This window comes from Quercus suber, unplaced genomic scaffold, assembly GCF_002906115.3.
Source record: "Quercus suber isolate HL8 unplaced genomic scaffold, Cork oak 2.0 scaffold_16, whole genome shotgun sequence".
Lineage (NCBI taxonomy): Eukaryota > Viridiplantae > Streptophyta > Magnoliopsida > Fagales > Fagaceae > Quercus > Quercus suber.
The window spans coordinates 616,963-689,051 of NW_027069481.1; the positions used below are offsets into that span (position 1 = coordinate 616,963).

General features: G+C 35.5%; 1 protein-coding gene and 6 pseudogenes across 1 annotated transcript; 6 read left to right on the plus strand and 1 right to left on the minus strand.

Annotated features, from left to right (window-relative positions):
- The first annotated feature begins 13,440 nt into the window (after positions 1-13,440).
- Positions 13,441-18,740, plus strand: LOC112027646 (heat shock cognate 70 kDa protein 2-like; annotated as a pseudogene).
- A 2,719-nt stretch (positions 18,741-21,459) lies between these two features.
- LOC112027647 (heat shock 70 kDa protein 4-like) lies at positions 21,460-22,644 on the plus strand (annotated as a pseudogene).
- Positions 22,645-24,646: 2,002 nt separating this feature from the next.
- Positions 24,647-26,660, plus strand: LOC112027648 (heat shock cognate 70 kDa protein-like; annotated as a pseudogene).
- Positions 26,661-26,796: 136 nt separating this feature from the next.
- On the plus strand, positions 26,797-29,722 carry LOC112029917 (heat shock cognate 70 kDa protein-like; annotated as a pseudogene).
- A 4,886-nt stretch (positions 29,723-34,608) lies between these two features.
- LOC111995946 (heat shock cognate 70 kDa protein-like) lies at positions 34,609-38,016 on the plus strand (annotated as a pseudogene).
- A 4,553-nt stretch (positions 38,017-42,569) lies between these two features.
- On the plus strand, positions 42,570-43,406 carry LOC111995947 (heat shock 70 kDa protein 4-like; annotated as a pseudogene).
- An 18,738-nt stretch (positions 43,407-62,144) lies between these two features.
- Positions 62,145-63,476, minus strand: LOC136071332 (uncharacterized). The gene is made up of 2 exons (XM_065782470.1): positions 62,748-63,476; positions 62,145-62,651 (listed from the first exon to the last, which is right to left on the minus strand). Exons 1-2 carry the CDS (start codon positions 63,474-63,476, stop codon positions 62,145-62,147), a joined length of 1,236 nt encoding a protein of 411 aa, XP_065638542.1.
- Positions 63,477-72,089: the final 8,613 nt, after the last annotated feature.

Consider the following 72,089-nt stretch of genomic DNA (forward strand, 5'->3'; position numbering starts at 1 on the left):
TATCCGGATAAGTATATAAGCATATATTCTTCTTTTACTTCTCCTGTTTTTTAGTTTTCTATTTCTTACATTCAATTGCTATTTTAAAATATTGTATTTGTTTGTCTCTTGCCACATGACAATTTTCTATTTATTTGGTACTTATTTCTCCTCTTTGATGTCAAATTGTTCATTTTTTTTTTTAATTCGATAATTTTGCATATAATTTTTTGTGAAAAATATGACAAATGATTTTTTTTTTTTTTGTTCCCTTCATTTATACTTCTTCATCTTGGCTTCTATTAATGCCTGTCTAGAAATTTCATTCATTCATTTTGTTTTTCAAAGTGACTCATAAGATTAACACTATTTCTGTTTAAATTCACCTGCATGCTAGGTCACCAAGTTATTGAATCTTTTGCTTCTCAAAAAAAAAAAAAAAAAAAATTATTGAATCTTTAAAAAGTTTTTATAAAATATGCCCACTACATTGAATATTTTCTTGCGAAATCACATATTAAAAACTAAATCATTAATATGTCAAATTCTAGACTTTTATATATCTTTCATTTGATATGCAGACGTGGACTCTATGAAACTCAAAGAGAAGAACGATCAACTGGTGGTGATCATGAGAGTTGATCTTGCCGAATTGATTAAAAGTCTGAGGAATAAGGTTGAGAAGATTGGTTTGTGGGTGCTGAAATTTTTTTTTTTTTAATTTTTTTTTTCAGTTCAAAGCAACATGATTTTGGTATTTGTTGGGGGTTTAGTGTCATAATCCAAAAATTGGGACAATGAAAAATCATGACACTAAACCCAAAATAAAACAAAGAGTCTCATCACAAGTGTCAATTATTATTATGATTATTTTTTAAGATAGTTAGGGTATGTTTGGTAGACTGTAATAGGCATTATAATGTAATAATTATTCCTATAGTTTAGCTATTTAGTAGTTTGGTTATGTTTTTATTATAAGGAATAGTCATTTCTTATGAATAGTTATTCTTTAAAATGAGGAATAACTATTCATCTCTAAAAGTGATGTAATAGTTATTCCTTAGAGCATCTCTAGCAGATTCATCAAATTTTTTACTGTTAGGAGAATGAACAGTGACTTTTACCTTTATTTTTCCACTTTTTCAAATACACTTTTCAACAGATTCTCTATCTTATTTAAATATTATTTTTTCATTCATTATTTGTTCTTTTTTTAACAACTACACATATTCCAACATTTTTTTTATTTAACACCAAATTATTATAATAGAAAAATATGATTTGAAGAATGAACAGTAGCCCATCAAACTTGATGGGCTACTGTTCATTAGCAAAAATTTTTTTTTGTATATAGAGAAGTTGCTGGAGTATGAACAGTAGCATATATTCTCTATATTTTGGCTATGCATACTCTGTTGGAGATGCTCTTAACAGGTATATTAGTTTCTACAATTAATATATTTCTAAATAAACAAACTTTCCATATGCACATAACAATTATGAAAATAAAAAATCATAAAAAATAACTAATCTCTCTTTCAAATTGAAAAAATGTTATTTTTTAGGAAATATAATTATATGAGTAAGATATTTCCTAAAATATATCTTAAGTTTGATTTAAAATGGTTTCATTTCATTATCTTCAAGGTTCTATTATTATGTTGTCACCAAACAAATGAATAGTAATAAGCATTATATTACAACATTTTGTATTCCTTATAATATCTATTTCTATTTAATTACCATTATAGTTTATCAAACGTGCCCTTAACATAGGTGTTACAATACGTAAAGACTTGCTTTGTTTTTTTTTTTTTTTAAGCAAGTCATTACATGAAGCTTAAATTTAATTGTTATAATTTTATTAATTTTTTAATGATATTATAAGATTAGGAATACCATTTTTTTTTCTTTTCTATTTTTAATACTACAATTTCCCTTATAAATATGTAACTTTGAGGATCAATAGAAATTCCATATTGATAACAACACCATTAAAGTCCAATACCCTTTAAACAGGGAGTGTCCTTTTATGGTCGTGGTATTTAGTTTACTGTGTTAACAATTGTGGGGTTTTTCCTTTCTTCTTCTATTTTTAAATTAATTTTGCAATTGGAGTCTAATACACTTTATAGGGGGAGTAGTACAGTAACGAATCACCAAAATCGAGCGAGGAGGAAGATGAATTGGGTCATAGTGTAAAGAAGTTTAAGGAAAGTTCAAGTACAAGGCAGGTCAGTTATAAAGATAGTTTGATTGGTGATATTCTAGGTGCTTATGAGCAAGCTTTCAAACTTGATATTGTATGGGATGATGGAGAAGAGTCTGATACAGAGATTGAGCCATTGGTTGAAGGTATGGCTAAGATTAAGTTATCCAAAGAAACAAAGGCTCGTATTAGAGCTCTATGGGCTAAGGCTTTGATTGTGAAAGTGTTTGGAAGAATTGTGGGTTTCGACTTTCTCACTTTCAAAATCAATGCCTTATGGAGATCCACTGCTAAGATGGATTGTATTAATCTAGGGAAAGACTATTTTCTGATTAAGATTCATAGTCCTGATGATTATGATAATGTTCTTAGAGGAGGCCCTTAATTTGTTGGAGAGCATTTTCTAGCCATTAAGCCTTTGGAGCCTTGTTTTAGAGCTTCTGGAGACAATCTAACTTCAGTTGCAGTTTGGGTGAGATTTCCGGAGTTGCCAATAGAGTTCTATGATTTGAAAGTACTGAAGGAAATTGGAAGTGCTATTGAGCTTGTTCTTAGAATAGATTCTTACACGGCCACTGGCTCAAGGGGAAGCTATGCTAAACTATGCACTCAGGTAGATATTGAGAAGCCTTTAATCAATTCAATCCGTATTGGTAGGATGGTCCAGCAAGTGTTGTATGAGGGAATTTCCTCTTTATGCTTTTGCTGTGGACGGTTAGGGCATAAGCAAGAAAATTGTAGTTATCAAACAAAGAAACTAGAAAAACGTAGTAGTAGTCTAACAAAAAGTCCGGAGCAAGAAAAAGTTGAGGAAAAAGCTTTAGACCAAAATTATGGGCCTTGGATGTAAGTAACTAGGAAAAAGAATCTAGTTCGAAATGGAAGAGGCAAGTGAGCTTTTAAAGAAATTCAAGATAATGAGGTAAGTACCAAGGGTAAAATAGTCTTTAAGGGGGTTAATAGGAAAGAAAAGGAGGTTGATGTGATGGTGAAATCTCCAAAAAAGCAGATTTGCCTTACAGCAAGGAAGGGCAATCATGTGTTAGAGTTGATATGTTTGACCAAATGTTGCCGTTGACGAGCAATGCATTATGGATTCACGCCAAGAAGTCTCGGGAAGTGACATGGAGATAATGAGCTTTCAAAGTGAGGGCGTAATGAGTAATTTTGCTCCGAGTACAAATAACAGGAGTAAAAAAAATATGGGCATTAAGGGTACAAAATCCCTTAAACGGCAACGTCCAACATCAAACCCTAAAACTCCATCTCACCACCTTTCTCTTACCAGTGAGCATGGAAGCCATTTTTCAAGAAAGGAGCTCTCTATCTCGAACTGGGTGGGCGATTTGGCATCAAGGAAGACTAGTAAAAGTGTCCGACGAGACCATCCTTAAGATTAGGGCGGCACCGACAAACACGTTGGGTTGGTGCGACGAGGGACTGAGAAGGGCGTGGAAGAAAATATTTCCTATCACTCCTACCAGTATCAAAACAGATTCTCTTCCACTGGACAATCCTACATGGGGTTAGACCCCCAACCCCTGGTGGGTTTTCATCATAGACACATCAGTTTTGTCTTGGGAGGAGACGAAGGAATTGAGCAAGCAGAGAAGGCCATCTGTGATGCCCCACTTCGACAAATCCGGGTGGTTAATCCAGGAAAGGAAGTTGGTGGATTTCAGGGGAATGGCAACAGCTCACATGGGGAATCACCCAATGCTAAAGCTAGTGCAGATTTTAGCTCTTGTGAAGATATGCGACATGCTAATTTGTTGCAGGGAGGATGTAGAGGGAATCTTGAAGTATTTAATGGTCTGGAAACCGAAATGGAAGAATTCCAAGGACCTATTGAGGAAGTTAGGATGGAGTCTGGTGGAAGCAGCAGTAATAAATCCTAGTCAAGTTGAAGTTCCTATTAGGCAGTTTGTACAGATGAATATCCTAATGTGGAATTGCAGAGGTGCTCTGAACCTAGATTTTAAGAGGCGGATTTTTGAAATGTCTGTTAATCACCGCCCTTCGATCATGGTAATTACGGAGACTAGAGTAGGAGGTGATAGAGCTGAGAATATCATTAGTGGTTTACCATTTGATGGGTTTATCACTACTGATACGATTGGGTATGCCGGTGGTTTGTGGGTTCTATGGAACAAAGATGAGGTTGATATTTCCCTTTTGGCTTCGATGGAGTAGGAGATCCATGCTACTGTAAAGGTATGTGCCTCGAACCTTTCTTAGTTATTTACTGCTATTTATGCGAGTCCCCGTATTGCTGAAAGATGTATTTTGTGGTCTAACATTGAAGAAGTTAGTCACTTGCACACATTGCCTTGGCTAATGATTGGTGATTTTAATAAAGTCCTGTGTGGTGAGAATAAATTTGGGGGTAATCATATAAATATTAATAGGGCGTTGGACTTTATAGCTATTTTGGACTCTTGTAATTTTGTGGATTTGGGGTTTGCTGGACCTAAATATACCTGGACAAATAAGAGGCAGCTAGCGAATTTGATTTTGGAAAGGATAGATAGATGTTTTGCTAACTCATTGTGGAGAGTACTTTATCTAGAAGTAGTTGTCACTCACTTACCTAGAACTTATTCGGATCATCACCCGGTCCTAATTGAGCTATGTAAGGCCAATCCGGATAGGGCTAACATACCGTTTCACTTTCAAAGCATGTGGTTGTTACACCCGGATTTTTCTAGGGTGGTAAGAGAAGCTTGGCCTGAAGGAAGACCATTGTTATTGGCCATAGAGGAGTTCACTAGAAAGGTGAAGAAATGGAATGTTGAAGTCTTTGGGAACCTTTTTACGCGAAAGAATAGGGTTTTAGCTTGATTAAATAGGACTCAAAAAGCTTTGGCTAATAATCCCAGTGAGCCTCTTGTTAGATTAGAAAAATACTTGATTGATGAATACTCCTCCATTCTTCTTCAGGAAGAGGAATATTGGGCTCTTAAGTCCAGAATAAATGTTGCTGCCTTTGGAGACTGTAATACTTCCTATTTCCACATTACAACTGTGGTTAGGAGGCAGAGGAATAAGATTAGATGTTTAAAGAATAGTGTGGGGGAGTGGATTGTAGATACAGACGCAGTGAAAAACCAAATTCGGATGGGGTTTGAAAAACTTTATATTACTGAGTTGAGTCTATCTCACTGGCAGTCACCAATCTCAGGTTTCTCTTGCTGTTTTTTGTCAGAAGAGGAAAGTGATTAGGTAGGTAGAGAAGTGGTTGAAGAAGATGTCAAAAATGGATTATGGAGTCTGAAGCCTTTCAAAGCTCCAGGAGCTGATGGATTGCATGCGGGGTTTTATCAGTAGTTTTGGCATAAGGTGGGAAAATCTGTTAGTGAAGTGGTTGTGGATGTGTTTGTGAAAGGGGTTGTTCTTGATTATCTCAATGATACCCTCATCACCCTGATTCCAAAATGTTCTAGTTCAGAAACCTTAAATAATTATAGGCCGATAAGCCTCTGCAACTCGGTCTATAAGATTATATCTAAGATTATAGTTAGCAAGATCAGACCCTTTATTGGCAAGTTGATTGCCCCTGTTCAAACTGCTTTTGTGCCTGGAAGGAAGGGTATTGATAATGTTTTGATTGCCTAAGAACTCTTTTTTGCCTTGGATAGAAAGAAGGGAAAGGAAGGCTATATGGCCATCAAAGTGGATTTGGAGAAAGCCTATGATCGGCTAGAGTGGAGTTTCATTTATAAAGTTCTTCAAGCTTTCCACTTCCCTCATAATATAATCAAGGTGACTATGAGTTGTGTTACATCCACCAGGATTTCAATTTTGTTTAATGCAGGTACTTAGATCCTTTTATCCTAACAAGGGGGCTAAGACAAGGGGACCCGATTTCCCCATATTTGTTTATTTTGTGCATGGAGTTTCTCGGACATTTGATTGAACAAAAGTGTGTGGCTGGAGACTGGAAGCCTTTAAAAGCCTCTCGTGGGAACATAGGTATTTCCCATTTGTTTTTTGCGAATGACTTAATTTTGTTTGCTAAGGTGGAGGAGCATACATGTGAGGTTATTTCAGAAGTTTTGAGTAGATTTTGTAAGGAATCTGGACAGAAGGTGAGTCTTGAGAAATCGAGGATTTATTTTTCTCCAAATGTCCAAGAGGGAGTCAAAGAGGAGATATGCACTAAATTGGGTATCCAAGCTACAACAAACATTGACAAATATCTTGGGTTTCCTATTAAGCATAGAGGGGTTGCAAGGAATAGATTGAATTTTGTTGTGGAGAGGGTGATGAACAAACTTTCTGGATGGAAAGCAAAGTTTCTATCCTTTACTGGGAGGTCTGTTATAGTGAAATCGGTAATGTCTACAATACCGAACTATGTGATGCAAGGAGAAGCATTGCCAATGCATGTATATGAGAAGTTGGATAAAATTAACCGAGATTTCCTTTGGGGTTCAACTAGGGAAAAGAAGAAGCTGCATTTAGTTGGATGGAATAAAATCATCCAGCCAAAATAAGAGGGTGGCTTCGGTATTCAGGCATCAAGGGCAAAGAATGTTGCGATCCTTGCCAAGCTAAATTGGAGAATGTATCAAGAAAAGGACTCTCTATGGGCTAAAGTCATTCTAAATAAGTTTTGTTCCTTGGATAAGAGAAGAGCTAGAGAACCTGATAAACTTCCAGCTTCTTCCAGTTGGACGGCTATAAAGGTTGGTTTTCCAACCTTCAAAAAAGGTATTGGTTGGAGTGTGGGAGATGGAAGGAAAATTAAAGTTTGGTCAGATTGTTGGATTAGAGATGTGTTGCTTCGAGATTTGATTGTTGGGCCTCCAATTTAAAATGAGAATGATTTGTTACTTTCTGATTTACTTCTAGAGCAAGGATAGGGGTGGAGATGGGAGGTTCTATCATTTGAGCTTCCTCAGGATTTTAAAGATAAAATCATAGCGATATCACAGATGCAGCTTGGGAAAAGGGAATATTCAATTATATGGAAACTCTCAAAGGATGGAGATTTTTCTTCGAGGACAGCTTATGCTTTAGCTAATTCCTCTCATATTATGAGCTATACCTTCCAAGGGTGTGGATTTGGAAGCTGGATATTTTGCCAAAAATCATCAGCTTCCTTTGGCTGTGTATGCATAGGAGTGTTTCGGTGAAAAACACTCTTTTTTCAAGGGGTATCATTGAGGAAGATTCTTATCCATTATGCAAAAGAATGCCTGAAACAATTGGACACCTATTAAGGGAATGTATTTATGCCCGTGATTTTTGGTTTAAATTAAATATTCCCCCGTTGGCTGTTCCCTCATTTCAAGCCACTGATGATGTTAATGATTAGCTTCGGGTCAACTGCTTGAGTAAAGAAATGCATCAATCTTCAGTCCTTGGAGATATATATTTCCTTTTGCTGTATGGGAACTGTGGAAGCATAGAAATAAGGTCGTTTTGAAAATATTCCTCTAAATATCAATCTGTACAGAATGTGTATAAGCCAGGCAATGAAATTTTATTACTGTGTCAGGAAAATAAACAAACAGAGGAGGTTGGCTAGCATTCAGGTGCGATGGGATAAGCCTCCTTCTAATTGGTTCAAATTGAACACAAATGGGGCTTCCTGTGGCAATTCAGGAAGGGCTGGAGGTGGTGGATTGATAAGAAATAGTACTGGTGAGTGGGTCAAGGGGTTTGCAAGGAGTATTGGATCAACTACTAGCATTATAGCAAAGTTTTGGGCTCTAAGAGATGGTCTACAATTGGCCATTCAGCTTGGTGTTCAATATTTGGAAGTGGAACTTGATGCTAAAGTTGTATTAGATGTTATTAGTTTCGGAAACTCTCCTACTACTGCTTGTTCTTCCTTTATTGCTGGAAAAGATTCCTCACTGCACTGTGAAACATGTTTTAAAGGAGGCAAATAGAAGTGCTGATGCACTTGCTGGAATGGGCTGTAATTTGCAGGATGATCTTGTATTTTTTGATTTTCCCCCATCAGATGTAATTGCTGCCTTAGTGAGTGCAAACAAAAATAGGGAAACGCTTTGTAGACATGTTGCCAACTTAGCCATCTTGGCTATTTAGTTTTTATATATATTTCCTTTTAACCAAGAAAAAAAAGAAAGAAAGAAAAAAAGAAGAGATTGTAGGGTCAAGTTTTTATCTACTTTTTTCTATTTTTTTTTCTTTTCTCTCTCTCAATTTAGATTATATTTTCCATTTTTCAGTTAATTTGTTTTGGATGTATACATTCCTCTTTTACATTGGGGGTCCAAAGTCAACTGTAAAAGAGGAATCATTACCACCAAATGCAATTGTGTTTATTTATTTATTTTTATGAAAGATTGTGCTTATATTTAAGTGCATACTAGCCTTTAAGCACGTGTTTATGCGCATGCTCAGACGCTCTTCTATTTTTTTAGAAAAAAGTTAATAATTTACATCCATTATAATTTTGGATTACTACATTTTCCAACAATAAAAATATCTAGGCGTGTGATGAAAAATTATTTCATCCACAAACGTATAACACTCATCACACGCCTATGTATTTTTGTGATTGAAAAATGTAGTAATTTCAAATTATAATGGATGTAAATTATTAATTTTTTCCAAAAAAAAAAAAAGAAGAGCGTTTGAGCATGCGATTGAGCACGTGCTCAAAGGCTAGTGCTATTAAAAAAAATGTTTTATTATAATTTTATTGAATTTTTTTATGAATTATACTTTATATTCTTGTTTTTATAATTTATTTGGAGGAAAAAAAATTGAGAAAGACTTAATACGAATCAAAGGATATTTTGAGAAAAATAAATAAATCTTATAATATTTCTAGAAATAAATCAATTATAAATATCTCATATTCTCAAGATTCTTATTAGATTGTTATAATCAAACCAAACAACGAAATAATTACATGCCTAGATATCTAGATTGTCAAGCATCATATTCCTTAGAATAGGGATGCTAGGATTTTTAGGTACAAAAAGAGATATTTTTTTCTTCTTTGAGAATCAGGGTACAAATGGAGTGATTGAAATTAGTTTGTAGTGTTAGAATTAGGGTATGTGCAACCAACCCATTGATTCGCTAAAACTATTTGAATCCGATGGGTTAGGTTAATTTTTAGGGATTGATGGGTTGGGTTGAATTGCCTTTTTTTTTTTTTTTTTTGGTTGCGGATTGGGTTGGGTTTGGGGTTAATAGATTCACAAATCTGCCTAACGTGACACAACCCACTTATGTTGAATATATATATATATATATATTATATTTTTAGTTACTATTTTGCCCCTCTCCTTTAATAAGATTCACAAATCTGCCTAACGTGACACAACCCACTTATGTTGAATATATATATATATATATATTATATTTTTAGTTACTATTTTGCCCCTCTCCTTTAATAAATTAGAAAAACTAATTTATGTTTATTTTATTTCTCAACAAAATTGGGATAGAACCATTTGATATCCTACCAACCATAAAACTATTTCAAATTTATTTAGTTTCTTAACTAAGTTGAGACAGAACTATTTGATTTCTTACTAACTAAATGTCATTTGGGTTGATATTATGTATTAATATAATAATTTGTTTATGGTGATGCTACTATATATTTAGAATTTTTAGATGGCATGGGATAACAAACGTTTGTAATATTGCTTTATTTTTTATTTTTTATTATTATTGTTATTTTTTATTTTAACTTTCTAACCCATAGGTCTAATGTGGGTTGGGTTGTACCTTTTGATGGGTTGAGTTGGATTGAGATTTTAAAAAACTTACCGTAATGAGTTATATTGAAAAATCCTTCAGCTGGACCGAACCCAATCGGTGGACATCACCGTAAAGAAATTAAAAAAAAAAAGAAAAAAAAAATTAGTGCAGACATTTGGCTGTCTTCAACCTTTCAAGTTTCAATGCAAAGTGCCTCATAGTCTTCTTTCATCTACATCCTTTTGGTTTATAAAAAGCCTTCGCCGTTTTTATCTTTTAAAGAGAAAAGCCTCCGCCTTTAAGCATATATAGACCGTCTTCAACTTTTTCATTGCTGAAGTGTCTCATAGTATTCATTCATCTACTTTTTTTTGAAAAAAATTTATAAAAGATTAGAACTTGTGGTTCCGCTGGACAATGTCCAACAAAGGTGTTGAATGTGCAATTGAGAAAGAGGGAATGAAGCGAAGAAATACAGAAGCAAAGAAAGAAGAACAACTCAGATGTAATGATGATAAAAACGACAGAGTGTATAAGCAAAAGAAGAAAGGAAAATTGAAGGCAAACGATAGTGTTCCACATAAGTGATTGGCATGTGAGGAAGTAGACACGTGAGAGTGAATAGTGCTGTACAGCTGTAATATCAGAATTGGTTAGTTTGTTAAAAGTTAGTTAGATTAGTTTTTTCCCTCCTTGCTCTGTTAACGCGTGTAAATAAACAGAGTCTCAGCGTAATTTAATAATTCAATTTCATTTTTTCCAATTAATCAAAGGAATTAGTTCTTTTCCTCTTAAGGCAGTTTCTAGATTTTCTTATATGGTATCAGAGCTTGAATAGCTCATCAATGGCTTCCCTCTAACACTGCTTCAGACTCTGAAACTCTTCCAAACACTTCTGATAATATGAATCACAGATCATCTAATCAAGCTCCTTCAATGGATGATGCCAGTACCAATCCTTCAAGCCCTTATTTCATTCCACCATCTGATGTTGTTCTGGTTTCCCAACCGTTGATTGGTCCAAAAAATTATCTCAGTTGGTCAAGGGCTATGTTTCTATCTCTCAGTGGTAGAAATAAATTTGGCTTTCTTAATGGTTCAATCTCCACACTTGATCTCTCTCATCCTTTGTACAATGCATGGCATGGGGCAAACACCACCATTCTCTCATGGATGGTGAATTCCTTGAGCAAGGATCTAGCTACCAATGTCATGTACATTCATGCTGCGAGGGAATTGTGGATTGACATGCGTGATAGGTTCTCTCAACCAAACATTCCTAGATTCTTTGAAATTCAGAAAGAAATTTCGAAGCTTTCACAAGGTTCTTTATCGGTGAGTTCCTATTTCACAAAATTTAAGATTTTATGCGATGAACTTGTGCATTATCAATCTTTTTCTACTTGCACTTGTGTGTGCATTTGTGGTTCCTAAAGAAATCAACTGTGTGCTCAACAAAAGGATCAAGTTTTTCGATTTCTTATGGGACTCAATGACAGTTATTCCATTGTTACTAGTCAGATCTTGATTACTGAGCCATTACTTGCTTTGAACAAGACACATTCTTTAATCTTGCAAGAAGAAAAACGCAGTCAAGTTGGTCAAGCTGATTTGGTCATCGAACCAACAGCCTTATATGTTAATAATTCCAATTCAAAGGGATTCCAAGGTCATCAAGGATGGAATCAGGTTCATCAAGGCTGGAACTAGGGTGTGACTCATGGCAATCAAAGTGGAAAGAATGGCAATTCAAGGTAGGAGAGGTCTGTATGCACTTACTGTGGAATTATTGGTCATATAGCAGATAAGTGTTACAAACTGCATAGGTACCCTCCAGGATATAAACACAAAGGAAAGGCATTTGCTAATCAAGTTTCTAGCAATGCCAATGGCTCGTATGGAAGTTTTTTTTTTGCAACAATGATGGTTTTGGGAATGTTGTTTCTCAACCTATGCAAAGCTTTGCTAACCAACCTGATCAGATGCATTATGCTCCTTAACTGATCATGTCACAGCCTTAATTCAATGCACCTCAATGTCCCATCACTCAGAGTTAGTGTGAGCAGCTGCTTTCCTTCCTTGCTTCTAAGTCCAATGCCCACTCTCAACCTTCTCACCAACCTGCCTCAGTTCTATCTCCATTGAGTGGTGCTAATGCTACTGCAGGGGCTAGTTCTTCCACACCTTACCTTGCAAATTTTTCAGGTAATCCCTTCTGGCTGCCCCCAAATTTTTCCCATTCAATTTTTTCTGCCCATATAGTTAATAGGCATGCTCATAAAGCAAATGAATGGATCATTGACACTGGTGCCTCAGATCACATGGTCCATTCAGTATCATGCTTGTCATCTATCACTCCCACCATTAACACCTTTGTTTACTTGCCAAATGGAGAAAAGGCTTTAGTTACTCATATAGGGACAGTCCATATCTCAGATCAACTTACTCTCTATGGAGTTCTTTGTGTTCCCTCCTTTACTTTTAATCTCATATCAGTCACTCAACTCACTAAAACTTGTTTTTGTTGCCTTATATTCTTTGGTTCTTTTTACTTTATCTAGGACCTGGCCAATTGGAACATGATTGGACTGGGTAAAGCAACAAAAGGCCTTTATCTTCTGCAAGAAAGTCCTCAGAAACCTGTTTCAATTCCTTCATCATCTAGTCTTGCTGCCTCTTCATAGAAACCTGTTTCAATTCCTTCATCATCTAGTCTTGCTGCCTCTTCACAGAAATCTGTTTCAATTCCTTCTGTCACCAATTCTGTCAATAATGCTGATTTGTGGCATTTTCGTTTAGGGCATCCTTCATATGCAAAATTGTCCTTAATAAATCTGTATCTAGTTTGAACTTAAATAAAATAGCCTGTTGTGACATTTGTCATTTTGCTAAAGAAAAGAGGTTATCTTTTCCTTATAGCACTCATGTCTCCCATTGTCTATTTGATCTTATACATTGTGATCTTTGGGGGCCCTTTTCTGTTCCAACTATTGAAGGTTACAAGTTCTTTCTCACCATTGAGGATGATTATTCTAGATGCACTTGGGTTTATTTACTTAAATCTAAGTTAGAAACACATGCTCTTATTGAACAATTCTCTAACATGGTTGAAACTCAATTTGATACAAAGATTAAGTGCCTTAGAAGTGATAATGGCACAGAGTTTTTTATGAAAGATTTTTTTAAAATCAAAAGGTATTTTGCATCAATTAACTTGTGTTGAGACCCCTCAACAAAATGCAATTGTTGAGAAAAAACATCAACACATTTTAAATGTTGCAAGAGCTTTGAGATTTCATTCTTCCTTGCCTTTGAAAATGTGGGGAGATTGTATTCTTACTGCTGTATATCTCATCAATAGGTTACCTTCCAAACATTTACAAAACAAAACCCCCTTTGAAATGCTTTTTCAAACATCTTCTTCATATGATCACATCAGAATTTTTGGTTGCCTATGCTTCACTTCTACTATCTGTCAAAACAGACACAAATTTGTACCAAGAGTTAGAAAATGTGTTTTTTTAGGATATCCCAGTGGTGTTAAAGGGTACAAAGTCATGGATTTGGCAACAAATTCCATTTTTATCTCTAGAGATGTGGTTTTCTATGAAAATCTATTCCCTTTTGCTTCTGGTTTTTCTTCCTCTGAACCTCACATTGATCCTTCCTCTTTTGATTCAACTTCTTTTGTTTTGCCTCTTTCTGTTCCTGATTCTCCCATTTCAGATTCTGATTTTTTCATTGAGGATGAAATTGTACTCCCTGATTCTGCAAACACCATTTCTGCAAATCAGGCTCCTAGCCTTCTTCCTAATCCTCAATCACCTTCACCATTTCCACATGTCACTCCTAATATTGTTGATTCTGAGCATGATCCTGTACCTATGTTTGTTACTAGACCAAATTCTCCCTTACCCCTTCGAAAATCCACCAGATCACATAACCCTCCAACATACCTAAAAGACTACTCATGCAAATCTGTCACTTCCAACCCTTCCAAACGTTCCACTGGCCTCCCTTATGACATATTTGCTTGTCTCACTTATTCAAACCTTACTAAACACTACAAACAGTTTGTCATGGCTGTTGATTTAACCTGCTCAGACCCTACTTCTTTCCATGAGGTTGTTCAATCCCCTGATTGGAGGGCTGCTATGGATAAAGAAATTGCAGCCCTTGAACTTACTAACACCTGGTCTTTAACCCTTCTTCCTCCTGGTAAGATCCCCATTGGCTACAAATGGGTTTATAGAACAAAGTATAAGTCTGATGGCTCCATTGAGAGGCATAAAGCTCGCTTAGTTGCAAAGGGGTATACACAGAGGGAAGGTCTTGGCAAAATCTATTTCTGTCCGAATGGTTATGTCTTTAGCTACTGTGAAAGGATGGGCTCTTCACCAAATGGATGTGAACAATGCCTTCCTCTATGGTGATTTGGATGAAGAGGTCTATATGAGCCTTCCACCTAGTTTTCATAGCAAGGGGGAGTGTATTCCTACTTCAAATTCCTCAAATTATGGTCTTTTGGTTTGTAAACTCAACAAGAGTCTCTATGGCTTGAAACAAGCCTTAAGGCAGTGGTTTGCAAAATTCTCTTCCACCTTGTTGAATTTTGGTTTTGTCCAATCCAAGGCAGATTACTCTCTCTTTACATACTCTAAAGGTGCCTCTTTCACTGCCTTGCTAGTATATGTAGATGATATTCTGCTCCTTGGCAATGATCCTAGCTGCATTGCTGACTTAAAGAAATTGCTTGACACTAAATTTGGCCTAAAAGACTTAGGTTTATTGAAGTATTTTCTGGGATTGGAAGTTGCTAGAAGTGACAGAGGAATAAGTTTGAATCAAAGGAAGTATTGTTTGGAAATTTTGCAAGATACAGGCTTCTTGGGGTCTAAACCACCTAGAACTCCAATGGAACAAAATTTGCACCTTTCAAAGGATGTGAGAAACTTGCTTCCGGATGCAAGTCAGTATGGAAAGTTAATAGGAAGTTTACTTTACCTCACTCTAACCAGACCTGACATCACTTATGTAGTGCATAGGTTGAGTCAGTTTCTAGCTGAACCAAGAGAACCTCACATGCTAGCAGTTAATAGAGTACTACAATATCTGAAGGGCACTCTAGGCAGGGGACTATTTTTCTCCAGTAACTCCACAATGCAAGTGAAAGCCTTCTGCGATGCTAATTGGGCAGGTTGCCCTGATACCAGAAGATCAATTACAGGTTACAGTGTGTTCTTAGGAGATTCATTAATCTCATGGAGGTCCATAAAACAAAGTACAGTGTCTAGATCATCAACAGAGGCAAAGTATAGATCAATGGCTACAACAACCTGTGAAATTGTGTTGGTTCTTCAATTACTAAGAGATTTAAGGGTTGATCATCCACGTAGTGCTCAGCTCTTTTGTGACAATCAAGATGCATTACATATAGCAGCCAATCCTATCTTCCACGAGCGAACAAACACATAGAGGTTGACTACCATTTGGTCAGGGACAAGATAACAGAAGGTGTGATTAAAACTTTTCATGTTTCAAGTCAGTTTCAAATAGCAGACATTTTTGCCAAAGCTTTAGGACTTCCAGCCTTTAGCAGATTGATAAATTGTTTGGGTTTGATTGATATTTTCTCCCCAAATCTGAAGACTTCAAATCAAGTCAATGATTTTGTGAATCATAACTTGAGGGGGAGTGTTGAATGTGCAATTGAGAAAGAGGGAATGAAGCGAAAAAATACAGAAGCAAAGAAAGAAGAACAACTCAGATGTAATGATGATAAAAACAACAGAGTGTATAAGAAAAAGAAAGAAAGGAAAATTGAAGGCAAACGACAGTGTTCCACATAAGTGATTGGCACGTGAGGAAGTAGACACGTGAGAGTGAATAGTGCTGTACAGCTGTAATATCAGAATTGGTTAGTTTGTTAAAAGTTAGTTAGATTAGTTTTTTCCCTCCTTGCTCTGTTAGCGCGTGTATATAAACAGAGTCTCAGTGTAATTTAATAATTCAATTTCATTTTTTTCCAATTAATCAAAGGAATCAGTTCTTTTCCTCTCAAGGCAGTTTCTAGATTTTCTTATAAAATGAAAGGGTCCGGTGATTGGGATCGATCTGGGTACAACGTACTCGTGTGTGGTAGTGTGGCAAAATGAAAGAGTAGAGATAATATTGAATGATCAAGGTTACAGGACCACTCCCTCCTATGTTGCTTTCACTCCTATGGAGCGCTTGGTGGGTGTTGCCGCCAAGAACCAGGTCACCAGGAACCCCACCAACTCCGTTTTCGGTAATCTTGAAAAAAACCTTGCTTTTTTTTTTTAGAAGAAGGAAAAAAAAAAAAGATAAAAAGATAAAAACTTGGTTTGGACTAACCGGCATCAATTTATACTCTTGGTAGTCATATATTATATATTGCGTTTGTCTATCCCTGTCCTCTTGGCTCTTGATTTTACATGGATTATTTTTTTTGCGAGGGTTAGGAAAAAAACCTTCTTAGCCAAAATATGGTTTTTTTTTTTTTTAGTTCACAGCAGAAGATAAATTTTCCTCCACTTAAATCACTTTAAGAATGTTATTAATAGGATTCACAACTTCAATAGTCAAACTGATTTAACGAAGTGATGAACTAACTTGGAAAGGTATGAGTACGAGTATGCTACAACCTTTTCCATTACATGCATTAATTATGATGTCTTTTCGCTTTAGTAATTGTAATTATCAGGATTTTAATTAAAGTTCTCTATTATATGCATCAATTTTTAAGTCTATTCAGTAATTGTGAGTCAAGATTTTAATACAAGTTCTCCGTTTAAAAATTTCCAAACTTGTGTATAATTAGCTCTAATCAAATTTAAAATTTTAAAGTGAAATCACAATGTTATCAAGAGTAGCTTAATGTGCCAAATTTTTTTGCTTCCTCCCTTGTTATTTTATATTTTTATTAGTCTTATGATGTGAACTACAAAATGTCCTCTTTCATTCCCTTAATTCACGAATTAAATATAGTTGTCAACAAAGAATCAATACTTAATTTCTGGTTCTTGTCTCTTTTTTTTTTTTTTTTTTTGAAGGAAATCTCAATTCTATTAAATCAGGAAAAGCAGAACCTCCTGGTTCTTCTGCTTCATTGTTGTTTTATAATTTTTTTTCCTCTTCTATTTGAAGTATCTTTTTCTTAAGAGGGTATTGTATTGCAGATGCAAAGCGGTTGATTGGTAGGAGATTTAGTGATCCCTTGGTTCAAAGCAATATCAACCTTTGGCCATTTAAGGTCGTTGAAGGTCCTAGTGATAAGCCTATGATTGTGGTCAACTATATATAAGGGTGAAGAGAAGCGTTTTGCTGCTGAGGAAATCTCATCTGTGGTGCTCAAAAAAATGCGTGAGATGACTGAAGCCTACCTGGGCACAACTGTGAAGAATGCAGTTGTTACTGTCCCTGCCTACTTCAATGACTCCCAGCGTAAGGCCACAAGGGATGCTGGAGGCATTGCAGGCATGAATGTCCTGCGTATAATCAATGAACCAACTGCTGCAGCTATTGCATATGGTCTTGAGAAGTCTGGTTGCATTGGCAAGAAAAAATGTGTTGATTTTTGATTTGGGTGGTGGTACTGCTGATGTCTCGCTACTTACCATTGAGAAGGGTGTCTTCGAAGTGAAGGCCGTTGCTGGAGACACTCACCTTGGAGGTGAGGACTTTGATAACAGAATGTTAAAGCACTATGTTGAAATATTTAAGAGGCAGCGCAAGGTGGACATTAGTGGAGATTCCAGAGGTCTTAGGAGGTTAAGAACTGCTTGTGAGAAAGCAAAGAGGATTCTTTCTTCTGCAATTGAGACTACCATTGAAGTTGATTGTTTATTTAATGGTATTGATTTCTTTTCAACTATTACTTGTGCCAAATTTGTGGAACTCAACATGGATTTGTTCAGGAAGTGTATTGAGCTTGTGAAAAAGTGTTTGGTTGATGCTAAGATTGACAAGAGTTGTGTCCATGATGTTGTTCTTACGGGTGGTTCTTCCAGAATCTCCAAGGTGCAGCAGTTGTTACGGGACTTCTTTGATGGGAAGGAGCTCTGCAAGAGCGTTAATCCAGATGAGGCTGTTGCTTATAGAGCCGCTGTTCAAGCTGCTATCATGATTGGAACGGGTAATGAGAAAATTCAAGACATCACGCTCTTAGATGTCACTCCTCTGTCCCTTGGTACAGAGATTGAAGGACAGGTGATGTCTGTTTTGATTCCAAGGAATACCATCATTCCCATCAAGAAGGAGGGTTGTTCCATACCCTCACGGACAACCAGACTGTTATGAATATTTCAGTTTATGAGGGTGAGAGAGCAAGATGTTGTGATAACAACTTTTTGGGAGAATTTGATCTTTGTGGCATTACTCCAGCACCCAGGGGTGTTGGAAAGGTAATTATTTGTTTTGATCTTGATATCAATGGTGTCTTGAATGTTTCTGCGGAGGAGAAGACCACTGGTGTGAAAAGGAGAGTCACTATTACCAATGACAAGTGAAGACTATCCAATGAAGAGATTGAGAGGATGGTCCAGGACGCGGAGAGATACAAGACTGAAGATGACTATCACATGAAGAAGGTTAAGGCTAAGTTAGATTTGGAGAACTATGCCTATGACATGAAGAATGCTGTCAATGATGAGAATATTTGTGCCAAGCTTAGCCCTGCAGTTCAGAAAGAGATTAAAGATGCTGTTGAACAGGTGATTGAATGGTCATTAGATGACCGCCAGGTCATGGATTTAAAGCCATATCAGGACAAGTTGAAATGGCTCAAGAGTATCTGCAATCCCATTCTACACAAAGATGACAGTTAAAGAGTTTGTCGTAGCACGATGTATTGGAACTTCAAACTATGTCACCAGTGTTACTATTTTGACTAAATTTTGTTCTAGCGTTTTCTTGCTCGTCTCCTAAATCTTTTTAGCGATTGATTACCAAATAGCTTTAAATAAATTTAAAATACTTTAATATTGCTCTAAAGGCTAAAACTCGTTTTAGTTAGAAATCTTTAGATAAAAAATGATCTAGTACTAAACCTTTACAGCTTCGTTCCACTTCCTACATTAATACCAAATGGATCATTAGTTTAGGGAGAAAAATTTCACAACTGCTAATGTGGATTGTTGCGATGTGTATGCAATCTATGGTGGAGTAATGTAAAAATATTAACTCCAATCACAACTTATCACATACAAAGGTGAAAACAGTTTTTTATTTTTTTTATTTTTTTGTGAGTGAAAGGTGAAAAATGTTTGGCCTTAGCATTAATAACGGATACTTATTCAGAGATCCAGGAGCACAATAAATTCCTGCACCCTACCATGTTTCTCATTTGCCCATTATCTTATGCCATTTTGTTTCTAGATATTGCCATCCGCTTGTATTGTAAAACTTTGATAACCGAAACAGTCTAATTCAAGCCAATTAATTGTAGTAGGTCCGTCTAACTAAATTGTTGATTCTTTAAAAAGATGAAAGGCCTAACTAAATTGTTTAGCAGGAATATTGCTTAATCGAACCTAGCAATCCTCCAAACTTTCAACATTTAAATGTGATGCAAGATGCATAAGCGTAAAGAAGCAAAGCACGTCTACTTCTAGAAAACGAGAAACAAAACACGTTTGTTTCTGAAAATATCCTTGAATCCACGAGGGTTCCTTGAATTCACAAGGGTCCTTGAATTCATAAGGAGAAAGGGTTCTGGAATCCACCAGAGAAACAATTGACAAAAGTCTAAATTTTTATTAATATCAATAATATTGAAAAACATTTATAGATTTGGAGACCTATTTAAGGGTTCCGTAAAACTTAATAGAAAAAAAAATATTCTAAAATAAGCCCTAATTAACACCTAACCATAGGAACCAAATTTGACTTAAAAATCATTAAAAGCACCTAAAAATAAGAAAATAAATCAACTAAACCTAAAATAACTTTTTTACATAAAAATACCAAAATTAAATAATTTCAAAAATTAAATTGTTGATTTTGTCCTACATCAGACCCCAAACTCGTCCTCGAGTTCATTTTTGAAATATGAAATCTTCTATGCCAAGAGAACAAATACTTTCAATACTTCATCTTCTTTGTATTCTTACCAAACTTGAAAGTCATTAATTGGGCAAATTGAACTTCTTGTCCCTTGAACTTCATGCAATTAAAAATATTTACCAAATAGTGTCAATGATCAAATCAAATCTTTCCATCCCAATAAAATCAATAAACTTTGTTTCAGTGTCTTCCACCAAAATAATAGGAGCTTGAACATTGCAATCATCTAACTTAACTTCATTGAGATCGTTGACAACTTCTTCTATAATTTCTTCTTTTATGGTCTCTACTATCTCGACCTCAATATCTTTCTCTATAATATGATCCTCATTAATCTTCTCCAAAATCTTGATTTTAGGTTCTTCTTTTATAATAAGATCTTCATGAACTTCCTCATAAACTTCTATATTTTCTTCAAGAAAAATGTGGTATTCAACAAACAATTCTTCTCTTAATGGTCAAATATATAGTTCTCCAAAATAATTCAAGTGTGAACTTCTTGGCAAAAAATAATCTTATTTTGTATACGACAGAAATTCATCACAATCTAAAGGATAAAATTTGACAGCAAGCATTTTTTTTCATCCTTGGTCATGAGCGAATTTTGTCTTTAACTTGTCAAATTCTATTAGTCTATATTTGTTCCCACCAACGTAGGACATACTCTCTAAGTTTATACAAAGCAAGTTTAACTTTTCTCTCGTCACAAATATTCTCGTAGTCAAATAAATCCTCTAAATCAAGTAACCAATCAAGAAAATCTACTTTATAAAGATAACTATTAAAACTTTCAATTCTCTTATAAAGCCTATATGAAATTTTCTTACCAATAGGTTGCCCGTGAGGTATGTCTCCACGACTATTATCCCTATTGTTTTCATGCTTCAACGATAGCCCCCTAGCAAAGATATTTGTGAGTGTTAGTTGTACGTCACGTAATACTTGCTAAGTTTTTTGTCACTGGAATTGCTACCATCTCATATGCTAGCCATTAGACCTGAATAAGTCAAGGCTCTGATATTAACTGATGTGGAATGGGAAGCGTCAAGAAGCAAAACACATCTAGCTACTTCTAGAAAGTAAGAAACAAAACACGTTTGCTTCTAAAAATAATCTTGAATTCACGAGAGCTCCTTGAATCCACAAGGGTCCTTGAATCCACAAGGAGAAAGGGTGTTGGAATCCATTAGAGAAACAATAGACAAAAGTTTGAATTTTTATTAATATCAATAATACTGAAAAACCTTTACAGGTTTAAAGACCTATTTAAAGAATAATACTGGAAAAACGTTTACAGATTTAAAGACCTATTTAAAGGCTTTGTAAAACTTGATAGACAAAAAAAAAAAAAAAAAAAAAAAAAATCTAAAATAAGTCCTAATTAATACCCAACCATAATAGGAATCAAATTTGACTTAAAAATCATTAAAAACACCTAAAAACAAGAAAATAAATCAATTAAGCCACCACCACACACCCTTGGTACCATGGTCACTCCACAAGTATTGTAAGGGGCAAGGGCCGGTGTTCAAGTTTTCAGGAGCGAGCCTCACGTACGTATACACTTAGATTAGGCTAAAGTATAATTCTATCTTGTATCCCAAAAAAAAAAAAAAAAATCAATTAAGCCTAAAATAACATTTTTTACATAAAAATATCAAAATTAAATAATTACAAAAATTAAATTGTAGATTTTGTCTTACATCAAAATGACAGAAATATGGTAATTTGATGTTGTACAGAAGTGCTTGACTGATGCTAAGATGGACAAGAGTTCTGTCCATGATGTCGTTGTTACGAATGGATCTTCCAGAATTCCTAAGATGCAGCAGTTGTTGCAGTACTTTTTTCTAATGGAGAGGAGCTTTGCCAGAGGGCCAGAGCATTAAGCCGGATGAGGCTGTAGCTTCTGGAGCAGCTGTTCAAGCTGCAATCTTGTCTGGTATGAGAAATGAGAAACTTCAAGACATTGTACTCATGGATGTCACCCCTCTCTCCCTTGGTGTAGCATATCAGGAAAAGGAGATGTCTGTTTTGATTCCAAGGAATACCACCATTCCCACCAAGAAGGAGAGAATCTTCAGCACTATGCATGACTACCAAACTTCTGTAGCTGAGTTAGTTTACGAGGGTGAGAGAACAAGAACTACGGATAGCAACTTCTTGAGGGCATTTTCTCTTTATGGTATTCCTCCAGCACCCAGGGGTGTTGCTCGAATAAAAGTTTGCTTTGATATTGATGTCAATGGTATCTTGAACGTTTCTGCCCTGGAGATGACCTCTGGTGTGATGAAGAAGATCAGTATCACTAATTATAGGTCGAGACAGTCCCATGAAGAGATTGAAAGGATGGTCCAGAGCGCAAAGAGATACAAGGTTGAAGATGATGATCACAGGAAGAAGATTATGGCTAAGGAAGCTTTGGAGAACTTTACCTACAAAATGAGGAATACTATAATGATGAGAAGGTTGGTTCCAAGCTTGACCCTGCAGTTAAGAAAAAGATTGAAGATGCGATTGAACAGGTGATTCAATGGTTAGATGACCACCAGCTCGGGGATTCACAACTGTATCATGACAAGCTGAAATGGCTCATGAGCATTTGCAATTCCATCTGGATTTAAGGAAAGCAATTATAGATTTGAGGCAACCCCTTCCAACAAAGGAATAGTTATTTGGACTCGTAGCATCCTATCATTTAAATGGATGTAATGGTTCACACTATGTTACTATTTTTACTACATTTTTTTAATTTTTATTATTATTAATTTTTCGTTCCAATGATAAGGATTTTGATTCAGGCCTTGATCAACCCATAGCTAATGATAGCTTGGTGTTGTTGAATTCTGTTTCAGTATTAGCTACACCATCGAATTTGTATGGTGTGAAGTGTTAATTGGTAAAAATAAAATGAAAGTGGGCAAACTAGAAGTTCTACCTAGAAAAGCCAGTTGATGTGAAATTTTTTTTTTTTTTGCATTCTTTACTAAGTAAAATCAAGGCACAACACAACCCAAAAAGAGTTTAAAGCTAAAATCTTCCTAAATCTTGAGGAACCAACAAAAAATTTTATGTTGATTTAATCAAACACCAATTTCAAACTCTCTTTTTGGCTTCAAATTCGACGAGGCAAGCTTTAAACTGATTTTGACACCAGCTTTAGGTTTTAATTCCTTTAGAAGTTCAACCTGTCGATGCTTAGGTTCGGTGAACATCTCAGCTTTGGGCCTGTCCTATAGTTGAAGATGGTCACGACTCACATCATTAGGCCAAATTCAGTCTCCTAAATATTGTCATTTTGGAGGTTTTGTGAGTTACACAAAAAAAGTTCCACAAAAAAAAAAAAAAATTATGTATGATACATTTTTAATGAATAAATTTAATAAATAAAAAGTTCAATTGGAGAATTCATATAAAATAACATATCTAATTAATTATTATTTGTTAAGAAAATAAACCTAATTTAATTAAGATTTACTTGGTATTGGGTTGCTTTATTAAAAAAAAAAAAAAGCGTGGATTTTAATTAGTTTCAACAAAGATAGTTTAGCACTCTTTGGGACTCTAAGGGGAAATTACACTTTACTTCCTTAAATTACACCATATTTTACATTTATCTCCTAAATTATGAGAAAACATATGACTTACTTCCCTAAGTTATACTCTTTTTAGTTTTTACACTTACTTTCCTAAATTATGAAAATGCACACTTTATCCACTTAAAATAAGAAAATACAAGAAAATTGATCTTAATTTTTTTATGGTGTCTTTTTGCTATGTATATTTTTTCAATATTGATTTTTTAAATTTGACATAGCATTTTTTTATATTTATTTAAAATTTTTTAATATTATTATTTTTAGCCACATTAGCATCAAGTGTAATAGTGACTAAATTGATTGTTACCAAAATATGTGACCAAATTGATTGTAAGTCTGTAACCCTAAAATATAAGACCAAAATGATATTTCGGCCTTAAAAAAAATTAACAAAAAAATAAGTCTTATTTTATTTTACAATTTGTAGTAGCTCTAGGATGGTTGAATTTGGGTAGTGGGAAGCGGCTTAGACATTGGGCCAGGTTTGGGTGTTTCGAACGACACGTCCATAATTCAAAACCTGATTATCAGCTACAACCTTTCAATACTAAGGGTCCATTTGATAAGGTAGTTCAAACAAAGTTTTTAGTGTGTGGACAAAAAAAAAAAAATAATAATAATAATAATTGTTTGGAAAGAGATTTTTATCTCATTGTCTTTTTCCTTCATCTAGTAAATACTAAGTGTGCGTTTGCATAGTTATTTTCTATGTGTGTTTGTGTTTCACTTGGTTGGTCTCATGGCACTATTCCCATGGCATTGTTCCGCAATAGAAAAAATATTTTGTTACAGTGTTTTAACAATAAATTTTCAATTTTTAACAAATAAGCGAGATCCAAACACACTATAAATAGTAATTAAGTAGTGCTAGCATATTACATAGTTTTGGTTTTGTAAAAGCCTCTGCCTTTTTCTTCCCCCCAAAAAAAAAGCCTGTGTCTTTGAGCATATAAAGGAGACCATCATCAACATTTTTAATTTCCGAGAACTGTCATTCATTCTTCTACTTCATTTTGGTTGCCTTTGAAGTTCTGTTCTAAACAAAAAAAAAAAACGGTATTTGAACTTGTTCCGAACGACAATGGCCAACAAGCAAGGAGAGGGCCCGGCAATTGGAATCGATCTGGGAACAACGTATTCATGCGTGGCAGTGTGGAAAAATGAAAGAGTAGAGATAATAGTGAATGATCAGGGTAACAGGACCACTCCTTCCCACGTTGCTTTCACTCCTATGGAGAGCTTGGTCGTTGTTGCCGCTAAGAACCAGGTTGCTAGGAACCCCACCAACTCTGTCTTTGGTAATCTCCAATAAATTCTTTAAAACTTGTGTTTTTTCACTTACCAGTATCAATCTATGTTCTTGACATTCTTGTTGAGGTTGTCATATTTTGTGTGTGTGTCTCTGACGGTCTGTCAGTATTTAGGGGTTCAAAACTTCAAACAATGGCCATCCTTTGTGGAATCCACCTCCCATTTAAAACTTTACAATTACATACTGACATACACCCTTATAACTGCTATTTCAAAAAGTGGTTTTTGGCATAGAGAGAGTGTGAAGATGCTAGTATGGATTGTTATAATAATAATTATTATTATTAATTTTTGTTTGTAATTCAATAGTTGGGAAAAAAGGGATTTATATCCTAGACGTTTCCGTTAAAACATGCTATGTTGGTTAGACCCTAGTAACAAGTTTTGTGGAATCCAAAATATATTTGGATGTATGTTAGGCTGTATGTAATCACTCTTAAATTTTGATCTTAATAATCACCACTTAAATTACTTTAAGAATGTTTAACAGCATTCATATATCATAACGTCATCTATTCAGGGTTCTATGTCGGAGGATAAGAATTCACATCTTCAATAGTAAACAACTTATATCTGTTTTCCAATTCAGAATCAAATATGAATTCTTCGTTTTAGTTATTGTAATTTTCAACATTTTAATTAAAGTTAGGTCTATAAATCTCAAACTTGTATTATCAGCTCTAATCAAAACTAAGATTTTAACTTTAGATCACAATGTTATCAACAGCAGCTTCCTGTGACAAATTTTGATTTTTTTACTTAAAAAATCTTAATAGGCTCCTGAGCTACAGGATATCCTCTTCCATTCCTTAAATTCACGAACAAAAAGGATACTTGTAAGTAAAAAAAGGTCAATATTTAATCTTGCTGCTTCTTGTGCTCCATTCTTGTCTAACAGTTATTCCCTCTACTATTTGAGGTACCTGTTTCTTGATAGGGTATTTGTATTGCAGATGCAAAGCGGTTGATTGGTAGGAGATTCAATGATCCCTTGGTTTAGAGTGATCAACCTCTGGCCATTCAAGGTCATTAAAGATCTTGGTGACAAGCCTATGATTGTGGTCAACTATAAGGGCAAAGAAAAGCACTTTGGTGCTGAGGAAATCTCATCTATGGTCCTGAAAAAGATGCATGAGATAGCCGAAGCCTACTTGGACACAACTGTGAAGAATGTAGTTGTTACTGTCCCCGCCTACTTCAATGACTCCCAGTGTAAGGCTACAAAGGATGCTGGAAGAATTGCACGCCTAAATGTCCTGTGTATAATCAATGAACCAACTGCTGCAGCCATTGCATATGATATAGACAAGATGGCAGATAACATTGGCAAAAGAAATGTGTTGATTTTTTATTTGGGTTTTGGTACTGCAGATGTCTCACTACTTACCATTGAAAAGGGTGTGTTTGAAGTGAAGGCCGTTGCTGGAGACACTCACCTTAGAGGTGAGGACTTTGATAACAGGATGGTAAAGCACTTTGTTGAACTATTTAAGAGGCAATACAACGTGGACATTAGTGGGAATTCCAAAGCTTTTAGGAGGTTGAGAACTGCTTGTGAGAAAGCAAAGAGAATTCTTTCTTCTGCAATTGATACTACCATTGAAGTCGACTCTTTATATAATGGTATTTATTTCTTTTCAACTATTACCCGTGCCAAATTTGCAGAACTCAATATGGATTTATTCAGGAAGTGCATCACTATTGTGGAGAAGTGCTTGAGTGATGCTAAGATGAATAAGAGCTGCGTCCACGTGTCATCATGTTGTTGTTCTTCTTCTAACTAGCTGCAGACCCGCGCATTGCGCATGATAAATTTGTTTATGATAGTGTTATTATTATATATTATTAATGATTAATATTTTTCTGTGCATTACTACTCAAGCTGCATTATATATGTATGATCAATATATTTCTGGATTCATGGTGATTGGAGGTTTTGGTGATGGAATTAATTGTGTATTATTAGAGAATAGTATTTGGAATAGAATGTGGAAATTTTATTCGTTGGACATACTTGAAGAAACAATCTAGCTTTTGAACTTGCAATTTAATAGATAATTCATAATCAACTGGTAGAAAATATGAACAACCTACACAACCAAAAGATAATATAAAATATATTTTGGCATAGCCTTTTCATTTTATTTATAATTGAGAATTAGACATTCTTGAATAAACAATCCAACTTAAAAACATGCAAATTAACAGGTAACCTGTGAGCAATAGGTGGGTAAAATAGTAATTAAAATGATGACAGGTGTCCACATCATTGAACACCAAGAACTTTTTTTTTTTTTTTTTTAATGAATGAACACAAACACTCGTGTGGAAATACACACAATCAAAAAGATCTAATATTTTATGTTTTGAGGTGCATTGATTTTGCTGTCATCTATTTATAGTGTCTTCTTGGTTGTTAAGTAAGTTCATACAAGAAACATGAAGAGCATTTTTCTAAGACTATTTGGACAATTCTGCCTTATGCAGTTCCATTATAAATGAAACAATCAAAAGATAAGACCTAACCCAAATACTTAAACCAACCTCATTTTTTAGATCAACATCGTTTTTTTTTTTTTTAATCTCTCTCTATTTTTGGTTTTAATCTCCCTCTGTTTTTACTCTTTCACTTTGTGTTAAAAGCTTCCACTGCCTATTTTAGCACTGCCTTGAATTCTCACCTACATGCTCTATATGCCATCCTTTTTCTTTTGTTTTTTTTTTTCCTTCTACAATTCAAAATTTATGAACCCAAGAAAGACAACTTGAGGACCCCTATCTTTTGCAATATTTTATCCCCATTAACTTTTATACTCTCCTAAGCTGCCCATTTCACTGATCAATGACATATATTCAATCTCATAGAGATTTAAGCTCTGATTTGTGTCTTTGAAACAATTCTAGATGTAGCGGTATCTCTTCATTAAATGTTGTCTTAATTGTAGAAAGCCATTTATTACACCCACCTAAAAATCATTTCAAATAAGTGGTGAATAATATGAACAGCTTACACCACCAAAAATAATATGAGAACTATTTTAGTAAAACATTTCATTTTATTTACAACTAACATTTAGTGATACCTAAAGAAATATTCCAGCTTTTGAACTTGCAATTTAATAGATAATCTGTGATAAATTGGTAGAAAAATTGAACATCCTACACAACCCAAAGATAGCATAAAAATTATTTTAGCATACCGAAAAATAATATAAAAATATGTTAGCATATCCTTTTCATTTTATTTATAATTGAGAATTGGACATACTTGAAGAAACAACTCCAACTTTATTTACAATGGAATTTCCCAGCAAAGCAACTCATTCAACAATATAGTATGGATTGTTATAATAATAATTATTATTATTAATTTTTGTTTGTAATTCAATAGTTGGGAAAAAAGGGATTTATATCCTAGACGTTTCCGTTAAAACATGCTATGTTGGTTAGACCCTAGTAACAAGTTTTGTGGAATCCAAAATATATTTGGATGTATGTTAGGCTGTATGTAATCACTCTTAAATTTTGATCTTAATAATCACCACTTAAATTACTTTAAGAATGTTTAACAGCATTCATATATCATAACGTCATCTATTCAGGGTTCTATGTCGGAGGATAAGAATTCACATCTTCAATAGTAAACAACTTATATCTGTTTTCCAATTCAGAATATTGTAATTTTCAACATTTTAATTAAAGCTCGGTCTATAAATCTCAAACTTGTATTATCAGCTCTAATCAAAACTAAGATTTTAACTTTAGATCACAATGTTATCAACAGCAGCTTCCTGTGACAAATTTTGATTTTTTTACTTATAAAATCTTAATAGGCTCCTGAGCTACAGGATATCCTCTTCCATTCCTTAAATTCACGAATAAAAAGGATACTTGTAAGTAAAAAAGGTCAATATTTAATCTTGCTGCTTCTTGTGCTCCATTCTTGTCTAACAGTTATTCCCTCTACTATTTGAGGTACCTGTTTCTTGATAGGGTATTTGTATTGCAGATGCAAAGCGGTTGATTGGTAGGAGATTCAGTGATCCCTTGGTTCAGAGTGATCAACCTCTGGCCATTCAAGGTCATTAAAGATCTTGGTGACAAGCCTATGATTGTGCTCAACTATAAGGGCAAAGAAAAGCACTCTGTTGCTGAGGAAATCTCATCAATGGTCTTGAAAAAGATGCATGAGATAGCCGAAACCTACTTGGACACAACTGTGAAGAATGCAATTGTTACTGTCCCTGCCTACTTCAATGACTCCTAGTGTAAGGCTACAAAGGATGCTGGAAGAATTGCACGCCTAAATGTCCCGTGTATAATCAATGAACCAACTGCTGCAGCCATTGCATATGATATAGACAATATGGCAGATAACATTGGCAAAAGAAATGTGTTGATTTTTTATTTGGGTTTTGGTACTGCAGATGTCTCACTACTTACCATTGAAAAGGGTGTGTTTGAAGTGAAGGCCGTTGCTGGAGACACTCACCTTGGAGGTGAGGACTTTGATAACAGGATGGTAAAGCACTTTGTTGAACTATTTAAGAGGCAATACAACGTGGACATTGGTGGGAATTCCAAAGCTTTTAGGAGGTTGAGAACTGCTTGTGAGAAAGCAAAGAGAATTCTTTCTTCTGCAATTGATACTACCACTGAAGTCAACTCTTTATATAATGGTATTTATTTCTTTTCAACTATTACCCGTGCCAAATTTGTAGTACTCAATATGGATTTATTCAGGAAGTGCATCACTATTGTGGAGAAGTGCTTGAGTGATGCTAAGATGAATAAGAGCTGCGTCCACGTGTCATCATGTTGTTGTTGTTCTTCTAATTTGAAATAAGAACTAAGTCACCCTTTCAGCAGATTACACGTGACTATACGCAAAAACAGCACCCAACACTCACTAAGAGCATTAGCATTGGAGAATGCTAATGCTATATCTAAGGTGTTTTTAGCATTTCAACTCTTAAAAACTGCTGCATCAGGAAATGCTAAAGGCAAGAATTGCAAATTTTTTGCAATTCTTGCTATAGTGCAATTCTACCTTTAGAATTGCACTGTAGCACAATTCTAAACCTAATAAGTAATTTTTTATTCTATCTCTCCTTGAGTCCTCTCTCCCTCTCACTCCCACTCTGTCTCTCCGTCTCCCACTCCATCTCTCCGTCTCTCTTTCTCTCATCTCACATCTCTCTTTCTCGTTCAACGCTTGCACCGGAGATGGTGGGTTTGGATCGGCGTGGTGGTGGGTTGGGTGTGCTGGAGATGGCTCGTGGTGGTGGTGGGTTCGTGGTTTGATCTGGGCATGGTGGTGGGTTGGGATCGGTTGATGGTGGGTTTGGATCGGTGTGGATCGGCGGGTTGGGTGTGCTGGAGATGGCTCCGATGGGTTTGACAAAGGTTTGAATCGAAGAGGGTGTGGGTTGCTGGAGATGGCTCCGATGGGTTTAACAGAGGTTTGAATCGGAGAGGGTGGGTTGCTGTGTCGTGCTTGGTTGTCGAGGTCTAGGTCGTGCTTGGTCGGCGAGGTCTGGGTTCTGCGTTTTGGTCGACGTAGGTCACTTTTTTTTTTTTTTTTTTTTTTTTTTTTTTTTAAGAACTATTTTAGTAAAACATTTCATTTTATTTACAACTAACATTTAGTGATACCTAAAGAAATATTCCAGCTTTTGAACTTGCAATTTAATAGATAATCTGTGATAAATTGGTAGAAAAATTGAACATCCTACACAACCCAAAGATAGCATAAAAATTATTTTAGCATACCGAAAAATAATATAAAAATATGTTAGCATATCCTTTTCATTTTATTTATAATTGAGAATTGGACATACTTGAAGAAACAACTCCAACTTTATTTACAATGGAATTTCCCAGCAAAGCAACTCATTCAACAATTAATGTCCTATTTCTTTTGGATAATTCCTTTGGTTACATAAACTATTCGGTTGACAATGGAATTTCCTAGCAAAGCAACTCATTAAGCAATACACTGCAAAAAAGGAGAAGTAATATGTTTTTAGTAGGTGCAATTGTATCAAGCCCAAATCGCTCATATATATGTTTTTTTTAATCTAAAATACTGCCACTTCTGCCTCCATAGTGGTAATAGCTCTGAATCTATCTATGACACTTATGAATCACCAATAAATAAATAAGAAGAAAAATGTAATGCAAGAATGAATAAAAATGATATAAGAATTTAAATCATTTAACATATTTTTAGTATACTTCCAAATACATGTGACCAAATCTAATAGTGAAGAAGTTCTTAAGTAAATGCAGCTTATCTAATCAGAGTTTTCCATAGATGCCTTTATGATATGAGTACATAAAGAGTAATCATTCAATTATCACTGGCTTGGGCATGAAATTTTTTACAAATGCCTTTGATTGAATAGCATGCAATAGTAGTCTAAAAACTATCAAAATCTAAATTTACATATTCCCTATTGAGATACTGCCAATAAAAAATTGACTGCAATTTAGGTCTTCCCTCCAATTTCATTAAAAAATTGCCATTAAAAATATATTATTCTCACATGAAAATGATCTATAAAATTAATTACAAATATTTTTTCATTAGTTAATTGCATGCTTTCAACTTCAGATATTAAATAGGAAAGACATATTGAAAATATGTGAAAAATGTATTGATCAAAAAAGAACTAAAGACGTAATTTATAAAATGTTTGAACTTAAGAACTAATTTGCTCTTTTTTTTTTTTAATAACCAATTTGAAACTAAGAACTAATTTTTTGAAGTATGTAATTAACTAAAGGATCAAAACATTTTACAATACGTCCTTCAAGTTAATTACATATTTAATAGGAAGTTGAAACTTGCAAGTAAGAACTACCTAGATTAATAGGATGCATAAAATGTTTACTATAATGTTTTGCTCTTCTTGAAAGACGTATTTTAATAGGATGCATCAACTTCCCAGACGTATTTTAAGTTAATTACTTAGTTAATGGGAAGTTGAAACTTGCAACGATATATTTTATAGACCCAACCAGATTTTTTACTATAATAACGGTTAGTAAATCAGACCTACCCATATTTCTAGGATGAATAAAAGATGGCATGTCATTATAATCCCATCCCGATACATCTTAGCTGGGGAGAGAGATTTAAGCCTTATAAATCTCGATTAAAAAAAATAACCTTAGCACAAAATAAAAACACTTGCACAGTGACTTAAAATTGAAACCATGAATGTCAAATCATGTCTAAACCAAAGACCATGATAAACACAATTATGTAGAAAAATTACTGCAGAAAATTGAAACACCATGAAAACAATTTGCTTTCATTCTAAAACCCAATCAACATGTTATACAATCATGATATTGAAGTAGGCTATGATTCCAATTGTTGGAAAAGAGCAGAAGCAAACACCACAACACTATACTAAGAAATCAAAGTCACACTAAGTCGTTGGAATCACATAGAATTAAAAACCCAGCAATTTTCAAAAAACTCAAAATGAACGGACCCAAAAGAGTTAGAGCACCAATTAAAAACCCCAGCAATCAAAAATTCAACACCCAAACAAAGAGGCGGTAAACAATCAGCCACACCATAGCAGCCTTATAAATCTCAATTAAAAAACACAATCTTAGCACAAAATAAAAACGCTTGCACAATGACTTATAATCAAAACCATGAATATCAAACCATGTCTAAACCAAAGACCATGATAAACACAATTATGTAGAAAAATTACTACAAAAAATTGAAACACCAATAAAACGTTTGCTTTGATTCTAAAACCCAATCAACATATTACACAATCATGATATTGAAGTAGGCACTGATACAAATTGTTAGAAAACAGCAGAAGCAAACACCACAGCACTACGCTAAGAAATCAAAGTCATACTGAGTCATCGGAATCACATAGAATTAAAAAATAAAAAAACCCAGCAATAAAAAACTCCAAATGAACAGACCCAAACAGGTAAAACTCCAATTTAAAACTGCAGCAATCAAAAATTTAACACCCTATGAAAGAGGTAGTAAACAATCATCCACACCACAGCACGAAAAAGGAAGTAAAAAGAGAAAAATAAATAAATAAAATAAAAGAATGGACTACAAAAGAAACTGGGATTTAGAGATACCTCAACCGAATCATCCAGCCTCTGTCAGTATTTATATAGTAGTGTGAGGAGAGGAAGATAGGAAGGAAGGAAGACAGAGAGGCCATCGTTAAAAGGGAGAGAGGCTGGCGTGAATTAAATGTGAAACCGTAGAACAAAGTGGGGAAGGGGAAAGAACTAAAACGTAGGGAGAGGAGATTGAAACCGTGCAGGAAAACAAAAAGTTGAAACCGTGAAAACAGAGGGTTTTAAAAGGTTTCAGTTGAAAAGGCTTTGGGTTTGGGCTTTATGGTGGAATTAAATGTATAAGAAGTGGGCTTTATGGTAGAGATAGGGCTGTAAAATATTTTATATTTATTAGTATTTTAAAATTGATAAAAACTATTTTAAAATTGTAGGAAAAATTTAGAAAAGATAATAGAAATGACATGGCTGCTGATGTGGCTCAACGTGAGCATAGCAACATTAAATACTACGCTTCAGCTTTTAGTAATATATAGATTTGAAATAAGAACTAGGTCACTCTTTCAGTAGATGACACATGACTATACGCAAAAACAGCACCCAACACTCACTAACAATCTATTGAGGAGGGTAGAGTACAAAAAGTAAGGTTTATAATTATGTCGAGTGTGATTCGAAGAGGGAGGGGGGGGGGATTTTTCGTTATTACACTCATCTTTTCTCTAGTATGGAATAAAAAACTCAATTCTCTAAAATACAGATTATTTACATTGATCTCCCTTAAATGATTTTTAAAAAAAAATTAAAAATCTGAAATTTACTATATTACCATCCACTTAAACTATCCTCCACTCCCTTTTCAAGGAGAAATTTGAAATTTTATCAAAGCCTACTTTTTTTTGGGGATTTTTTAAAGCATTTTTCCAATCATCAAGGAAAAATCAGCGCAAATAATTTATATTTTAAAAGATGTGAGTATCTTATTTCAAATGAGAAGAGATACAAGTGTAACAAGTAATAACTAAAGTCCTTATCAAAATAAATAAATAAATAAATAAATAAACTAAGGAAAATGTTAACGAATATCCTAAGGGCATTTGTTAGTAAACAGTTTTTAAAAAGTTTTTATGAGAAAAAGAAAAAATAATTAATATTTTGATAGTTTTTTCAATTTTTTATAAAAATAATATAAAATTTTTCGTAAAATGATTTATAAATGATTGACTTGAGGAAATTCGTTAACATGATACAAAAAATGAAATCAGTGCAATTAATGCATCATTTATATATTTATTTTAATTATGGATTATTATTAAATATTTTAAAAATATATTCTTCTCTTATATAAGAGTAGGTCTCATCTATCATATGCTTCCCCGTGTGGACACAAAAATTTACAGTTTTGTATTATAACTCACCATGTGGTAAATTGTAATAGGTAAATGTGTGATAGTGGGTTATGAAAAGACACGCTTCTACCACTCATCACATGATAAATTATAGCACAAAGTTATTCTATAAAGTGCACATAATATTACTCACAAATTTCCTTTAATTGTAGGACCATTACATATTAGACTTCCTTTTTACGAGGTTAAGGCATATATATATATATATATATATACCTATAGAGTACTTTAACCTTCCATTGCCAGTGTCTCAGACACTCTAGAAGAGTCTACTTTCTTCTGCTTATTTACTTTCAGTTTACAAAAAGCTCTGAGCTTCTTGTCGCGACGACAATGGCCAACCATAGAGAGGGTCCGGCGATTGGGATCGATCTGGGTACAACTTACTCGTGTGTGGCAGTGTGGCAAAATGAAAGAGTAGAGATAATAGTTAATGATCAAGGTAACAGGACCACTCCCTCCTATGTTGCTTTCACTCCGATGGAGCGCTTGGTAGGTGATGCCGCCAAGAACCAGGTCGCCAGGAACCCCACCAACTCCGTTTTCGGTAATCTCAAAAAAAAAATTGTTTCTTTTATTTTATTTTTCAAAAAAAGGGAAAAAAAAGTTAAAAACTTGGTTTTGACTTACAAACATCAATGTATACTCTTGGTTGTCATATATTATATATTGCGTTTTTCTATCCTATCCTCTTGGCTCTTGCTTTTACATGGATTATAATTTCGGTGACAATTAGGAAAAAAAAAAACCATCTTTTAGCCAAAAGATGGTTTTTTTTTTTTTTTTAATTTTTTTTTTATTTCCCCTTAGTTCACAGCAGAAGATATAAATTTCCTCCACTTAAATCACTTTAAGAATGTTAGTAATAGGATTCACAACCCTTTTTTCTTTTAAAGAAAAAAATAGGATTCACAACTTCAATAGTAAAAATGATTTAAAGAAGTAATAAAGAACTAACTAGGAAGGATATGGACATGGGTACTATATGATGATTGATGACGCAACAGTTTTTTTTTTTATTTAAAAAAATTAGCCCTTATGTAGAAAGCACGGGTACACATGTACGAAACCTCAAATGAAGTGTCTACTATTCCATTATATGCATTAATTATAAAGTCTTTTAGTAATTGTAATATCAAGATTTTAATTAAAGTTCTCTATTATGTGCATCAATTATTAGGTCTTTTCAGTAATTGTAAGTCAAGATTTTAATACAAGTTCTCCGTTTAAAAATTTCCTAACTTGTGTATAATCAGCTCTAATCAAATTTAAAATTTTAAAGTGAAATCACATTGTTTATATTAAAAAAAAAAAAAAAAAAAAGTGAAATCATAATGTTATCAAAAGTAGCTTAATGTACATGTGCCATTTTTTTTAAAAAAAAAAAAGTGAAATCATAATGTTATCAAAAGTAGCTTAATGTACATGTGCCATTTTTTTTTTTGTTTGTTTCCTATCCCTTGTTATTTTATTTGTCTTATGATGCGAACTATAAAATGTCCCCTTTCATTCCTTTAATTCACGAATTATGTATAGTTGTCTACAAAGAATCAATACTTAATTTCTGGTTCTTGTTAACCCTCTATTTTTTTTGAAGGAAATCTCAATTCTATTAAATCAGGAAAAAAAGAGTACACCAGAAGCTTAAACTCCAACATCTAAATTCAATTTCTGTAGTAAACACAACCTCCTGGTTCTTCTGCTTCACTGTTGTTTTATAATTTTTTCCTCTTCTATTTGAAGCGTCTCTTTCTTAAAAGGGTATTGTATTGCAGATGCAAAGCGGTTGATTGGTAGGAGATTTAGTGATCCCTTGGTTCAAAGCGATATCTACTTTTGGCCATTTAAGGTCATTGAAGGTCCTAGTGATAAGCCTATGATTGTGGTCAACTATAAGGGTGAAGAGAAGCGTTTTGCTGCTGAGGAAATCTCATCTATGGTGCTCAAAAAGATGCGTGAGATGGCTGAAGCCTACCTGGGCACAACTGTGAAGAATGCGGTCGTTACTGTCCCTGCCTACTTCAAATGACTCCCAGCGCAAGACCACAAGGGATGCTGGAAGAATTGCAGGCTTGAATGTCCTTCGTATAATCAATGAACCAACTGCTGCAGCCATTGCATATGGTCTTGAGAAGTCTGGCTGCATTGGCAAGAAAAATGTATTAATTTTTGATGTGGGTGGTGGTACTGCTGATGTCTCACTGCTTGCCATTAAGAAGGGTGTCTTCAAAGTGAAGGCTGTTGCTGGGGATACTCACCTTGGAGGTGAGGACTTTGATAACAGAATGTTAAAGCACTTTGTTGAAATATTTAAGAGGCAGCACAAGGTGGATATCAGTGGAGATTCCAGAGCTCTTAGGAGGTTAAGAACTGCCTGTGAGAAAGCAAAAAGGATTCTTTCTTCTGCAATTGAGACTAACATTGAAGTTGATTGTTTATATAAAGGTATTGATTTCTTTTCAACTATTACCCGTGCTAAATTTGCAGAACTCAACATGGATTTGTTCAGGAAGTGTATTAAGACTGTGGAAAAGTGTTTGGCTGATGCTAAGATGGACAAGAGTTGTGTCCATGATGTTGTTCTCACGGGTGGTTCTTCCAGAATCCCCAAGGTGCAGCAGTTGTTACAGGACTTCTTTGATGGGAAGAAGCTCTGCAAGACCATAAATCCAGATGAGGCTGTGGCTTATGGAGCTGCTGTTCAAGCTGCAATCTTGACTGGAATGGGCAATGAGAAAATTCAAGACATCATACTCTTAGATGTCACCCCTCTGTCCCTTGGTGTACACACTTACGGACAGGTGATGTCTGTTTTGATTCCAAGGAATACCACCATTCCCACCAAGAAGAAGGATGAATTCTGCACTGTGTTTGATAACCAGGCTTCTGTAGAATTCTTGGTTTATGAGGGTGAGAGAGCAAAATCTTGTGATAACAACTTGTTGGGAAAATTTAGGATTCCTGTTACTCCAGCACCCAGGGGTGTTGCTAAGATAATAGCTTGTTTTGATCTTGACATTGATGGTATCTTGAATGTTTCTGCGGAGGAGAAGACCACTGGTGTGAAAAGGAAGATCACTATTACCAATGATAAGTGGAGACTGTCCAATGAAGAGGTTGAGAGGATGGTCCATGACGCAAAGAGATACAAGGCTGATGATGATTATCACATGAAGAAGGTTAAGGCTAAGTTTGATTTGGAGGACTATGCCTACAAAATGAAGAATGCTGTCAATGATGAGAATAGTTGCGTCAGGCTTAGCCGTACAGTTCGGAAAGAGATTAAAAATGCTGTTGAACAGGTGATTCAATGGTCATTAGATGACAGCAAGGTCATGGATTTAAAACCATATCAGGACAAATTGAAATGGCTCAAGAGTATTTGCAGTCCCATTAAAAGAAGGTGATAGTTAAAAGAGTTCGTCGTAGCATCCTATTAATGCAACGGATGTAATGGTTCAAAGTTCAAACTGTCTGATGCCCAAGCTGGAGCAGGAGCAGTCGTGGAGGATGATTTTGTCACTTTTGATTCCCCCTCCCCCTCTCTATTGTAAGTTCTATGCGTTTTTACAAGTTGGGCTTGACCCAGAACCGTATTTGTAATGTTGTGGCAGTAGCCACATAAGATCTTATATATCTCCCCTTTCTTAAAAAAAAAAAAAGGGTTCAAACTATGTAACCAGTGCTAATATTTTTACATTTTGTTTTAGCGTTTTTTTGCTCATGTCTAAAATCTTTTTTAGCAATTGATTACCAATTAATAGCTTTCAACAACTTTAAAGTATTTTAATATCGCTCTAAATGCTAAAACTCCTTTTAGTTAGAACTCTTTAGCACAAAAAGATCTGTTACTAAACTTTGACAGCTAAGTTCTACTTCCTACATTAATACCAAATGGGTCATTAGTTTAGGAACAAAATTTTCACAATGGCTACTGTGGATTGTTACGATGTGTATGCAATCTATGCTGGACTAATGTAAAAGTATTATTATTTTAATCACAACTTATCACATATAGAGGTGAAAACAATTGAAAAATGTTTGGCCTTAGCATTAGTAACGGATAATTATTATTCAGTGATCTTGGAGCACAATAATTTCTTGCCCCCTAGGTTTATATTTAGGAATTTCTATGTAAGTTAAAAAAAAAAAGAAAAAAAAAAAGTAAGGCCCCCTAATTAAATTCATGTTGAGATTTATCTCCAAAAAAAAAAAAAAATTCATGTTGTGATTTACTATTCATGTGAAAGGGAGAGCATGCATTTATTGTGCTTCGGGTGTATGGAATAATTACACAATAACATAATACTAGGCAGTTATCTATGCTTACATAGGTAAATATTCAATAGTGATAATGAGGTGGTTTATTATTGATAATTCAATTGTTTCAAAGTGGAGGAGAGATTTGAATCTTGGATGTCATGGATATACCAGGTGCCAACTAGTTGAACTAAAGGCTCTTGGCTCATGCTTATTATTATGAACAAGCTGCGAACCCGCGTGTTGCATGTGATAATTATTTTTATGGTAGTTTTATTAATTTTTTTTTTTTACAATTTAAACTAATCTAATAATGAGTAATGTATTTCATAATTATATTTTTATTTATTATAAGAACAATCATAAATGTAATATAGGATCAATCCAAAACACCAAAAAAACATAAACTAAAAAAAATTAATAAAACTTAACAATGATTAATTGAACCAATATTAGGATAAAATTTTGTTTTTGATAATCTATTAAGGTTACTTTCTTTGTAGAAATTATAATTTCAGCCACCCAAAACATATTATCAAATAAACAATTATTAGCAAAATCTAAGAATTAAATTTCTATACATGCATTGTTATAAAATAATAATAATTAAAATAAAATTGCAAAAGTTAAAATTTGCCACCTATCCAATTACTTTTGTTTGGCTAACCTTTGCTTTTCTTTAAATAAATGGCATTATAAAGTACTTCTATTACAACTATTAAGAGTAATTTGTCTACTACAAAGGATTAGAAAATAAACAAAAATTAGTAAAGTCTCATAGTTTAGCATCTAAATTGAGCATCATAAAAAATCATGCCATGTAACAAAATAAATACCAAATTATCCAAATTATGCTATGTAATAGAATAATATTATATTTTTATATGTTATATTTAATTCTTTAGAATGCAATAGGATAACATATAACATTCAAAGAGAATAAAAAATAAATAAAAAAACAACAACAACAATTTAAAAAACAAAATAAATTGCATTAACCAAAATAGAGTTTTAAAGAATATAAAAATTATCAACCTAAAGTAGAGATGCAAGAAAAATAAAAAATCCACAAAAAATTTAGAGAGAGAGAGAGAGAGAGGGAACCTTTTTTTTTTTCTTTTTTTTTTTGTGGGGGAAAGCTATGCATAGGATAGAAGAGATAGTGAAAAATTTATAGTAAGAGGGTGTGAATAAGAAGAGACAAAAATAAAGGAAGATGAAGGGAAATAGGAAAAATGATATTAATGTAGAGGGTAGTGGGAAGATGAAAAGATAAAGGAGGGAGAAAGAATGAAGAAGTAGTGGGGAGATGAAATGGTAAAGGAAAGAGAAATGTTGGAGAAGTGTAAATATTAAAAAAATAAATGTTAAAAGCAATTATAGGAAAATTGGAAAAAAAAAAATTCCCCTTTAAGCTAAAAAGACTCACACAAAACCCTAAAGTTGAACTGAAAAGGTTTTGAGTTGGACTTGATAGTGGAACTAAATAAATAAGAAGTGGGCTGGATTAATTATACAGATTTATTATAGAGTGATAGTGGAAGTAAATAAATAAGTAGTGAGTTGCATTTATAGGGCTGAAATTTGTAAAAATCATTTTAAAATTGTAGGAAAATTATATTTTAAAAAAGAAAAGAAAAAAAAAAGAATGACGTGGCAGCTGATGTGGCGGAACGTGAGAGCAGCAGCATTAAATGCTACGCTTCAGCTTTTAGTAATATATAGATATAGATTGGGGCAGTGGTTTCATGAATTTTTTTTTTTTAACTTATACTCTGCCCCCTAACTCGAAATCTTAGTTCGGTCCATGATTGGTCACCTTTGTGATCATTATTCCTAATAATACTAAGCAATGAAATATATCTGTGTTGTTAACAGTATTATGATTGGTATTCAAACTTTGGCAGATAAGCATGTCACGAGTTTCATGTAGTCCACGAGTTACACCATTAGCTTGAATGTAGCCTTGAGGGCCTGAACCCACAATTACTGTTCATAAGTTGATTGTCTTCATCTTTGTCTTTCATCATATTTGGAATTTAGAATGCTAATGACTTTTGTCACAATCTATTTTAGGAGTGTTTACCAAACCACAAAAACCACACCAAAACCGCCCATAAAATGGCATAATCGCACCGCATCGCACCACACCGCATGGTGCAGTGCGGTTTGCGGTTTTATAATAAAAAAACTGCACAAACCATACCGCACCGCACCCTCTCTATATATTAATATATTTATTTATTTTTAATATTAAATATATTATTAATAGTTTAATAACCCTAGTTTTCAAAAGTATTTCACAGTTTTAACGCAAGAAAGAAAATATAAGTAATGAACCTTTCTTGATGGACCCCTACGTTGTTTCTCATTTGCCCATTATCTTATGTCATTTTGTTTCTATATATTTCCATCCGCTTGTATTGTAAAACTTTGATAAACTAATTAGTCTAATTCAAGCCAATTAATTGTGGTAGGTCTAACTAAATTGTTGACTCTCAAAAAAGAAGAAAGGCCTAGCTAAATTGTTTTGCAGAAATATTGCTTAATCGAACCTGTCAATCCACCAAATTCCAACGTTTAAATGACAGAAAGATAGTAATTTGAGAAATTGAAGATTGGATCATGTAGCACCAGTTGAGAGATGATAAATTTTTATCCCAAAAAAATAGAGATGGTAATTGCTTTTGTTCCTGCTGTGATTCTTTTACCTATTCTTCAGCAAATTCAAAACCATTTAATTATACCACAAATATAACAACTTCTTCATAGAGTTTTTTTCTTCACTATATCATAGAGAGGGGAACTAAATAGATTGGGAGACAACAAAGAAAAAGAAGTCAGTCCAGCCCAACTTATAAAACAAGAGCCCACTTTAGTATCCTATTTCAGAAAGGAATAAAACACCGACTCCCTGGTGAATTTTTTAATATATATTTTGGAGAGAAAAAGGTAATTAAGAGACGTTGTTGTTGTTGTTGTTGTTGGTTTTTTTTTTTTTTTTAATAAAGTAATTAAGAGAACTCTTAAAATTTAGCATTTTTTTTAGAGAGATGCTATGTCTATAATAATTTTACAATATTTTTACAACAAATCACAGGTAATTAGTTGTTATTGATTCAAATTTGAAACTAACACTAAAATTATTTTTTTGCTCAAATAATAACAATCAGTAATAATCTGCGACTTAAGACTTGTTATAAAAATATTGTAAAATTATTATAGACATATTATTTATCTTTTTTTATTTATTTTTTAATCTCCCGTCCATTTTATTTTTCTTAAAGAGTTTTTAAGTATGCACAATGCATGCTTAGAGACCAGTAGTATATATATAAATACAAAGATACTTTTGTGTGAGGGTACGGCCTGAAATAAAAGAAAGAAAAGAATATAGAAAAAGCAGCGGGGGAGAGCTGCATGAGAAGAAAAGAAGCGCAGTTAGGGCAGCGCAGTATTAAAAGGAGTGGTGAGTGTGTATGTGATTGACAGCAAAGAGAAAAAAAAAAGATTTTTTTCTTCAGGTTCTAGAACCCCTAAGGAGATATTGTATTCAAAGTAAGTCTGTGAGACTGTCACGTGACTTTATAATTCCTATTGAGAAAATTATTGTAGACATAACTTGAAAGAGTTTATGGTGAAAGAGTTTTTAACATAAATGTTTTATTCTGATATTTTAGCTTAGTAATTTTGGTGATAATATTCTTCAGAATTTGATCAAAATTGTTTGTCGAGTTTCTAAACCCACCCAAGATTAAATTGGGATCGAAAATAATTTGGAAAGTTTTGTATGTTATTATTATTATTTTTTATACATTTATTGGAAGTTATTTAACTTCTTTGTTTAGAAAAATTAGAAAACTTGTTTCATGTTTCAATAGCCTCACTTATTCATTAAAATAGGATTTCCGTAAAATGGTCTTTTTAAGTTTTTAGTTCCGCAGGACAATGGCCAACAAACAAGGAGAGGGCCCGGCAATTGGGATCGATCTGGGCACAACGAATTCATGTGTGGCAGTGTGGCAAAATGAAAGAGTAGAGATAATAGTGAATGATCAAGGTAACAGGACCACTCCCTCCTATGTTGCTTTCACTCCTACCCAGCGCTTGGTTGGTGATGCCGCCATGAACCAGGTTGCTAGGAATCCCACCAAGTGTCTTTGGTAATCTATCTCCATTGAACCTTTTTTTTTTTTTTTTCAAAAATAGATGAACAAATTATTATTTTTTATTTTGAAGAAAGAATTTGTTTAAACCAACAACGCTGCTTCCCGTGCTTCATTGTTGTCTAATAGTTTTTCCATCTATTATTTGAAGTATCTGTCTCTCTAATAGGGTATTATGGTGCAGATGCAAAGCGGTTGATTGCCATTCAAGGTCATTGAAGGTCCTGGTGATAAGCCTATGATTGTGGTGAACTATAAAGGTGAAGAGAAGCACTTTGCTGCTGAGGAAATCTCATCTATGGTCCTAATAAAGACGCGTGAGATAGCTGAAGCCTACCTGGGAAAAACTGTGAAGAATGCAGTTGTTACTGTCCCTGCCTACTTTAGTGACTCCCAGCGCAAGGCTATAAAGGATGCGGGAGGTATTGCATGCCTGAATGTCTTGCGTATAATCAGTGAACCAACTGCTGCAGCCATTGCTTATGGTCTAGACAAGATGGAAGATAGCATTGGCAAGAGAAACGTGTTAATTTTTTATTTGGGTGGTGGTACTGTAAATGTCTCAGTACTTATAATTGAAAAGGGTGTCTTCCAAGTGAAGGCCGTTGCTGGAGTGTGAGAAACGAGAAATGAGAAACTTCAAGACAAATGTTGAGGTTGCCATATTTTTTTGTGTGTCTCTGACTGTCAGTGTCAGTATTTAGGGGTTCAAAACTATCTTTCGTGGAACACACCTCCCCTTTAAAACTCTAAAATTACATACTGATATACACCCAGATAACTGCTATTTCAAAAAGTGGTTTTTTGGGATAGAGAGAGTGCGAGGATGCTAGTGTGGATTGTTATTATTATATTTATTCTCAGTCGCGANATTTTAACTTTTGCAATTTGTCACCTATCCAATTATTTTCGTTTAGCTAACCTTTGCTTTTTTTTAAATGAATGACATTATAGAGTATTTCTAATACAACTATTAAAAGTACTTTGTCAACCACAAATGATTAGAAAATAAACAAAAATTAGTAAAGTCTCATAGTTTAACATCCTAATTGAGCACTATAAAAAATCATGCTATGTAATAAAATAAATACCAAATTATCCAAGTCATGCTATGTAATAGAATAATATTATATTTTTATACGCTATATTTAATTCTTTAGATTGCAATAGGATAACATTTAACAATCAAAGAGAATAAAAAATAAATAAAAAACAACAACAACAATTTAAAAAACAAAACTAAATCGCATTAACCCAAAATAGAGTTTTAAAGAATATAAAAAATTATCAACCTAAAGTAGAGATGCAATAAAAATAAAAAAATCCACCAAAAAATTTAGAGAGAGAGAGAGAGAGAGAGAGAGAGTACCATTTTTTTTTGTGAGGAAAAACTATGCATAGAATAGAAGAGATATTGACAAATTTATAGTAAGAGGGTGTGAATAAGAAGAGACAAAAATAAAGGAAGATGAAGGGAAAAATGAAGAATGATATTAATGTAGAGGGTAGTGGAGAGATGAAAAGGTAAGGGAGGGAGAAAGATTGAAGAAGTAGTGGGGAGATGAAATGGTAAAGGAGAGAGAAAGGTTGGAGAAATGTAAATATTAAAAAATTATATGTTAAAAAAAAGTATAAATAAATTAAAAAAAAAAAAAAAAACCTAAAGCTTGAAATTTTTTTTTTTTTTTTTTTTTTTTTTTTTTTTCCTTTAAGCTGAAAAGGTTCACACAAAACCCTAAAACTGAACTGAAAAGGTTTTGGGTTAGACTTGATAGTGGAACTAAACAAATAAGAGGTGGGCTAGATTAATTATACAGATTTATTATATGGTGATAATGGAAGTAAATAAATAAGTAGTGGGTTGGATTTATTATAGAGTGATAGTGGAAGTAAAAAAATAAGTAGTAGACTGTATTTATAAGGTTGAAAATTGTAAAAATCATTTTCAAATTGTAGGACAAATTATATATATTTTTTAAAAAATGACGTGGCAGCTGATGTGGCGCAACATGAGAGCAACAACATTAAACGTTACGTTTCAGCTTTTAGTAATACTAGTCGCAGACCCGCGCAATGCGCGGAAAAATATGAAACACAGTGCAATAAAAAAACTAATCTCTTTTTTTATAGTGTGAGAACTATTAGACCAAGTTGTAACCATATATACTTTGTTAATTACTATACAGGTACATGTGAATCAACTCTTATAGGTATATTTTTCTCCTAAATATAGATCAATATTTCGTTCTTTCTCCTAATCAATAAATCATATATCATAAAGTGAAAATATAAAATAAAATAAAATTCATCATATGAACATTTGAATAAATCCTGCAATAAGAAACTCTTCAAATTCATAAACCATATGATTATTTAGATTATATAGTAAAATAAGACCAACCTATCCATCATAACAGTACAGTATCATCTAGATATAATTATATAAAAGTCATGTTTTGTTGATATTGTCTCATTAATCCAAAAGTAACATCTATATAGCTAATAAGATCTTTAGAGAATAACATATGACGTGGAATTCTTAGTTTGAATAACTGATTATAGATAAATAAATCATCCAACACAAACATCTATTAGAAGATAGACTCTATAACTTTAATACAAAAATTTGGCAAAATGATTAAATAGTATACTACCTTCAACTTAGTGATATTGATATTTTTTATAAGGAATGTACACATTCAACCAAGAGGAATTAATCAAAGAATTTTTAATCACTATCAACTATGTTAGTTTGCTCTTTGTTTTTCATGGTTTCTCTTCCAAATGAAGGTGACATTGACAAATTTAAACTACAACAATTATAAGATTGAAGCTTACAATTTGGACATAGGCAACTGCTGGAATTATTTTGAATTATAGTTTCATTTTAATCTTTGATTAATGATGCTTTTGGAAGTGATAGTTTATGCTAACATGTAATCTTTCTCTTCTTTCAAGTTAGTCATTGCTTTTGGTGCATAAATAGATTGTAGAGCTATTAACAATTGATGAAAGATATGTATATCTGATTTTTAGTTAGGCGAACGTTTGGATTTTAATAGAAACATTTAACCTTTGGATGTTGAAAAAACAAGAAGGTAAAATGTTCTATAAAATTTAATTTTGTGAAACTGATCAATGGCAATTTGAAGTGTTAAAAGAGACAACAATATTGACTTCGGCTTGAAACGTACTCAAAATAAACTCAAGGACAGCATATTAGACATGTCTATAGGGGAAAAGTGCTATCTGATGGCATCTCCACTAAAAACTGTGAATTGCAATACACTTCTGATTCCAATACGCTATTCATGTCCAATTTTATTAGAAACTTTTGAAGAAAGTTCCATTAATGTCCCTTTATATATTTTAAATAATAAAATGCAACATTCTCTTTTGCCTTCACTGTAGCATCACTTAAATAATAAAATGCAATATTCTCTTTTTTTATTCATTGTTTTATCTAATGCTATCCTATGTATGATAAACCAAAAAAAAAAAGAAAAAAAAAGAAGACCAATAGTATTACTTAAATAATAAAATGCAATATATATTTTTCATTGTTTGATTTAATTCTATCATCCATGTGATAAACCTAAAAAAAACAAAAACAACACAAAAACAAAAAAAAAAATTGGCCAATAACATCATTACAATTAACCAGTCCCGTGCGGTAGCACGGGGTTACATACTAGTATATAGTAACGTTTGTAATTTAAATATTTATTATTAGATATTTAGTTTAATAAGCCCACCTTTTATCCAAATCTTTTCAAAGAACACAACCCTTAAACATTCATTCTAAAATTAAGAAATGCAAGTCTTGAAACTTAAATATATTTTAATCCTTCATTAGTTAAAGATTTTATCTCGGTGAATTTTTGCATTGTCAAATGCAATTTCTAGAAATTTAAGATTCTTTTAACAAATTTCAAATAATTAGATGAAAAGTTAAGTATATTTTTGAAAAGATATTAACATGAGCAGTTTTCAAAAATAATCGTTTGATTCTTATTTACTTACAATTATTCTGAATTGTAAAGAAAATTTTCAAATTTCAACAATTATTGAGAAATTAATTGTTGAAATTTGCCATATGTCAATCCAACTATGACACATAGCACCTTAGCACCTTATCATCCAAACATAGCTCACTTACAAAGGATAATGACTAATAGGACAATGTTAAAGTGAAAATTCAATTAATAGGACTATATATTGCATAGAAATTATTACCAACCATAATCACACAAATGAATGTAACCAAATTGTATAGCCACCAAGACCAGAACCTCCAACACTAGTTAGTTCCAATTAATTCAACTAATAGAAAAATTTCTTGTCGGCCAAAAAAAAAAAAAAGGTCTCCACCCTTTCTTCACGTAACGCATGTGCCATGTCGTTACAAGGACAATTTTATCTCCTCATCATGACTTATGAATCATGGCAAAAGTCACAAGTAGCCGTTATCCCCTATAAATACCAAATTACCAACCACCAATCAAACCATTCTCTCCCATTTCCTCTGATAATAAAGCTTTTAACTATCTGTAACTTACAATGGAGCCCCAAAAGAAGCACTGCCTTACTTTCTTCTTACACTTATGATCCTTCCAATTTACTCATCGACAGCCCTGGGAGGCAAAAGCGGTGGTGGTGTTCTTGTGGGTGGGTGGCAGCCGATAAAGAACATAACAGAGCCGCACGTGAAGGAGATCGGAGAGTACGCGGTGGAGGAGTACAACAAGGAGTCTAAGTCTCAGTTGAAATTCGTGAGCGTCGTGAAGGGCGAGACCCAGGTGGTGGCCGGAACTAATTACCGCCTTATCTTGGCCACTAAGGACGGTGCCCTAGCCAAAAACTACCAAGCTGTTGTGTGGAAAAGGTTTGGGAACATTTTAGGAACCTTACCTCTTTTACTCCGGTTAAGGCTTAAATTATTCTTAAGGAGGTTTTTTTTTTTTTTTTTTTTTTTTTTTTTTTTTTTTTTTTTTTTTGTAATTTAAGTGAATTGATGTACCAAACTTCTTCAGTTGGTTTAGAGAATAAATTTAATAAAGCCGGAAGTATCTTTTATAAGTTGCCATTTGCTACCTTTTCATATTTGTTTGCTTATTTCATTTTTTTTAATTCTAAACTTTTTTATGTTTCCTCAACAAACAAAAAATTTATGTGTGTTTTATATATATATACATATATGTCTGTGTTTGTCGGTGTGTTTGTGTGGAGGATTAAATTCTTACATTTGCTAGGGGGATGATGAGAAAAGATGAAAAAAGATATGAATTTTAAATCGAATAAAATTTGAGGCTTCATGGAAAAATTGATATTTAATTGAATTTTTGTTCTGATGGTAGATGTCTAATAGAATTATAGAATTATAGAAAAGTGGTACGGTATCAATCAGCCTATCTATTAATGGCTTGTTTGGAAGTTTAGAGAGGGGGGAGAGTAGAGGGGAGTAGAGGGAAGGGGAGTAGTGGGGAGGAGAGTAGAGGAGAATGATTCACCTCCACCTTATTTGGATGTTTTTAAAATTAGTAAGGGGGAAGGGAGTAATTAGCCCTTCCTCTTGTGTAATTTTGTTAATATAATAAGGGTAAATTAGGTAATTTACTTGGTCAATAGTTTATGTACTCTACTCCCCCTCCAAATCTCTCCAATTTGGGGGAATTAAAATTGGGAGGCTAGAGGGAGTCCAAACCCCTCCAAACTCCTCCAAACCCCTCCCCTCATTCTTTAAAAAACTTCCAAACAAAGTAATTGCATTACTCTCCCTTCCTCTACTCTACTCCCCTCCTTTTTTAAACATCCAAACATGCCATAAGAGATTTCATCCATTATTTTGCTGTTTTTTCGTAAGAAATTTTATGTTATATGATTATATCATCAAATAACAGTTCATTGCACACAATCAATTCTAATTGATAGCTTCAACAATGGGATGTAAATCAGTAAATCAGATTCATACGACAGTGATAAATACATACAAATTAGTATTATAATCAAGCCGTCAATCATCACAAAAAAATCAAACAAACAAATAAACAATAGAACACCCAAAATACATTGACAAAATCATTCGAATGGGGAAAGAAGTCACATCCAAATGAGAGTGGTAACAAGTCCAATTATTAAGGACAAGCAATTGATATGATATAAAACACAACCACCCATAACCAGATAAATCAAAATATTGGATGAAGAAATTAAATTAGATTCATGAATACTACTTAAGTATGGAGTTTTAAGTTTTAACTATTCCTAATGGAATTGATAATGCAATATGTCAAAATTTTGAAACAGAGCACTAACCCATGAAAAAATGGGGGGGGGGGTGTGGAGGAAGGGAAGAGAAGCAGATATTGGGCATTTCATATGAAACAGGGTATTAAAAATTTCTAATAGCAGTGAGGCAAAAGCAAAAAAAAAAAAAAAAAAAAAAACAAACAAACAAACAAAAATGATTCCATATCAAATAAGGAATTCATGATTAATTTGGAGATCAAGTACACGCATAGCAGAACAACTTAACAAAAGAAGAAAAAGAAAGAAACACAAAACGAAAAAACACTCCTCAGAGCCTGTAGGGCTTTTTGTTTACTACATACATAGTTCTGGTAAATAAGCCAAGTAGCCCACAAGCTCATATGAGGAGACTTCTAGGCCCAGCTGAAACGAATACAAATAATGTTAGTTTGAAAACAGCTTATTTATCTGAAATTGAAATTTTTTATTGAAAATATTGTAGATAAAGCTTAAAACTAGTTGAAATAGTACCGTAGGACCCATAAATAGTATTAAAAAATACAATGAGACCCGTGAATAATAGTAAAAATAAGCTAAATAGTAAAAAGAACTAGCTTTTTTAGCCAATACCAAACACAACCTATGTACTTCAAGAAATAATAATATTGGAGACAATGTGAAAATTAGTAGTGGGGATTATGAGAATGGAAATGCTAATAGAATTACATAGTGACATGTTCTCCCATAGTATTTCAACTTGATATTTGACTACTTAAGAATCCCAAGTTCAAAATTTCATTGAATTCTTGAAATACCTCTCTTATTAACATAAAAAGGGCATATCAACATTAAATAAAGTCTCAAACTACATCTTGAATCGAATTCTTACTCAAAATCCTTCATCCAAAAAAAGAGTAAAAGAATAAAGAAAAAATGTCAAAACCAAACTTGCTAATGCCCTTTGCCATCTATTTGGTAGGAAATATTTCTAAGGTAGATGGAGAAGAAAGGGAAGTAAAGTTTTGTCTTGTAATATAAGAAAACAAAGGAAGGAAAATGGAACTTGTATAAGTGGATATTTACATCTAAAAATTTTCCCTTTTCCCTCATTCTCCGATATATTTTGCATTTTTAAAAAAAAATTAAAGTTTGATTTTAATAAAATTGTACAAAATATTATCTCTTCCCTTCCTTCTAGTAATTCAAACAACTAAAGGAAACCAAATTGTACAAAATATATCTTTTTTCTTCCACTATTCCATTCCTCCTATCTACAGGTATGGCTGAAAATAAATGTCTTCTCGTTTTCAATAATCCAACACACTCACACCTCTATATATATATATATATATATATCACTTTGATCAACTCCTCACATAGGAGTACAATGTGTGAGGACGTCTCATGTTAGTTGGTGGGGTTTAGTTTGGTTTACCAAACATATCCGTAAGCATGCCTTAATGTGTTTTTTGGCAATTGATTATAAGGTTATCACAAGAGATAGATTGGCTGGTTTGGTTTTCCAAACATATCCCTAAGTATGCCTTTGTTGGTTAGCAATTCAAAATAAACTCATTATAAGGAATAGACATAGACTGGCTAGTTGGGAGAGTATAGTGATAGGGGTGACCAGCTTTTTACTTTCTTTAGAAGTAGAATTGAACCAAGAGATTCACCTCTTTAATGAATTTTCTTTCTCAAAAAGAGTAAAATTGCATTCTTCAGAAGTGTATGGTTAGAAGGAAAATAGGGACTGAATATGGGGTTTGATTGGCCTATGAGAAATTGAAAGGAGAAAAATTTTCAGCATCTCATTTGCAGATTTGGCCCGGGCTACTATAATGTATCACATCTGGATTGATAGAGATGCCCATGATTATAATGGTAAAATCAGGTCTGAATTTGATCTATTTAGTCTAAATTTGATGTGGTTAGGGCTGTTGTTTGTAACATTTGATGCAGTGTTTTGGCTGAAAGGAGTCAAGAATTCCATGTGAACAGATACCTTTGTTGTTTGTGGAAGATTCCTAGTTCTGTGTTTGATGTGTTAGGGTGATGTGTTTGGTGTTTGGTGTTTGTTTCATATTGTTCTTCTTTTCTGTTGATGAATTTGTAGTTTGTGTCTGTTTTTTGCATTTTTTTGCTTTTGGTTGTATCTCTGATATGCTGTTTTTAGTTAGTGGGGAGAGTCTGTGTTCTGTATTTAGGTTAGGTGTTTGTGGTTTGTTGTAGTTGTCTTGTTGTTTGTTTATGTAATGCTTTGTTGATATTTAAAGCGCTCACTCTATTAAAAGAAAAAAGAATTTTAGTTCTTTGATAGATCAATTCATCAACCCTGATATTACGACTATTAGCCTGTTCAATCCAATTATTTTTTTTCTTGTAATCATCATTATATAAAAATATAACAACAGATTGTGGGCAATTTCTCCTTCTATAAGAAAGGGAGGGAGATGAGGTATAGGTTCAAAACTCATAGTGTTGTGTAATTTACCAATAAAAAGGATATAATGACATATTAATATGGTAAATTACACTACTGTTTGTATCATGGTTAAAATCAAGATCCTACAGTATTGTTAAAAGCACCTAAAGCCCCAAGTCTAAACAACTCATTTAAAGAAGTATGCTTCAAGCACATATTTCTGGTACTTTGAAAAGCACAAACCATGGTAAATTTCTAAAAAATTGAAATAACTTATGCAAAGTTGTTTTTTTTTTTTTACAAATTGTGCAATTGCACTATCCATTTAATTTGACAGGTAAAATATGTATTATTATTATGAAGTTTATNAAAAATTGAAATAACTTATGCAAAGTTTTTTTTTTTTTTTTTTAAATAATTATATGTTATAAATCTTTCTATTAGGTATTATTTAGTTCAATCAGGCTCGCATAGGATCTTTGCACTTAGGTTTTAAGAGGCTTTTAGCACTTAAGTGTGCGCTTGATGCTTTTATCAACATGAGATTTTGCATAGGATCAATGGCAAGGCTTTGTGGATGGAATTATAGAATAGGATCAAGAATTGTAAGATTCTAATTTTTGTATTAAAAAAAAGGTGAAAATCGTTGAATGTGAAATAACTATTAAAATCATATTGTGGTCTGTTTGTATGGCGGTTCTTAACTAGAAGAATTTGGATTTCAAATATTTGTTTAAATGATTTTTTTTTTTTTTTTTGAGGGAATTGTTTAAATGACTTGAATAAAATATGGAATGTCTTCTTTTTTTTTTCTTTTTTTTTGCAATTAATGAAATTTATGGAGGGATTTAAGTTTTGTTAATATTTGGATTTGAAATAACTACCTGCAAAATTTTATTTTAAATCCATCCTATCGTAAGTGTTTTTGTTTGAGAAAAATCTCTATATAATTCAAATAATCATGTGTCATTGAATTTATATTAAGCAGTTTATATTAGTATATAATTGTTTTTCAAATACCTTAAATTTCAATATGATCCAAACACAGCAAAAGGAAATCAGTAAACATTATAAATGATCCAATAATTTAGGGTGAGAAAATTCAATAAATCTTTTTTGTTAAAATAAATAAAAGAAAAATTAATTTAATAAAATTGATAGTGTTGATAAGAATTAGGAAAAAAAAATATGGGGAAATTGCAGTTAACCCACATGTGGTTTGGCCCGTTTTAACAGTGTCTACCCATGGTTTGAAATTTGTCACTTAACCCACTTGAGCTGACCTCCGTTAGACCCCCGTTACCCACCTCAGCCATTTCCGTTAAAAAATCCCATTTACTATATAAGCCACAATAGAAATAGAATTAGAAGCAACATAACGAAGAACGACTTCTCTCTCACCATCTTAGAAATCAATCTTCAAACCCAAATCCCATTCATGCCCTGAATCTTGTTCAATTAACACAATAATTGGTTCCCTTTTGATGTATATACTACCAACAATATACATCAAATCGTGCCATAAAAAAAAAAAAAAAAAAAATCAGTTTAAAAGTTATGAACCCAGATAGCAAGTGAAAACAAATTTTTTTTTTTTTTTTTTTTGCAATTAATGAAATTTATGGGGGGATTTAAGTTTTGTTAATATTTGGATTTGAAATAACTACCTGCAAAATTTTATTTTAAATCCATCCTATCGTAAGTGTTTTTTGTTTGAGAAAAATCTCTATATAATTCAAATAATCATGTGTCATTGAATTTATATTAAGCAGTTTATATTAGTATATAATTGTTTTTCAAATACCTTAAATTTCAATCCTCTGATCCAAACACAGCAAAAGGAAACCAGTAAACATTATAAATGATCCAATAATTTAGGGTGAGAAAATTCAATAAATCTTTTTTGTTAAAATAAATAAAAGAAAAAATAATTTAATAAAATTGATAGTGTTGATAAGAATTAGGAAAAAAAAATATGGGAAAATTGCAGTTAACCCACCTGTGGTTTGGCCCGTTTTAACAATGTCCACCCATGGTTTGAAATTTTTCACTTAACCCACCTGAGTTGACCTCCGTTAGACCCCCGTTACCCACCTCAGCCCTTTCTATTAAAAAATCTCATTTACTATATAAGCCACAATAGAAACAGAATTAGAAGCAACATAACGAAGAACGACTTCTCTCTCACCATCTTAGAAATCAATCTTCAAACCCAAATCCCATTCATGACCTGAATCTTGTTCAATTAACACAATAATTGGTTCCCTCTTGATGTATATACTACCAACAATATACATCAAATCTTGCCATTAAAAAAAAAAAAAAAAAATCAGTTTAAAAGTTACGAACCTAGATAGCAAGGGAAAACAAAAAGAAACCCATAAATCCATTAAACCCAGAAAATTTGAATCCACCGCTCTCCACTGCTTTAATCTTAGCCGATCTAGACAATCAGGTTGCTTTGCAACTTAGCTGATCTCACAATTTCATTTTTCTTGTTTCTTTGTTTTTCTTCTTGGTTTGGGGTTTTGGGCAGTCCAGAAACGATGTCAAAGCAGTCGAGGCCTTCTGTGGAGCTTGGGTGCTCATGGAAGAAGCAGCAGACACTGAAATGCGAAACCATGACCTGAATCTTGTTCAATTAACACAATAATTGGTTCCCTCTTGATGTATATACTACCAACAATATACATCAAATCTTGCCATTAAAAAAAAAAAAAAAAATCAGTTTAAAAGTTACGAACCTAGATAGCAAGGGAAAACAAAAAGAAACCCATAAATCCATTAAACCCAGAAAATTTGAATCCACCGCTCTCCACTGCTTTAATCTTAGCCGATCTAGACAATCAGGTTGCTTTGCAACTTAGCTGATCTCACAATTTCATTTTTCTTGTTTCTTTGTTTTTCTTCTTGGTTTGGGGTTTTGGGCAGTCCAGAAACGATGTCAAAGCAGTCGAGGCCTTCTGTGGAGCTTGGGTGCTCATGGAAGAAGCAGCAGACACTGAAATGCGAAACCTAAGGCATAGCCCGTCAATATTGTACTTGGGGAAACTCAATTGAATAGTTGATGAAGAAGAAGAAGATCTGGTGAAAGTGAGTGAGTTGGATTTGCGAGAGATTGCTTATAGTGCCGTTATTTGCGAGAAGAAGCGACGCTGCTTGTCGTTGATGAAGAAGAAGATCCAGTGAGCTCGAACAAGAAAGGCTCGATGATTTCGTGTCGGATAAGCTCGAACCTTGGGTTGCTGAATCGGTTGGGTCACTGAGAACCAAGGCTTTGGTTGCTTCGGTGTGTACGTGTCCGACACGGGTTGGCTCTCGTGTCCTCTGAAAATCAGCTTCGAACCCATCTTCTTCTTGTTAAACGATTCAAAATTTTGTGTTTCTGGGTAAAAAGGAAATGAAGGGTAAAGATAGAATCCAGCAAACTGGTGGATACCATTTATTCTTAATTTTTGTATTTTATTTTGTGATTGTTTTATGAAGAATTAAGTAGTCAATTTTTGGATTTAGCAATGGAAGGCTAGCGAATCTGTGGGTGTATATTCATATGGATTTGTGGCTTTGTTTGTGACTGTAGGTGTATTGATTTTCTTGTCATTGTAAAAATATGTTTGGCAATTGCAGTGAGCATTGGGTAAGAACGTTAAATGCACATTTCTGGGTTTTTTTTTTATTTTATATGTGAACATTTCTGGGTTTTGATTGTGAAGAAGAAGAAGAAGGAGAGAAAAGAGGAGAGAGACATAAAATATAATGAAAAAGACACATTTACCCCTATTTTTTAACAGTGAAAAGGGAGAGGTGGATAACGAGGGTCTAACGGAGATCACCTCAGGTGGGTTACGTGACAAATTTCAAACCATGGGTGGGCACTGTTAAAACAGGCCAAACCACAAGTGGGTAAAATACAGTTTCCCCAAAAAATATTTATCTATAAAATTAATTCTGTAATACTAATGAAGTCTGAAAAATCACCAATGAATTACACGTCGCTTACATGCTCCAAAAATCACCTACACAGCAAGAAAAAGAAAAAACCTACAGAGAGCACCGGTGTGGTGCCAGCCAAATACCTTCCGAAGGTCAAGTTAGAACCTTTTACAACTCCAGAGTGCTAGAGAGGGTCGATTATGCATATATTGATTTGTGAGGGTATTGGGGCTTTTATGGTAGTCGAAAGTTGACCTCTTTTTCTTGGAGTCGAAGTTCTTTCCTTGTAGAAATCATCTTTAAGAGTCCAAAACGTGATGGACAAGTTTTTTTTCTTATAGAGAAGATCTGCATCAATGTACGTAATCTCTAGAATCCCCCTTGCATTAGGATTCTGTTTAAGATTTCCTGATAATGGGCCGCAAGTATTCCCATCAAGAGGTCCCAGCAGGCCGATGGCCAATCAGTCTGTTCCTTTCTCATCCGTCCACTACGGATCCGTCCTCAACAGGTCTTGCACATAACAAGCCCGTCTACCTTTCAACCCATAAACAATAATCAGCCCGTTCCGTTATACTAGGTATCGTAGCTGTACATTTTCCCCCGTTCAGCTGCCCCCTCACTCGATGGATCCTTCATACATAAGTAGACGGACCCATGGGGTGACAGTTCAAAACCTCAATCAATTATCTATGATACATAGCTCCATGAACTTATAACCGTACACTGACAAGTTCAGAAGTAACACATTTATGACCCATGCCACGTGTCACCCGTTCAATGGCCGTTGTTTTAGAAAGAGATGTCGCTTTGTCTTCCGTGCACCTCTTCTATAAATATCAACCCCTCCACCTCTCATTTTTCTACTTTTCACTAAAAAATATTGTCAGAGCGCGTCCGTCACAACTGTCAGAGACTACTCCGTTCACTCTTGTACCCGTTGTCTGCAATTTCGTAATTTCAATAAGTAATCTTTTATCCGTCCTCTTTTTAATTTTTGTTTACTTTTTAATATTATATATATATATATATATTTTTTTTTATACTTTATGCCCCCGTCGCTCTTTCCAAACTCGTTAGAGTCTTAGATTTTTAGACCATGTCTAGTGCGTCAAGTAACCAGTCGGTCATCCGTGACGGGGCGGACTACGAAAATGTATATCCATCAGGTCCCAAAGACCAAGACGATCTGAGCAAGGAGAGTTGTCTGTCTTTATCCTCCCCGTCCTCAACAAATGAGGATATGGAGATGATTGAAATAGAGGAGGGTTCAGCTGACGAAGAAGAGCAAATAGTTAGATCTGTCGTAGGAGCTGATGGACTTAGGGAGTTCATCATGCTTCCAGAGTGGACGGTGCATGCATTTACATCCATCATTAAAGAACCTCATTTTAATACCCTTAGGGCCCGTTACCAAATCCTAGATTACATCCCCCTCCGTCTGCCCTACAAGTAAGAAAAATGCTATTATGAAAGAGTGGATGGCGTCGGGGTGTATAAACAAATGCTCAAGGCAGGCCTCAGGTTCCCTCTAAGTTCCCTTCATCGCGAACTTCTTAAATACCTAGGTTTATCTGTCAGCCAGATATCCTCTTACGGCTAGAGGGTCTTTATAGCAATGGAGGTCCTGTACGGAGCTATGTCGGACGGTAGAAGAAGGCTAACGATAAGGGAGTTCCTTCATTGCTATCGTCCAGACGAGATAGATAAATTAAGGGGGATGTATAGCTTCGTTCTTAAGAGCCCCGTCCTAAAAGTGATATATGAAACCCCATACTCAAATAGAGACTGGAAGAGCCGTTATTTTTTCATCGAGAGAGACGGTTGGATGTGTTATCCCGGGGAAACGAATTTCATGCCCGTCGACACAATTTGGGGCATTTCAAACACATCTAGTATGAACTCATCATATAGCAATTACTATGAGTTTATTTATATATTTATTGCGTTTTTAACGTCCGTCTTCTTTGGCACAGTTCGACGGCATCCACAAATCACCCTCAAGGAGTTCAGCTTCCTTGAGAAAATTTTTGCAAAGTCAAAACCTGAGGAATGGACCTGGGCCAAGCTCCTTAACCTCAACACCATTCACTGGTACTGCAACGGGCCCGAACCAACTCTAGTAACACTCAAGTACAAAAAGCGTACCCATTAATGTAAGTCCGTCATTCCTCCTTGATCTTTTTTTTTTTTTTGACACCCGTCTACCTCTTCAGAGATGGACAATGCTAAAAGGCGAGCGGCTATCAGACTTCAAGCTGCTAAAAACAAAGAAGCTAGAATGGACGCTATAGGGACAGGCTCTAGCAAACAAACACTTAAAAGGAAGCAGCCTGCAAAGGGTGACCATGCGCCCAAACAGCCCAAGGTTTCCCTGGAGCCCGTTGGTGGCTTGATGGCTGGGGGGATTAAGACAGTCACCCCTGTGAAACATGGGGCTGGTAAGGGCCTAATGACACGTCCGTCTAGTAGCCAGAAGAAGCCGCCCATCCTACTCTGCGAGGACTCCAAGTACGCTTTTGAGAGGCTCTCGTCCATCATAACCACTAATGACTACGAGGACTTGGGGAACCACTCGACGGAGATGATGGGAGAGACAGCCCTCTTCAGTATTGCACAGGTAACTCATCCGTCGTCATATGGTCCGTCCTTTCACTCCTTTCTTTCGCCTTTCATATTTAACTTATGTTTTTTTTTTCTTAGGCCATGATTATTATGAAAGGCATGATGGGACGGTGTCTCAACCATGAGACGACCCTTGACCGTGTACGTGAGAAGGCCAAGGTGACGGAGGACAAGCTGCTCGAGCTTAAGACTTGGAAGGTCGTCCAGGAGCAAAAACTTAAGATGACTGAGACGGCTAGGGACGAATGTATCAAGCTGACAGACCGTCTGAAGAAAACTTTGGAGGAGAAAGACAAGGAGGTCTGTCAGGCGAAGGAGGTCGCGATACGCGAGTATCGTGACTCTAACGCCTTGATCATGGAACTGAGACTTTCGTATAACGACGGTTTTGACAATGCCATTCGTCAAGTGAAGACTTTGCATCCGGAGGTGGACTTGTCAACCGTCACTATTACTACCCCCGAGCCAACATTTGTTCAACCCGTCCAGTTAGAAGATATAGATGCTCTCTTTGGCGAGAACCCTCCCATCCATGAAGCTTCTATTGACCAAACGGTCGTCAAAAGCCACGTAAGGATTATCAGGACCGTCATGGCGAAGAGAGAGATACGCCTGTTGAAGACTTGTAATAATTTAGTTTTTTTTTTTTTTTTTTTTTTAAGTGTAGAACAATTTCTAATTCTCCGTCATGTTTTGGGGCTTTTGAATCATTTCCCTTCTAGGTTTTTTCTTTATATATTTGTTAAACTTTGCAAAGTACATCGACCTTTATTTTATTCTTGTGAAATGCAGTCGTCTTACTTTATTTGAGTATATTTTTGTTTTTCATGGATTTTGGATATTAACACTCTTAAAAGGACTCTGTCCAGTTTATGTGCTTCGTCCATTTTCTTTTTTATTCTATTGGGACGATTCGTCCAGTCTTGTGGACTTAGTTTTTTATCCGTCCATTCTTTGGACTTTAAGGGTTATCACCCTTTAGGATGATCCGTCTAGCTTGTGGATTTTGTTTTTTATTCGTCCATTATCTGGACTTTTGAGACTCATCATCGTTTAGGATGATCCGTCCAGCTTGTGGACTTTGTTTTTTATTCGTCCATTCTTTGGACTTTAAGAGTTATCATCCTTTTAGGATGATCCGTCCAGCTTGTGGACTTAGTTTTTTATTCGTCCATTCTTTGGACTTCTAGAGTTTTCATCCTTTTAGGATGATCCGTCCAGCTTGTGGACTTAGTTTTTTATTCGTCTATTCGTTGGACTTTAAGAGTTATCATCCTTTTAGGATGATCTGTCCAGCTTGTGGACTTTGTTTTTTATTCGTTCATTCTTTGGACTTTAAGAGTTATTATCCTTATAGGACGATCCGTTTAGCTTGTGGACTTAGTTCTTTATTCGTCCATTCTTTGGACTTAGTAGCCATCATCTTATTAGGACAATCCGTCCATCTTATGGACTTGGTTTATATTCGTCCATTTTCTTATATAGTCAACAAACATAGTCGAGTCCGAATATTCCTCTTATTAATTAAATGAAAACCATATGTTTGTAATAAGCCAAAAAATACCTGCCCCCTTGAGCTTAAAAAGGTACTTATAGAAAGACCCGTTTGAAGTAAAAACTAGAAAAATTAAATGATAAACTGGGAAATTGGGGAGTGCTGATGCTATTCATATCTTCACACCGTCTCTATTGGTAGTATTTTCGAAGGTGCTCTGTGTTCCATGGGTGCTGTAGCTTCCGTCCGTCCATAGTTACGAGGTGGTAGGTCCCCTTCCTCTGCCATGACGAGATTTTATAGGGTCCTTCCTAGTTGGGGCTAAGTTTTCCTTGTGAAGGATCTTTGGCTGCTCCCATTACCTTCCGTAGCACAAGGTCTCCAATCTGAAAATCTTTGTGTCTGACATTGGAGTTGTAGTATTTTGTCATGAGGTTCTGGTATCAAGCCAACCTCTAGCTGAAGCTGCAAAGTCTCTTCATTCTTATCCTCGTTGTAGTTCTCCACCCGATAGCTCGTAAGCCCTACCTATACTGAAATGACAGCTTCGCTTCTGTATGCTAGTCTAAATGGTGTTTCTCCAATGGGTGTTCTTGCCGTAGTACGATATGCCCATAAGACACTTGGTAGCTCGTCAGGCCAGTTGCCTTTTGCCCTCTTGAGCCGGGTCTTGATGATTTTGAGTAAGGACCGGTTTGTGACTTCGACTTGCCCATTGGCCTGTGGGTTTGCGGGTGACAAGTAGTGATTCCTGATTCCTAGCTCCGAACAGAAGTTTTTCAACGCCTTGTGGTCGAACTGTTTTCCGTTGTCGGAGACGAGCACTATTGGTATCCTGAATCTGCATATGATATTCCTCCATACAAAACTTTGGATGTTCCTCTCCGTGATAGTTGCCAAGGCTTCTGCCTCCACCCACTTAGTGAAATAATCAATCCCTACTACCAGGAATTTTAGCTACCTTGCTACCGTTGGGAAGGGGCCTATAATGTCTAGTCCCCATTGGGCGAATGGCCAAGTGGCCATTATGGGTGTCAGTTCCTTGGTTGGTTGCCTGATTAGGTTGCTGAACTTTTGACATTTGTCACAAGTCTTGACGTAGGCTTGTGTGTCCTTTTGCATTGTAGGCCAATAGTACCCTGCTCGGATCAATTTGTGTGCTAAGAATCGTGCCCCCGAATGGTTTCCACAGATACCCTCATAGACTTCTCTCATTCCGTAGTTTGCTTCTTCGCGGCCTAAACACCTTAGGTATGGTCGTGAGAATCCCCATTTGTATAAGACATCATTGATCATTACAAACCGCGAGGCTCGGACTTTCAGTTTTCTTATTGCGTCTCTTTCATCTGGTAACGTGCCCGTCTTCAGGTATGCTATTAATGGCGTAGTCCAATTGTTTTCGGGATTCACCCCCTGCACTTTTGTTCCGTTGTCAACAATTGAGAAATTTTGGATAAACGACAATACCTGATCGAGGACCATCATAAACTCTGCGAAGGCTACTTTTGCAAGACGGTCAGCACATTCGTTCTCCTCCCTTGGTATTTGGTTGAATGTGACTCTGAGGGTGCCGATCCGATTCCTAACTTCTTCCAGGTATTTCTTCATCCTTTCACTTCTGCATTCATAGACGCCACTAATCTGACTGGTTATTACCTGTGAATCGCAATGTACAACCATGTCCTCTGCACCAGTTGCTTTTGCAAGGTCTAATCCTGCTACCAATGCTTCATACTCGGCCTCGTTGTTGGTTGTTGGGAAGTCTAGCCGAATCATGCACTTGATTTTATCTCCATCAGGGGTTTGAATTACCACACCGGCACCTCCAGCTTACTTGTTTGAAGATTCGTCCGTGTGGATGTTCCATTGTCTGAGAGCGTCTGCCCCCTTGTCTTCCGTTTGAGTGTACTCGACAATGAAGTCTGCCACTGCTTGTCCCTTTATTGCAGTTCGTGGTCGATAATGTATGTCAAATTTGCTTAGCTCTATCGCCCACAGAGCCATTCGTCTGGCAGCTTCAGGGCTGCTCATTGCTCTTTTCAGGGGTTGATCCATCAAGACGATGATAGTATGGGCCTGGAAATACGGTTTGAGTTTTCAGGCTGCAGTTACCAGCGCGAAGGCAAGCTTCTCCATCTAGGGGTACCTTTCTTCTGCCCCCGGAATCCCCTACTTATGAAATAGATGGCTCGCTGAATTCCTTCCTCTTCTCTTACTAAGACTGCGCTCACCGCTACCCGCAAAACTGCTAGGTACAAATAGAGTTCTTCTCCTGGTTTGGACGAGCTGAGCAATGGTGGAGAGGCGAGGTATTTTTTCAGGTCTTCAAATGCCTTCTGACACTCGTCCATCCACTCGAATGATTTCCTTAAGATGCGAAAGAACGGTAGACATTTGTCTGTCACTTTAGAGACGAACTTGTTCAAGGCCGCAATTTTGCCATTCAAGCTTTGCACATCTTTTACCATCCTTAGTGATTCTAGCTTCATGATAGCCCGTATCTTTTCTGAGTTGATCTCTATTCCTTTTTGGGATACCATAAATCCCAAGAATTTTTCCGCCGTTATTCCAAACACGCACTTGCTTGGATTCAGCTTCATGTTGTATGATCGAAGGGTGTCGAACGTCTCCTAGAGGTCATTCAGGTGGTCATTGTCGTGCAGGCTCTTGACCAACATGTCATTAACATAGACTTGTACGTTCCTCTCAATCTGGTGCGCGAACATTTTGTTCATTAGTCTCTGGTATGTTGCCCCTGCGTTATTGAGTCCGAATGGCATCACCTTATAGCAAAAAAGTCCTTGCTTGGTGACGAAAGATGTTTTCTCTTGATCAACTTCCTTCATCTTGATCTGATTGTAGCCTAAAAAGGCATCCATAAAACTTAGGAGCTGGTGTCTAGCCGTTGAGTCGATCAGGGCATCTATCCGCGAGAGGGGGTAACTGTCCTTTGGACATGCCTTGTTGAGGTCCATGAAATCGACGCACATTCGCCACTTCCCGTTAGCCTTCTTAACCATGACTACGTTTGCCAACCATTCTGGGTAATATACTTCCCGAATGAAATCCGCCTCAAGTAGTTTCTTGACCTCTTCCGCTATCGCTCGGTCTCGTTCATGAGCGAATGCTCGCTTTTTCTACTGGACGGGTGAGGATACAAGGTTCATGTTAAGCTTGTGAACCATGACAGAGGGATCGATCCTGGGTATGTCCTCGTGGCTCCATGTGAATACGTCTTGGTTCCTCTTGAGGAATGCCGTGAGGGCTTGACACACTGGCTGGCTGGTTAATGTCCCTATCCTAGTCGTTTGCTCAGGCCTTGATTCATCGAGTATTATCTCCTCCAGTTCTTCAACCGGTTCTGCAACGGTCCACTGTTCTTCTATACATATGGTTTGCTGGTGATCTTCCATTTCTAGCATGGCAATGTAGCATTCCCGGGCGGCCACCTGGTTTCCTCGCAACTCCCCAATCCCATAGTCTGTGGGGAATTTGATCATTAGGTGGTACATCGATGTTGCCACTTTCCACGAGTTAAGTGTGGGTCGTCCGAGAATACTATTGTAAGTAGACGAGCAGTCCACCATAAGGAATGTCACGTCCCTAGTGATTTCTTGTGGATAATCGCCCACCTTTACCGAGAGTGTGATTGAGCCTAGTAGGAATACCCATATTCCTCCAAAACCGACAAGAGAAGCATTCATTGGTATCAATCGCATTCTGTCGATCCCTATCTGTTGGAACGCTGGATAGTATAGGATGTCTGCCGAGCTGCCGTTGTCAATTAATACTCGGTGAACATTATAGTCCCCCATACGTACGCTGACAACTAGCGCGTCGTCGCGTGGATGGTGGAGTCTTCTTGCGTCTTCCTCGGAGAATCCAATGATAGGGTTTTCCCTCCGTGCTATCTTAGGTACAGAGCCTATTAGCTGGACATTCTGGACCATCCTGAGGTACATTTTTCGAGCTTTTTTGGAGGAGCCAGTAGTCGCGGTTCCCCCCACAATCATCCTTATGTCTCCGATGGGGGGTCTAGGACACTCATTGTCCCGTTGGGGGTGCTCTTAGTGATTGGGATCCACTCTCTCTTTGTTGACGAATTTCTGCAACTTCCTTTGTCTGATGAGGGCCTCAATCTGCTGCTTTAAGTTTTAGCAATTGGCCATGTCATGACCGTGATCTTGGTGGAAACGACAGTATTTGTCTCAAGGTCATCTACTTGGGTCGCTCTTTAGTTTCCCTAGAAACATCAGCGCCCCCTCGTCCTTGATTTGCATCAAGACTTGGTCTATTGGGGCGTTCAGTGGTGTGAAGCTTGTGAACCTCCCTCCCGAGGGTTTAGGGCGCCTTTCGTCCCTTCTGTCTCCTGTTCTTGGTCTCTTTTGCCCTTGATCCTGCCATGTGTCCCCCTGTAAAGTGTGAGGTGAACTAGGTGCTCAACTTTTTGAAAGTGCTGATGGAGTTCGGCGTCAGCCGACTGAACCATATTCTCGTGGGTCCCTTCAATGTTGTAGGGAAGGCCTTGCACATGATTTCGTCTAGTACTCCTTGTAGGTGCATCAAGGTTTTGAAGGTCTCCAGGTGATCTAAGGGATCCTTGACTTTATCGTAACTCTCTATCTGTGGCATCCGGTACTTATGCGGTAGGGGAAAGGAATTGATGGGGTGGTGAATGGAGAGTCGGTCTAGTTCACTAGGCCGTGAAGATCGCTGGACACTCGTCCCTTGAGGGCATTCATCATGACCTCCATCTGCTCCTTCATCGCCTGCATCTCTGTGAAAATAGGTGGTGGAGTCGTGTCCATGAGCGATGGGAGGCTCACGTTTTGCCGTTCTGGCCTGCTTGGGGCATTGCTACCTTCAGGCCCTTCTCAATCTCTTTGCATGGCGCTGGTACCTTCCTAATCCTCCCTTTGGTTGTTGGGTGCTGTATTTTTTTGACCCAACTGTTCTTTTAGGTCGTGGTTTTGTTTGGTGAGGCGTTCCACGGCCGCGGTGAGAGTTCGAACCTATCTCTCGAGTGCGATTGTGGGTGGTTCCTCTCCTTGGATGTCGTTGGTGGTTGCCATCGAGCGAGTGAGTACCATGCAACCCTTCTGTCTTAGGGATGAAGCAACGTTTAATCACTTCAAGTTTCCCACAGATGGCACCAACTGATGAAGTCTGAAAAATCACCAATGAATTACACATCGCTCACACGCTCCAAAAATCACCTACACAGCAAGAAAAAGAAAAAACCTACAGAGAGCACCGGTATGGTGCCGGCCAAATACCCTTTGAAGGTTAAGTTAGAACCTTTTACAACTCCAGAGTGCTAGAGAGGGTCGATTATGCGTACCTTGATTTGTGAGGATATTGGGGCTTTTATAGTAGTCGAAAGTTGACCTCTTTTTTTTGGAGTCGAAGTTCTTTCCTTGTAGAAATCATTTTTAAGAGTCCAAAACATGGTGGACAAGTTTTTTTCCTTATAGAGAAGATCTTCATCAATGTACGTAATCTCTAGAATCCCCCTTGCATTAGGATTCTGTTTAAGATTTCCTGATAATGGGCTGCAAGTATTCCCATCAAGAGGTCCCAACAGGCCCATGGCCAATCAGTTCGTTCCTTTCTCATCTGTCCACTACGGATCCGTCCTCAACAAGTCTTGCACATAACAGGCCCGTCTACCTTTCAGCCCATAAACAATAATCAGCCCGTTCCGTTATATTAGGTATCGTAGCTGTACATTTTCCCCCGTTCAGTTACCATTTTTTTTTTCCTTGTTACTTTATCATCTTCAACATATTAATCCTAAAACTTTCGCACGTGTTCAGCTTTGCTTAATGGAGTGTAAGTAATTATTGATAACCAAAATGTATGGGGACATGGTTCTAAATAGTTTAAGAACTTTTTCCATTGGTTTGTTCTTTTAAATAGATAAATCAGTATTACAGGCAAAAGCTGCGGGTGGCAGCCAGCAGAGAGCATCAATCCTCCTAATGTAAAGGAGATTGGAGAGTTTAGGGTGGCTAAGCACAACATGGTGGCCCTTGCTGACTTGAAGTTTGAGAGGGTAGTCCGGTGTGAGCGCCAAGTTGTGGCGACTGACAGCAGGGCCATCTCCAAGAACTATGAAGCTGTTGTGTGGGAGAAGCTTTGGTTTGATTTCAGGAAACTTTTTGTCATTTAAGCCTTTTAAGGCTTAAAAGGGAATTGGGGTCATTGGCAGGTGCCAATACTAAGGAAATAGGGGAAATGTAATGTGACCAAATATATTCAAGTGCTTCCTGATATGGTAATGATAATCTTGAATAACAAGTCTCAGGACTTGGGTTCGAGTCTCAACAAATAGCTGTGTATTGGTGCTCCTTATATCCCATTTCCATCCCAAATGGTTCAAACAATAATAAGTAAGCTTCTCACAGACCAGGAGTATGAGGGCTCGCTTAAAAGCGAGTAGGGTGCTACTATAGTCACGCTTAGGTAGAAAAGTCACACTAGTCACCCCATTCTACTCCACCAAAAATAAAAAAAATAAAAAGGAAGATAATCTTGAATGATGCTAATTCAGAAGTCTGAGTAGCGTTTTTATTGTTTTTTCAGCCAGCACTTTAGAGAGGCAAGCAATAAGCTGGGCTTATAGAATTGGCCAAAATAGAGTTTTAGACGCTTACCATCTCATCACATATTGTAAACAGGTAGAGAAGGATCCTCTATCCGAGTTGGTATTTTCTTCAACAAACAAGGAAAATGACAAGCGAAAGAGTTCGGCTGTAGTTTCAGAAGCTAATATATTGGACGAGATGGAATGGCAATGAGAAGCTCATAAATATGTTTGATAAGATAATCTACCAGCCAAAGAAGTCAGTTTTGGTCAAAAGTTTTGGTTCTTTGGCAATTTCATGAAAAGAATTGCACAAATCTAGTGACTTCAAATCATTTGCTGCTGTTTATCCAAAAATAAAATATTACTGCTCTTAATATAAGTTGTATATGATGCTGCTAGTTGTGAACTTAAATTTTATTTTATTGTATCCCCTTGATCGATTTCTGAATTTATGAGTTTCTAAGATGGTTAAGATATAGTTAGTCTTGTCATCTTTGTACAAGTTCTGTGAATGGTAAATATGATCAGTAGATAGAACCTCAGAACTCTTGGTTATTATCTATGAAGCACGGGTGCGTTTCGGGACTCGGGTGCGGGTGCGGGACTCGGCAATTTTTGAAAAAGGTGGGTGCGGGTGCGGCGGGACTCGGTGATTAAAAAATTATTAAAAATATTTTTATTTAAATTTTTAATATATTGCTAAGCATTCTTTTTCACATTATATAAACATATATCAAATTTAAAAGCAATATTAGATAATAACTAAAACATGATGTTCATAAATTAAATGCAACCCACAAGATTGAAACTAAAACATTTCATGAGTAATAAGTTCATGAGGCCTGGTTCACAATGAGTAATAAATCAAACCCAAGTTCACAGATTCACTCACAAATCACAAATCACAGATTCACAAATTACTAATAAGTTATAACTATTAACTAAATAAAAGTATAAAACTAGCAGTGGCACTGATTTATCTCTGGATGTTTGCTTGAGATTGGATCGTGGACCAGATGGTAAGTGGGAAGTTAAGTGGTCCAAAGTCTAGGAAGTGGGCCAAAATGTTAAGCCCACAGAAGATTATTTTAAGTCTACAGCCCCATTCAACCCAGTCAAAGCCAAACAAGTCCACACTTTTAAACCCAAGCCCATCTCTGTCTGGCACCCAAAATGCGAAACCCAAATCCCAGGGATATCTTTGGCATCAATCATGGTGAGTTCTATGAGAGGTAATAAGATCTTCGATGTAATTATTGCCGAGTCGATGCTTCCTCAAGTTGTTCTCGGTAGCTGTCCGACACTAGCCCACTCGACAAAGGTCGCCGATGAAGCCGATAATGAGATTATCGACTCCGATGAAACCAGGAATGCGTCGACAAACACCTCCGATGGTGAAGAGAATTTGCAACGAGACATCCAATTGATTCTTTAGCGCGAACCGGCCCGAGTCCTCGCCGCATCGGTGCGAGTCGGGAAAAAAAAAAAAAACACGTGGCAGACCGGGCCCGACGCAGGGTCAGCGGTGTCCCTCCTGCGTCGCCGTGTTGCGCCACGTCTGTGCATCCTAGGTTATTATACAAGGTTCTTAAAGCTAAGCAGTAATGTGTGACATTTTAGCTGTTTCAAATATTGAATCAGAGTTCTTGAACTTCTTAATTTTAGAAGAAGGTACTCAACCAGGTTCACTGCCATTAGTTCTTCCAATTTATAAAGTGTGTTTCTATTTTTTTATACACAGAACAGAAAGGGGCATCTATTCTATAATGGAAATCTTAATTAGAATTTAAAACCAAATCACTGATCAAGCCTCTCTTTTAATTTTTGTTGTAGTTGTTTTTGTTGTGTTTTACCGATCAAAAGTAGAAGGTTGAATTTTATCTTTTATACTTGGAAGAAAAATTGCACAATCCTATAGGATGATAGAAAAAAGTATCTTGTATCAAATGATATCATGCCATCTGTATCAAAATCCAATAAATGAAAGGCATGTGTGCAAAAATAACTTTCTACTAACATGTCTTTCAATTGTTAGCGGGTTAGTTATTTTTGCTGACATGTTTCACACTTATTGGATTTTGATACCGCTGACATGGTATCATTCAATATCAAATACCTTCTCTTATTTTGGAATGTCTATGGACTATGGGTCAATACTCAATCCCCTCAACTTAGCCGGAAAAAATAAGGATGCTTAATTTTAAATATAGGATATTCTTGGTGTTCAAAAAATATAGTTGCTGGTTCTAATTAGTTTAACCGCTAATTCTACTGCTCAAACTCTTTTCTTCTAAGACCCTCAAGCATTTTGTACATCGGGATATGTCAAGTGCCCTAGAGCAATAATCAAGAGAAAACACCATAAATTAAAATCATCTCTCAAGAAAAAGATATGACTTAGAATACAAATTATATATAAAAAAAAATTAAAATAATTAATGCTCATATATTGAAACTCTCTCTAAAAAACAATGATATGGCTTTAAATACAAAGCTATACCAAAAATTAATTAATGTCTTAAGTCTTCACTTGATGATTAGAATCAATCATTATAAAACAGACAACTATTAATTCAAATATTTGGTATCTCTAAAATAAGAAATTGTTGTGTAAGACAAAATCTTGATAGAATCCCTAACATAAGATATTAATTAGTGTTTTCTTAATTTTGAATGTCACCAACCATCTATTTCAAACTTGTACGACACTCTATACCTGAACCCATTTGGGCCTGAAACTTTGATATGAAGGTGCGGCCCACGAACATGACCTTTTTCTATCCAGAAGCCCAGCCCGAACCCACACAAACTGTGGGCCCAAGTTTTGCCATCCGATCCTTGCTCGGCAAACCTTTCCTGAGCAATGAAGAAAGAATGACGTTCAAACACAATATCCCTTGCATACCTGACAGTGCCTTAGGGAACGTCACTGCCGAGCATATCTGCGGGAGTGGGAACCAAGTTCCAAGGCCACTCTTACCACATTCCACTTCTACCTAACCACCCACTTATGATTAACGATATTGGACCTCCTATTGCACTAACCATGGAAGTAATCATAGCCTCTCTGCTAATATAGAGCTATATATATAAGAAGTGGGAGGAAGAAAATGGTTGTTAAAAGGTTCTCAAAGAAATAGAGAGTAGAGAGAAAAGAGTAATGCACGCACAAAACTTTATGATCATATTCTTAATAATGGTTAAAATTAGATCATTGAAAAATATGCCCAAAAACTCATATAAGTATCATCATAAAATTATTTACAAGGGAATAATTGATCACATACGTCAGAACAAGCAAAATTATCATTATTTATTATCAAGATAGATCAAGCTTTATGCTTTAAAATGTATTAAAGACGCAGGGACCTCAACTTTTAGTTAGGCCACCACGAAGCAGGTCTAAAGCTTGTACTTATTCATTAAAAAAACAAAAGCTTGTACTTATCGTGTTTTTTATTATTATTATGATTATTATTATTATTATATAGAATTAGCATTTTATCTCAGTGCCTGCTTAATCATCAGAAGTTTTAAAATACAGCCTAGCTACTGGGCAAAACAGAGTCAGTAACAGACTAATAATCATTTATAAAATGTACTCTATTATATGCTGGAAAGCACGGACGCGGCACCAGAGGCGCCGCACCCACGTCGGACGCCACTGACCGCGCGTCCGTGCCGCGTCGGGCCACGTGGCAAAGCCGACGTGGCTCGAATCGGCCTGATTCGAGCCGTTTCGGCCAAAACCGCCGAAACGGCCGGTTCAGGCCGAAATCTAAAAAAAAAGGGGGCAAAATGCACCGTTTTACTTACCCTAAAACCTAAAACTCCCTCACACTTCGTCCAGAGACTCCAAAACAGCCTTCTCACTCCAACTCCATCGCTCTTTCTCTCTTCTCTGTGCTGTCTGGGCTGCGCTTCACTAAACCAGCCACTCAGTCCTGCATTCCAGCCACTCTAGAGTCTGGATTGTATTTAATTTATGAACATCATGTTTTAGTTATTAAATTTGGTATATGTTTATATAATGTGAAAAAGTATCGTATATGTTTATATACTTAGCAATATATTAAAAATATAAATAAAAATATTTTTAATAATTTTTTAATCGCCGAGTAATGCTCAAATAAAATTACCGAAATATATATATATATATATATATGAAACATATATCATATCATCTATAATCTATAATTCTATATAAATTGAAGAGGTTTGAGTTTTGTTTGATCTCTTACAATTTTGTCACAAAAGTTTTTGAGAGTTTGTAATTGAGTGATGTTAGAGATATAACAAAAGTTCATAATAATTTCACGACATTTTCAAATTTTTTTTTTTTTAATTTTACATTGTGGTAGATCCATGTGTGAGGTGGAATTATTGTGAACTTTTATTGTGTCTCTAGCTTTATTGTTTGTAATTTACACTTTTTTTGAGAAACAAGACTGTGATTTTTATTAAGATGAAGGCAAATCTGCTTGATACATTTCAAAACAAAGAGATGGAACATCCTCTATCCAAACAGAAAAACTCGTGACATGTCGTGTATGCCTAGCAAGGTTATGAGCTACACTATTTCCCTTTCTACCAACTTGCTGAAATTTTACATGATTAAGCCGTTTTGCCAAGTCATTTGTCTCTTTTATTAGAAAGCCAAATGGAGCAAAGTTTGACACCTGATCTGTTAGGCCTCTGATGACTATGCTGGAGTCGCCTTCAAAAATAATACTATCAAGACCAATTTCTACAACAAGTTCTATTGCCCGTGTGGCTGCTAGAGCTTCCATCTCCACCACTGAGCTGGCCAACTAAACATTCTGAGCTAAAGCAGCCATTGCAAGACCTTGGTTGTTACAGATTATCACCCCAAGACCTCCTCTGCCAACATCTTGGAAGATTGCCGCATCAAAATTGGCTTTATACCAGTTCAAAGGTGGTGGTGACCATCTTGCACGTTGTCTGATTGTAGGTGCTACCACAATATGCCTTGGCTGTGCAGACTGATATTCTAATAAAGCCTTATATGCTCGCTGCACTATTAGATTTAGAGGGAAGCTAAGCGGAGTTGTTCTGACTTCGTTTCTTCGATACCAAATTGTCCAAATCTGCATAGCAAACAACTCAGCACTACACCCAGACTCAAAAATGTGGAGGATTAGATGGGTAAAATCATGGAAGATTTTTTGGTCTCTAAAGTACCACTGGGGGTCTTCGTTCCACACCTGTGCAAGGGTTGGGCAAGACCATAAAGCATGGATAACATCCTCATCGTGTTAGGCACAAAGAGAGCACTTTGAATCTTCCACCACGCAGCAGCGTTTCAGGTTATTCAAAGTTGGGATGGCATTTTTGCAAGCTCTCCAAAGGAAGTTTCTGATCTTACACGGCACTGATATACTCCATATTTTCTTCCAAAGTGGTTTCATCAACTCGCCTTGGGAAGGGGTCTGTGAGGTCACCATATTAGCTTCGGTTTTGAGAAAATAATATCCTAACTTGGTAGTGTACTAGTTGCACTAAACATAAGGCCAAAAGAGAGAGTCCTCTGAGGTGGTTCAGTTCAGTGGAATTTGTGCTATTTGATCTGATTCCATTTGGTTGAAAAGGTTAGGCAGCAACTGAATATTCCATTGGTGAGTTGAAGGATTAATTAGAGAACACACCGTGACATTCTGTAGTTCAGCCATGAGGGGACTTTGGAGGCTTGGGCTTTGCAAAGAAGGCAGCCACTTATCACCCCAAAGCTTAATTGATTCTCCATTGCCCACTTTCCATTTCGCTCCTCCCCTTATGACCTCCCTACCTATCAAAATACTCCTCCAAGCATACGACCCTCCATAACCCTCCTTGGCTTCCATAATAGAACAATTTGGGAAGAATTTGGACTTAAACACTTTGTAAAACAAAGAATTTGTATTGTGCAGCAACCTCCACGTTTGTTTGGCTAAGAGAGCATCATTGAATAATGATAATACCTTGAAAC

What these genes read in the sequence shown, in the direction of transcription:
- LOC136071332 (XM_065782470.1), bottom strand. Translation starts at nt 63,476, where the DNA reads ATGTACCTCAGGATGGTCCAGAATGTCCAGCTAATAGGCTCTGTACCT. An exon ending in TCCTCAAGAGGAACCAAGAC is followed by an intron (nt 62,652 to 62,747) that starts GTATTCACATGG and finishes CCCGTCCAGTAG; the next exon opens with AAAAAGCGAGCATTCGCTCA.